This window comes from Adiantum capillus-veneris, chromosome 7 (assembly GCF_014529385.1).
Source record: "Adiantum capillus-veneris isolate H3 chromosome 7, ASM1452938v2, whole genome shotgun sequence".
Lineage (NCBI taxonomy): Eukaryota > Viridiplantae > Streptophyta > Polypodiopsida > Polypodiales > Pteridaceae > Adiantum > Adiantum capillus-veneris.
In genome coordinates this window covers 52,442,558-52,514,646 of record NC_140937.1, presented here as the reverse complement: position 1 = coordinate 52,514,646, position 72,089 = coordinate 52,442,558, and the positions used below count along the sequence as shown (strand labels likewise).

Below are 72,089 nucleotides of genomic sequence, written 5' to 3'. Positions count from 1 at the left end.
GAGCTGAGGAAGCTCATTGGGATGTAAAAGATGTGTAGGCTCATGCATTGATTGGATTGTCTGTGAAACACACTATTACTTCCCACATTCGTTCACAAAATCTGCCAAACAAGCTTGGGATATTCTGGTTGGCCTTTATGCAAGTTGCAATGAGGCTAAGATTACATTGTTGCTAAAGAGCTGGAATCAAAGAGTATGCATGAGGAAGATGATATGGACACTTTCCTTGCTAGTGTCAAGGATATCAATGAGCAACTTATTTCTACGGGTGAAGTCATTTCAAACAGTTTGCTTGTGCATATTGTTCTTGATGCCTTGTCAAATTCTTACCAGACTTTTGCTAAAGAGCTAGAATCAAAGAGTATGCATGAGGAAGATGATATGGACACTTTCCTTGCTGGTGTCAAGGATATCAATGAGCAACTTATTTCTACGGGTGAAGTCATTTCAGACAGTTTTGCTTGTGCATATTGTTCTTGATTCCTTGTCAGATTCTTACCAGACTTTTGCTAGTACTTGGAGACTTATGACCCAAGGAAATCTAAAGTTGCAAGTTTGATACATTATGCACATTGCTGTTACAAGAGTCACTTTCCAAAAAAAACAAGACTAGACAGCGTGCATTTGAACAGGCTTTTATTGCTGCTCAAAGAAAGGGTGATAACAGCAACGCAACCACTCTTTGCCGCATTCTTTTTGGCTTGAGGCCATCAGGTGTTCACTTATGTACTAAACAGGTGTCCTACAAAATCTTTGCAGTCTATTACTCCATATCAAGCATGGCATGATAGAAAGCCTTCTACTGAGCATATGCATGTTTTTGGCTATTTGGCATATGCTTTGGTGTCACAAGCACAGTGCAGTAAATTGGATGATAAGGTTGTCCAATGTATTTTTGTTGGTTATAGTAGTGCTGAAAGCAAAGGTTATCGTATCATCCGCAAACATAGTGTATCTTGGTCTCACGGGATGTTGTGTTTGTGGAAGATTCTGTTCAACCCTTACTGTCATGTACTAGAGATAATAGTGTCAGTTCACAGGACATTTATGACACTTTGTTGCCTCTTTTCAGTGTTGGAAGTTCAAATGTAAATTCCAATGAGGCAAACGTATAGCCTATGGGGGTTTTTGAAAATGTTACAGATCAGCCTATTACTGATGTAGATGTACTTGATGAGGAAAGGGCTGAAAATGAGCAGGCTAGAGGTATGTCAAAATGGCTAGTGCATACATTGCGTGACAGTAAATTGGATACACCTTTGTCTAGTCGTACTCGTTCAAGCTCTCTCCATGCATCTTATGCATCAGATTGGCTAGAGGTATGTCAAAATGGCTAGTGCATACATTGCGTGACAGTAAATTGGATACACCTTTGTCTAGTCGTACTCGTTCAAGCTCTCGCCATGCATCTTATGCATCAGATTGTTATGCTTTGGCTGTTTCTAGCTTACATGATGTTGAGGAACCTTTATCTTTTGATAAAGCACAGAATTCAAAAAATTGGATGGCTACCATGCAATCAGAATATGATGCAGTTATAGAAAATGACGCATGGACTTTAGGTGATTTGCCTCCTGGCAAAGAGGCCATTGATACAAAGTGGGTTTACAAGTTGAAACGCAAGCCGTAAGGTGAGATTGATCACTATAAGGCTCGACTTATTGCAAAGGGTTATGCACAGCGAAAAGACATAGACTATGAAGAGACTTTTCCTCACACTTTTCGTATGACTACTGTGTGTTTTCTATGTGCATTTGTAGCTCATTTTGGTTGGGATGTACATCAATCGGACATTGTTACTGCTTTTTTGAATGGTGACATATTTGAGGAAGTTTATGTAACGCAACCTCGCCGTTTTGTCAAGAAAGGACAAGAGGATAAGGTGTGCAAATGTAACAAAGCTTTGTATGGGTTGAAGCAATCTCCTCGTGCTTGGTATGAGAAGGCTGACACTCATTTGGTCAGACGAGACTTTCGTAACAGTACAACAAAAAGCACATTGTATGTAAAGCGTGAGGGTGATGTACTTCTCATTGTGGTTCTTTATGTAGATGATTTGTTGATCAATGGACCAAATGAGAGACATATTGCTGAATTTAAGGCTAATTTGAATGTTACTTTCAAGATAAAATATTTGGGAATGTTGCATCATTACTTTGGTATACACTTTAAGCAGTGTGATGGTGGTATTGCCTTGTGTGAGAAAAGTTACATAGAAACATTGCTATGTAAGTTTGGACTTGATGATTGCAAACCTATTGCCACTTCCGGGGAAACAGGTTTGAAATTCAGTCTTCATGATGTTGGTGATCCTACAGATGTCACTCTTTACCAAACTGCTGTTGGATGCCTCATTTATGTATGCAACACGAGGCCGAATATTCAGTTTGCAGTATCACAGGTCAGCAGATTAATGCATAGCCCATGGTCTAAGCATTGACACACTGTCAAGAGGATTTTTTGCTACTTGAGTGGCACTTTATATCTTGGCTTGTTTTATCCCAAGGAAAGATCATTGCCGCCAAATTTACAGGCTTTTTCGGACTCCAATTGAACTGGTTGTTTTGACACGCGAGTATCCACAAGTGGTTTTTGTTTCATGTTTGGCAGTTCATGCATATCATGAGTGAGCAAGAAGCAACCTACTGTGGCCACTTCTACTTGTGAGGCTGAGTACATGGCAGTCTTCACAAGAGTTGGGTGTTGGACAGGACACTGCCAACACTATCTACACTGATAGTCAGAGCACATTGGCAATTGCGAGGAACCCAATTTTTCATGCTTGCACAAAGCACATTGAGGTGCATTATCACTATGTCAGGGAGAGGCTCTCAACAGGAGAGATCAGCTTGGCTTTTGTGCCAACACAGGATAACTTTGCAGATCTTTTCACATAGGCATTGTCTCATGAGAAGTTCAAAGCTTTGGGCTTACTTCCCTTTGTGGATTGATCATGTCCTCAAGGCATGGCACTTCCCTTTACTCATGTATCAGCTCTCATTCACCGCATCACTCCAGGGGGGATTTGTTATCATATGCATGTGGTAGTGATGTGTGAGAACACTTAGGACCGTCGGGGCATGTTTTCCCTCACTAGGAGGTTTTTCCCCCATGCATTGTATATACGCCCATCATTCTAGGGCTATCTATCTTTCCATTGGACACTAAGTAATACTCTCTGTTGTGTGCCTTGAGCTTCCTTCGTCTTCTCCAAGCTACGTGTGTTTTCCTACAACCCTAATTCCAACATAATTGGGAACAAATAATAAAGTATCCTATGTATAGTGGTGAATGTGTCGTCTTTCTCACTAGGTAGCGAACTTGCGAGCAAGACTGGCATGAGATCATTGGCACCAATCCTAATGTTTGCTACCATGTGTAAAGGGTATAGTAGAAAATAAATAGTGTTAGGTCTTCCCATGGCACGAGGTGGCTCCCTTGTCAACGGATGTATCTTAGGTTTTTTGAATGACATCATAGCTCGACATGAGCATATTTAAATTTTGTAATTTGTTGGTTTTGTTAATATAAATCACTCTCCAAAAAAAAAAAAAAAGAACCAAGGTCACGATTTGAAGGGCTCCCTATTCTTTCAAACTTGACAAACATGGGGAGGTAGTGCCCTTCTCTATGGAAGGGCATAAATGCAATTTTATCTTCTAATGACAAAGTATCACAAAAGTTACAAGCCATAATCCCCTCCCCCCGAACTCACAAATCGTGAGTGTATAATATATTAAAAACAAAAGGTTAAATTGCAAGCCATGCCCAAACTGGGCCATGGCATCCAAGCAACCACATATCCTACATCAATCTATAGAAGATGTTTTTATAGGGAAGCTCGAAACCCATACAACCATTGACCAAAACATAGACAAACTCTAAACCCAAAAAGACCAGAGAAGATCTTGCTAATAACAATCGAGAGCCACCACAACATCCCTTCTCTCACAAAACATGTCATGCCCAAACCATGCAGTAACAAGAGAATCAAAAAAGTATACTGCCACCAACAGAAGCTCAAAAAACATACCATCGTGCAAGAAGGGCCGGGCCATCCAAAAGAGCACTGCACCACCACAAACAACTGAACTCGAGAGAGTCCAAGTAGAGATAATGAAATGCCCCACCACATGTCCATGCCACAAGCAAGTAAGTTCCTACTACCACCCCCACATGCTATCGACATGTAGCGGATGAAAAGACACACATCAACACCATCCTCCTCAGGATTTTAACGGGGAGCCATGCATCGTCTGTACAACCCAGTGCCGCCAAGGAACAACACCGTTAATATGGGCTTGAGGGGAGCCCACCCCATTAGAAGATACCTCAAAGCCACTTGGCAAAGCCCATCCTGCTATCACAAACCCCACCTACCAAGGAGTCCAACTCCAAACAAAAAACTAGGGCAAACAATTGAGCTTCAAGAAAAGCTGGGTTGCCGTCATGCCCTCTTGGAAAAAAATAGGCCATTGCTACACTTAAGTACACAGACTAGGAAGGGGTGGTCAGTCGGGTGCTCCTCTCCCAAAGAAGCCCTTGTACACAAGCCTTGTCGTCTGCTGAGCAACCAGTAACAGGTTGCAGACCTCGTGCGAGATAGACCTTCCCCAGCGAGCCCTCCTAAAGGGGCCCCCACCCGGTGAGGCACTGTTGGAGCTGGGTACTCAGATCTCCAACGCAAACAAGAAAAGAGCTGCTCAATATTATCTTACTCACTCTTGTAACTTATAAGTCAATTTTTATAATTTGGCTATATGATTGGTGAAGAATTTAACGAGGCAGTGTGTTTGGTGAACTAAATTAGAAGAATTTCTATTTACATGCTCGTGCCATGCCATGACATCTCCCACAATCAAAGATACATTGGCTGACAAGGGAGCGACCCCACGTCACTTGGATGTACCTTAGGGAGAAACTTTGCTAATTATGGCAGGGCTAACAGACAATAGGACAAAAAAATTCCCTAATCAACTCCTTACATTTGATCCACTTCCCAAAGATGACAATTGTTTCCCTGATTTCTTGTATAATCTCAATGAACCTAGTTGTTTTCAAGGCATTCTCAAAGACTCAATAGTTCCTCACCTTCCAAATGTTTTTGAAGTAGCAAAATTTGACAATTTGCATGCTGATAAGAAGTGCTTGGCTCTTGAACACCTTCCCTCCCATATAGAGATCATTCTTGAAGAAATCTATCTTCCAAGTCTTTTGGACCCATTTGGAAATCTTCCCTGTCACGTCACACATCACCGAGCAATCCTTGACTAGGTGAGGGAGGTCCTCACTAGACTTTCTACATTGCGAGCATCTATCAAAATCAATCCCTCACGCAAGGACCTTTACTCCAGTAGGCAGAGCTCCCCACATAACCTTCCAAAATAAGACTTCATCTCAAGCAGCCAATGTGAGCACCAAATGTTCTTTCTGATTTCTGCCAACCTCAATTTTGGCCATTGCTTGCTGCATTGTTTTTTCAGGGGGAAAACCAATCCTTCAAGGCCATAAGGGAATTGCATACATCCTTGGTTTGCGATTTAAGGAAATGCATGTTCGTGGGCCACTGCGATGCCTTCCACTCAAAACTAGACTCGCAAAAGTAGGCAACCAATATCTATCTAGTGGAATTAAAGCTCTACTTGCCAACAATCTTTCACTCCCATTTAGGTATTGGAGCTGGAATTGGTATGTTCCTTTCCTTTTCCTGTTGCTGCTATTCCAAAATTGTCCAAGTTGATGTAGTTCTTTGTTGTTGGTCTTTTTGGCTACCTCCCTCTAAAATGCGGTTCAAAAGGATGCTTCTTGATTTAGATAGCCAAGGGGACTAGTGAGATATAGTGTTGTGTAAGTACCCACTTCAAGGCCTCTGTTTCTCTATTGCATTTCCAAAGTAGCGCGCCTGTTGTGCCCCCAAGTTTCAAGTTGGACAACCTAGGGGTAAGCAACTTGTCGTGTACCTCAATCCCTAACCACTACCCACCTTTCAAGCATAGTTTGACATTGTTCATCATGGACAAAGCCATAGAAACCCATGCCTAGTCTTGCTTTGTGATTGATACCGCAAACTTGGCACACTAAGCCTCGTATGAATAAAAGGGTTGAGGATCCCGATGTTGCCTTGCTCAAGTCTTGCAATTGAATTTCATCCCACCCATTGCCAAGGGGTCAAGTCTTTAGTGTTGTTTTTCCATAAGAATCATTTCATTGGTTTCAAAAACTCTTTCATTTGCATTTGGGTAACTTTAGAAGGGGGACATTGAAGGCTATGCAAGGGAGCATAAACAAATTGACCACTTTCACTCTGCTTGAAAAATAAAGAAGCACATACTCCCACCTTTGCATCTTGCTCCTTACCTTATCCAAGACCCATAGGAATCTTTGCTTGTGGATTACATCCACAACGTTCCCTCATGATATTATCTCCCCATACCATAATGACAGGTCTAACAGGTCATTTTCAGAGAGAGAGAGAGAGAGATCTTGATTTTTCAAATGCTGCACTTTGACCCTGATGTGATGGCATAGGTTTGCACAATCTCCAAAGCCTTCCCAATCACTTGAGGGAAAGATTTTAGAAAGAGGAGGGAATCATCCGTAAGCAACTTTGCAAAGGAATTGGTCATTGTACAACCCTTGAATCTCCCACTTAGCAACATTGTCTTCTAGTAATGTCACCAAGGGACGAGATCCAATGGCGAACATTAGGGGGCCTAGAGAGAAACCCTGCTTGATTGATCTTTTGACCTCAAATGCACCCACAATTCTTTCATTGAGAACAAGAGCGATTGGCTACCAGCACCTAGGGTGCTGACCAACCGACAAATATGTGGTCCAAAGCCCAATGCTTTCATAACATCTTCAATGAACGACCATGTGATCATGTCATAAGCTTTATCTAAATCTAACAAAATCAAGATACACTCTTCTTTAGTGGATGTTGCATGCACTATGCCGACCATTGCTGCCAGAATGCTATCATATATTGACCTTCCCCTTAATAAATCCATTTTGGTGGGCAGTGATGACTTTGTCATGGAGAGGAGAGAACCTGAGGGCTATGGTTTTGGCAATAATTTTGTAGGCTATTGACATCATAGTAATCGGGTGCTAATGTTTATTCTAGAAGTAGCAAATTTGTTTGGGAATAGGTTTTATGAGTCCCTTTTGATGCTTAAGTCAAGGACTCCATTGACTAGGGCTTTGTTAGCCGTTTTTGTGATCTGGATCTTAAGAACATACCAAATTCTTTGAAAAATGCATTAGTCAGACCGTCTTAGTGAAGGGACGTTTCTTTGCCTAGGGCTTGTAACGCTCAAGAGCGTTCCTCCTCAGTGAACACCTTTCTAAAATCTTTCACTTATAGGGAGCGGGCCTTAGATTTAGCTATGATCTCATGTAAATGATCAAAAATTAGTTGAGCCATCTCATCAAGGCCCCTCACCACATCTCCTCTCCCATCGATAAGAGAATGGACAAGGCCCCAAGTTCTCTTGGCTTTGAGGCTCGTGAAGAAGTTGAAGCTTGGTTAGCCTCCTCCAACTGGATGAAAGTTTCTCTAGACAATATTTTAGCCTTCCTCACCTCCTTGAGTTATTGTTCGATCAATTCACACTTAGCTTCTAACCACCTTTTGTGCTTTCAGAGGCTGAACCTTCGTGTTTTTTAGCGGTTAAAAGCTCCACTTTGTTAGCAAGATACTTCAGGCGCTCCTCGTGGCATTTCTTCCTCAAGGTCCAACAGTTTTGATTGCTCTTTTATTTTTTTTGGCAAAAATATCCCATGACCTAGGTCTTGATGCATCTACATCTTTAAAAAGCTTGCTCATAGTTTTCAAGGTGCCAGGCTTTTGAAGAGAGGATATTTGAAAAGATGAGCCCCTGTTGTTAGCAACTTCTTAGACCCTTGGTGGCAATGACCTTTTTCTTTGTTCTTTTTTTTTTCAAAGCTTAACGGCAGGTGATCCGATAGGCACTATAAGTCACCCCCTTCATTTCAAAACCATGAGGGCAACCAGCCAGGTTGATGAGTGCAGTAGCAAAAATCCAGTCGAGATGTCGTGCCGGCATACTATAAACTAGTGTACATGGACCCTCGTGCACTATTCCAAGGGCCTCACATGTCCGTTAATGCCCATTTCTCACACATTCTTAAAGATCATGTTTTGTCCTTTCCCTTTTCCACCATATTAAAGTCTCCTACCAAGAACCATTCCCCTCAACTTGGATACCTTTCAAGTGTTCCCATAAATTTGCTCTTTCCTTCGCTAAGCAAGGTCCGTATATGTTGATGACTATAACATGATGATCATCCCACTTGATACTTACTCCTAAATCTCTCTCAGAGGGGTGAGAACACCACCTTTGGCTCCAAATCCTTGTCCACAAGAGAGAGGATGCCACTATACCCGTCGGCCCCTTCTCCATAGAAGGCAAGATTCTTCCACACTGTTTACTTTCTTTTGCTTGCAACATTAAGGTGACGCTCTTGAATAGACCAATAGTGAATTTCCTTACCTTTTTTTACCTCCTCCTAGAAGAGGGAGCTCTTTGTTTGGGTTTTAAGCCCCTTCACATTCGATGAATGGAGGACAAATTCTTCCATTACTAAGAGAGGGGTACAAACTCCTCCACTTCAAGGAAATATTTCTTTGTGCTCTCTTTCTTGCCATCCTCCTTCATCAATTCTTCCCCCTTCCCTCAGTTACCATGAGGTTTTCCGAGTTGACACCCCAAAGAACCTCAAAGATATTATCATAGAGGAAGGGTCTTTGTGAATATCTGGCAAGACTTCTTTCGTCCACCTAGCCCTTCGCGCTTGGGATTTGAACTTCTTACATGATATGTTGGAGATTTTCTACCATCCTTCATATTTCTTACCAAATGTGGGTGACAAGATGATCTTTTGAACCACTGGGGAGGTCAATGTTTTGGGCAATAGGCGTAAAGCGATATCTAGGGGTGGCCTTTCCATTGCTATGATTTTCTTTGGCAAGTTTCTCCAAATTCTCTAGGGTTTCCTTGCTTTTATTAGGCCTCACATCTTCTCATTCCTTTTAATAAAACTTGTCGATTCAATATCCATTTAAATTGTTGTACGCATGACTTTTTCACCAACTACCGAGCCTAGGGCCATGGCAAGGGAAGCAAGACACTAAGGATAGGAAAGTGCCCATATTTGTTACACTTTAAGTCAACACCAAAGAAGGTACCAAAGTTCAGTGGAATGACCTTAAGACCGGCCCGCATATTTACAACCAAATTCTTGGGCTAAGGATCCCACCAAATACACTTCTTATTGGCAGCAGTACCTACTACTCTGCTGCTTGAAGGTACAAACATGGGGGTACTAAGGGATGATGCCAAGTCTTTCAAGTTCCTCCTAAACCACAATGGGAGATTGAAAACTTCCACCCACAATGGACACATATCCTAGAAAGCATCAAGGGATTCAAAAGAGGGATCGCATGGGAGTAGGCAAACCAGTGCACGAGGTTGAGGAACAATGGGCTCTTGGCCAAAACTTTGGCCACTACCATCTTGTCACTGCATTGCACTAAAAAGAAGCCTTTTGCTAGATATGAGATTTAGAAACAAATCAACCATGATTGAGCACGTTGGAGCTATGTAGCCAATTGATAAGTTTGGCCTTGGAAAACACCTTACCCATAAATCCAAAGACCAATGTAGATTTAGCAATCTCAACAAGTTGTCTCTTGATCAACACAGGAGGAACCACGATGTTGAGTGCCTCCTCTACTTCCACTCTTTGTGGGAGCAATTTTTTAAGAGCTTGATAGGCCCTATCTCCCTTGGCAGCATCCACAAGACCTAAGGGGGGCTTTGTTTTCTCCAACATTCTTTTATTCATATTAGCGTAATCATAATCTTGGCCAACTCTTTCTCAATCTGCACCTTGGGTCCTTTCAGTTACTCTTTATTCAACCCTGATAAGACGCTTAGGACACCCCCTTGCATTGGTCTAAGACTACTTATGGACCTTTATCTACCGCATTGGGAGAGGGGTCCTTTGCCTCCTTTTGGGCCCCCACCACCACTTGGTGCATATGAAGGCTTGTGTGCATTGACCATGGCCATACTGGTCGAAAAAAAAGCCGGTATGACCTAGCCCTAGCCAAATCACTTGAGGGTTTAAAGGGGTTACAAAGTCCTTATGGGGGTGGATGGATCATGATCTGTGATCAAGATGGTGGATCTCGATCCTTGAGCAAGGCTAAACATTTGAGCTAACAAACACCAAAAACAAACCAAAGGACTGATTGCAAATTGTGGTGCTTTATTCCAAAAGGCCTGGCCCAAGCAAAAGGCAATAGGCATTGCTAGCCAAGAAACAGCACACTTGTAGGGACAAATGTTGAACCGCAAAACTACAAGCAAGATGAACCAGCCTATGTCGCAAGGATTCTAGCTTTCCATACACACACACTTACAAGTCCCAACATAGAGTGATAACAAGCACAAGCAGACCCATAAATCTGCAGCTAAATCATTGTCTACTCTCCGTCGTCACACTCCTTGCATGATAGTTCTTGCCTCAAATGACGATGACTTTAAGCCAATTTATTGTTGAGAGTTTTCCTATTGTTAATGCTACATCATGTCCTTATATTAGATGGCCAGTTTAATTTCCTCCCCTTCCATTGGTAGGCTACCTATTTTATGCCCCTTTCATAGAGGAGGGCAATTTAAAAAACAAACCTTTCTAATGACAGACTCGTGAAAATGTTGACCTTCTCATGATGGAAAAAATGCCTTAAGAAGGGCAGATGGGTATCAAATCATATTGCAAGAAAGAACTAATTAAAGTGAGCCATGTGGTAGGCTTGATATTTGTCTACAAATAATTAATTTATGCTAGCACTTTTAGGTTCATTATTACATCCTTTTTTCTTTTGGGGAGCACTCACAATTGTGAGGTGGTGGAGTTGTATTATCATAACAAAGAATGCATACTAAGACTTAAGGATGGTCTGTGGTATAAGGAGCGAGATAAAAAAGGTTGCTTCACTCTTTTTAAGCCACTTCTACAGGGCCTATTCAAGTTGTGACATAGCAGGTAGCTCGAAGTCCAGATTCTCACTTCCTCTAATGTCTAAGAGTACTTTCTTCCACTCTTCATATTCTTTGTGTTTTCCAATAGAGAGAATCCATTTGCTGTTCTCCTAAATGATCTCTTCATACCTAGCTATCACAAGGTTTTCTTCAAATACTCATAGGTTCCTTGATTTTTACAACCTATAAAAGTGCCTTGATGTACAATTTTTTCCTTTAATTCCAAAGTATAATATTGCCATGCAGGCCTTACCAAGCTTACTATTATCATAACCATTATGTGTTGAACAAATGGATTGCAAATACGCTCCACTCCATGATGGAATTTTCCCATTCATTTTGTCGCATATGTACATAAAGTAATGCATTCAACAACCATGTGCTCTCTCATTTGACATAATTGTGTATTACATATGTGTGTAATGTTATTTATACACACACACACACACACATGCATTTATACAACATAGATCCATATATGTGTGTGTGTTTTGTGTGTATACACATGATACTATAATTCTTCTCTTTTTAAGTGACTATGTGATATGTAAAATGTGCATAAAGGGATTGAAAATATTCCAGCTTTTGAAGCACATGCTATTGATATGTATCTACAAAAGTGCCATCAATTTTTTTCAAGGAAATTGTTTCATTATAGTATGTAGAGGGAGCATCTATATACATGGCTCAAAGTACATTACCATTATATGTTATTTATGCTTGTTTGCAATTTTATGCTTACAAATTGGGCGTGCGGTTAAATTTTTGTAAATCGACTTAAAATTTATTAAAGCTTCTAGATTTATAGCTTTCTTGTCTCAAGAGCTTTCTAGTGATATATAATTTGCTAGACATATTTGTAGTACAACCCATCATCATATGTAACTATCATATCTCCAGATTTTACTGACTAACATTGTCCATGTATAGGCTTTTTGGTAAAATTTAACGTGCTTTCACCCTGATTCTTAGTACACTACTTGCTAGGCTTTCATTAATCTCATTAGACTCAGCAATGCTTGAACCGTCTACCTTGAGGACACCTTACAAATTATGCATGTACCATCCTAGATATATTTATTTTAGTTGTTAAAAGGACTTACTATTTCTACTGAAAGGGAGTGTGATCCTCTTCATGGTGAGGATTGTTAGGATATGCTCAACATTGTGTAGTCCTAGTTGCATATTTTATCTCTCACGAGTGTGTGACCCGTCGTCTGGAGGACGGGGGGAGCTCTTGAAAGAAAACGTCGTTCCTGGAAATGCCTTGGTTGACATGTATGCCAAATGTGGTGTACTTCAAAAAGCACAGAAAGTGATTTAGGAGAAACATGTCAGAGATGTTCTCTCTTAAACTTCACTAATTACAGGATATGCCAAAGAGTAGGGGCAAGGTCAGAAAGCTCTAGGCTGTTTTAGGCAGATGCAAAGTGAGGGCATCTCTCTATATGAAAATCACTTATGCTTGCATCTTGAAGGTGTGTGTTTCCACTCAAGATGTTGACGATGGAAAAATAATTCACGATGATAATTTTTAGTCAAGAGTTGCTGAAAGAAAACGTCGTGCTTGGCAATAGCTCGGTCAATACGTATGCCAAATGTGGTGTCCTATAGAATGCATAGAAAGTGCTTGAGGAACTACATGTCTTGGATGTTGTCTCTTGGAATTTATTGATTGCAAGATATATCAAATGGGGGAAAGGCCAAAAAGCTCTGGACTATTTTCAATGGATGAAAAGCGATGGCATCTCTCCATATGAAATCACTTGCTCTTTCATCTTGAAGGCGTGTGCCACCACTCAAGATGTTGTTATAGGCAAAATAATTCAGGAGGAGATTGTTAGTTATTAGCTACTAAAAGAAAAAGTCGTGATTGGCCATGCCTTGGTCGATATGTATACCAAATTTGGTGTCCTTTAGAAAGCATAGAAAGTGCTTGAGGAGCTACCTTTCCGGGACGTTGTCTCATTGATTGTTGCAGGATATACCAAACGGGGACAAGGTCAGGAAGCGTTGCTCTGTTTTTAGTGGATGCAAAGGGAGGGTATCTCTCCAGATGCAATCACTTATGCTTGCATCTTGAAGGTGTGGACCACCAGTCAAGATGATGATACGAGCAAAGGAATTCACGATACTATTGTTAGTCAAGGGTTGTTGAAATAAAACGTCAATGAAATCACCTATGCTTTCATCTTGAAGACATGTGGCACTATGCAAGAGACTGATATGGGCATGGAAATGTGAGTGAGTGAAGGAGCGACAGCGATAGCCAACAAAGACAAAGAGGCAGAGCGGAAGTGCAATGGCTTGGCCAACATGTATACCAAATGTCATCTACTTCAAAAGCACAAAAGGTGCTTGAGGAGCTGCATGTCTAGGATTCCCTTTCTTGAAGTCTCGTTTGAAGTGTCCTGATTGCGGGATATGTCCAATAGGGGTAGGGCCAAGAAGCTCTGGGCTATTTTTTGTAGGATGCAAAGTGAGGGAATATCTCTGTATGCAATTACCTACGCTTGCATATTGAAGGAGTGTGGCACTAACCAAATGTCATCTACTTCAAAAGTACAAAAGGTGCTTGAGGAGCTGCATGTCTAGGATGCCCTTTCTTGAAGTCTCGCTTGAAGTGTTTTGATTGCGGGATATGTCCAATAGGGGCAGGGCCAGGAAGCTCTGGGCTATTCTTTGTAGGATGCAAAGTGAGGGAATATCTCCGTATGCAATTACCTATTCTTGCATATTGAAGGCATGTGGCACTAAGCAAGACATTGATATGGGCATAAGAATTCACACGAGGGGTTGTTGAAAGAAAGAGTCATTCTTGGCAATGCCTTGGTCAACATGTATGCCAAATGTGGCATACTTCAAAAATAACAGACATCGCTTAAGGAGCTACTTGTCTGGAATGTTGTTTCTTTGAATTCATGGATTGCACAATATGCCAAATGGGGGCAAGGCTAGGAAGCTCTAGGCTATTTTCAACGGATGCAAAGTGAGGGCGTCACTTCAGACACAATCAATTATGCTTGCATCTTGAGGGTATGCTGATACGAGAAAAGAACCTTATGATTATCTATGTTAGTCAGGGGCTACTGAAAGAAGGCGTAGATGAAATCGCCGACGCTTTCATCTTAAAGGCACTACACACAACACTAAAATGGGCAAAAGAATTCATGATCATATTGTTAGTTAGCAACTACCGAAAGAAAACATTGTGATTGGCAATGCTACAATCAACATGTATGCCAAATGTTGTCTACTCTAGAATGCACAAAAAATGGTTGAGGAGCTGCTTGTGCGGATGCCCTCTCTTGGAGTGTTCTGATTGTGGGATATTCCTGATACGAGCACGACCAAGAAGCTTTGGCCTATTTTTAGCAGATGCAAAGTGAGGGCATCTCTCTAGATGTAGTTACCTATGCTTGCATGTTGAAGGCATGTGGTACGACTCAAGACACTCATATGGTCAAAGGAATTTACAATCATATTGTAAGTCAGGGATTGTTGATAAAAAACTTTGTTCTTGGCAATGCCTTGGTCAACATGTATGCCAAATGCGGTGCACTTCAAGATGTACATAAAGAACCTGAGTTGCTTGTCTTGTATACCCTCTCTTGGGAGTGTTCTAATTGCGGGATATGCCCAACAAGGACATTGCCTGGAAGCTCCAAGCTATTTCAAAAGAATGCAAAGTGAGGCAATCTCTCCAAATGAAATTGTCTATGCTTACATTTTGAAGGCATGTGGCACTACGCAAGACACTGATATCGGCAAAAGAATTCAAAAGGATATTGTTAGTTAGGGTATGTTGAAAAGTCATGCTTGGAAATGCTTTGGGTGACATGTATGCCAAATGTGGTGTACTTCAAAAGTCTCAAATTGGTGCTTAAGGAACTATCTATCCGAGATGTTGTCTCTTGGAGTTCATGGATTGCACGATATGCCAAATGGGAGCAAGTCTAGGAAGCTTTGGGCTGTTTTCAATGAATGAAAAGTGAGGGAATCACTCCAGATGCAATCACTTATTCCTGCAGCTTGAATGCATGTGGCGCCACTCAAAGGGTTGATATGCACAAAAGAATCAAGATTATCTACATTAGTCAAGGGCTGCTGAAAGAAAACATAGATGAAATCACCTACGCTTTTTTCTTGAAGGCATGGGCACTGCACAAGATACTCATATGGGCAAAAGAATTCACAATCATATTATTAGTCAAGGGCTATTAAAAGAAAACATCGTGATTTGCAATGCCCAGGTCAACATGTATACAAAATTTCATCTACTTCAAAAATCACAAAAAGTGCTTAAGCAGTTGCATGTCTGGATGCCCTCACTCAGAGCGTTTTGATTGTGGATATGCCCAATGGGGAACAACCAGAAAGCTTTGGGTCGTTTTTAGAGGATGCAAAGTGAGGCCATATTGCCAGATGCAATTACCTACGGTTGCATTTTGAAGGCATGTGGCACTACGCAAGACACTGATATTTGCAAAAAAATTCATAATAATATTGTGACTCAAGGGTTATTGAAAGAAAACATTGTGCTTAGCAATGCCTTGGTTGATATGTATGCCAAATCTAGTGTACTTTCGAAAGCACAAACAATGCTTGAGGAGCTACCCATCCAAGATTTTGTATCTTGGAGTCCATTGATTACACGATATGTCAAATGAGGGCAAGGCCAAAAATCTCTAGGTTGTTTTAAGTGGATGCAAAGCGAGGGACTCAATCCAGATGCAATCAGTTACGCTTGCATCTTGAAGGCGTGTGGCACCACTCAAGATGCTGATATGGGCAAAAGGCATCAAGATTATCTACGTTAGTGAAGGGCTTTTGAAAGAAAATTATACGCAATCACCTACGCTTTCATCTTGAAGGCATGTGGCACTACACAAGAACTGGTATGGACAAAAGAATGTGTGATCATATTGTTAGTCAATAGCTATTGAAAGAAAACATTGCTCTTGGTAATGCCCTAACACTAGGTTGGTAATGGGACACTTTTATGTCCTGGGACACTTTTATGTCCTGTTAAGTGGCCATTTTCCTTGAATTATGTCAAGAGTTTCAAAATGGATTTTGAGGTGATATCTGTCTAGAAAGTTGTCTCATGAGCTGAAAAACACTCGACATTTTTTTGGAATATCAATTCCATCTTTAACCTTGTCCTTGCACAACATTTCACAACCTATACTGTGTGAAAAAACGGGTCCTGTTTTTGGCTTTTTGCAACTATACCACTCTACAATTCATGTTTGTGAGGTCTATAATGCTAGAGAACTATCTTTAGTAGTCCTCAACATGTCCTGATGCTTCTAGGGATAAATAAATGTGAAAGTTGTAAGTTATGACCAAATTACAAAAATTGTCAAATCCTGTTTTTTAGCCAATTTTAGCTTTTCTATTTTTTTTTTGGTGGCTTTCATGATATCCAAATGCAGTTTTGATTTTCTATGTCGCATATTGTAACATAAACCTAATATTCCTTGAGTTTTGGGGCACCTAATACCCTATTTTGCATAGTAGACAACGATGGTTGATTTTTTCAATTATAGAAGAAAACAAAACATTCTAGTATATCAAGTATAGCTTTTTCAATATTGTTAGTTCTTGTGACAACTACATGCATTTTGTAGGTAGTAATCATATCTAGTCATAAGGATCAAATTTGGCTAGATATTGAATAGTTTCTATGGGATTCTACAACTCATAATGTTGAACCCAGTTTTTTCATGTTTGCTGTATTTAGCACTTCATCTTTTTCCCCAAGATTCCCCTTGGTAAGAGATGTATTATTATTTTAACATGCTCCATGGCTCCTTATGAACCTAAAGGACAATAGGGAACTAAGAAAACATGCATATATTATTTGTATTGAGCGTGGCTATAGAAACTTTGATGATAGGTTTGCAGAATGGTGAAAATTCAACTTTTTTGTACCTATTTCTTTTGGCAAAACAAAAAATAGTGAGTGAGAAGCAATCATATGTTCTGATCACCAACCCATTGAAGTTAACTAGGGAATTTATCTCAAGTCCTACAAAAATCCCTAATCTTATTTTTATGCAACAAAACGTAAGAAATGACTGTTTTGATGAAAATGTACTGGTCCATCAACTTTGGAGGCTTGGTGTGACCAAAAGATGAGAAATTTTATAAGTTTCTTATTTTTTCCATGTGTATTAGGCCTTGAACTATAACCTCATGAAAGGATTTTACGAGATGAGTGGATTTGCTATGGTTTTGGAGGTTTTTTTCAAAACCCTGAAAGGATACTTTTATGTCATGTTAGCTTACCAACCTAGTGCTAATCAACATCTATGCCAAATGTCATCTACTCAAGAAAGCACAAAAAGTGCTTGAGGAACTGCATGTCGAAGATGCCCCCACTTGGAGTGTTTTGATTGTGGGATATGCCCACTAGGGGCATGACCAGGAAGCTTTGGGCTATTTCCAAAGGTTGCAAAGTGACAGAATCTCTCTAGATGCAATTACCTCATGTGGCACTCTCATATGAGCAAAAGAATTCACGATCATATTGTTAGTCAGAGGCTGTTGAAAGAAAACATCATGCTCAATGATGCCTTGGTTGACGTGTATGATAAGGGAAATATACTTTAGAATGCATAGAAAGTGCTTGAGGAGTTGCTTGTCCCATGTGCCCTCTCTAGGGAGTGTTCTAATTGTGGGATATGCCCAACAAGTACAATGCCACGAAGCTTCAGGCTATTTTCAAAGAATACAAAGTGAGGCCATCTCTCCATATGCATTGTTGGGTTAAAGGCCCGTGTGCCCGACTGCCCGTTGTTCAGCCGCCCATGTACAACCATTCATTTACTCATTTATAATAACTATACTCATAACTACACATTGTAGTGTGAGTACCGCCCCGCCACACACTGTGTCTATCTCCTTCTTCGTGTTGGCTCTCTGTGTGTGTGCTCTCCGATCCCAACAAGTGGTATCAGAGCTTGGTAGTGAGAGCATTGAGAGCTTCATCATCATTGTTGAGTGTGTTGAAAATTGCTGCTGTTTCATTGCCGTTTTTCGGTTTCGCGCACGCGCGCATTTCCAAAGAGCAGAAGGTTTTTTCTAAGCTTGGCATTGGAAGGTTCAGCACTCTGCGAGTATTTTCTCCAAGCGTCCTACGGTTTAACCCCCCTTTCGGAGCCATTCGTGCCATTAGAAATCCCATCCGAGCTACAGACTAGGAGCTACGTTTTTCATCTCTCTTTGGTAGTTTTCTGCTGCCAGAGCTTCCATAGCCATTACAGGTGCCATTGTTGTAGTGTCTTCCACTTACGTGAGCCCACAGCTCATTTGAGAGTGTTTAGCCTCTTCTTGGAGTGGCCTCATACACACAGATAGAGTGGGAGTTTGGCGACATTGTCTTCTTCGACTACAGGTACAGGTACAGGTGCAGGTACAGGTACAGGTACGGGTACAGGTTACAGGGAGCTTTGGATACAGGTTTCTTCTGTGGTTACAAAACATGCATTTTGACTGTGGGACAGCCATGCATATGGTTGTGGTTTGAGTGGGAGCTTCTACTCTTCTGGGCAGTCTGTTTATGCGTGTTCTTGAGCTACAGGTTTACATCATCTATGTATGTTGATGGATGTGGATATGGCAGTTTGACAGACACTCTTTATGCATGATATTGTGGAGATTTGTTTCACTTATACATAGAGCGGGTTTGCTCTTGCTTGCAGTGTTGCGGTTTGAGTACGGACAGGTACTTGGTTGACAGTAGAGATTGGACTTCGCTGAGCTTGTGCATTGGTTATATGCTCACTTGGATCCATTTATGCTCACGGATTTGTGTAAGCTTGGTCAGCTTATGTCTCTATTGTGGTTATTCAGACATGGAGTATGTTTATGCCTCTATGACAGCTCATTGTTGATGCATTTTGTGGCACAGTTTGCCTAGGCCGGTTGAGTTACAGGTGTCACAGGTTTATGCATTTGTTTGTGGATTTCTATGTACGTTTTTTGACCATATTATGGGCTGATTTATACTCTATGCGTTTGCTCTTTGATTGAGCAGCAGGTGTTGTCAGATTTGCAACACTACTTTGTTGTGGCAGTTTGTTGGTTGGTTACAGGTTTCTCATTGTTGCATTCTTGTTGTAATGGGCACTAAAGAGGACACAGTTTTCAATATTGAGAAGTTGGATGGTGCTAACTTCTCATATTGGAAAGATCAGATTTGGGATGTCTTGGTGCAGAAGAAACAGATTCGACCTCTAAAGTTGCAGGGAGTTAAGCCAGAGAACATGGAGAGGGATGATTGGGAGGAGTTGGATGAGATGTGCAGGTCTACCATTAGGCTTTCCCTTTCAAAGTCTGTTTATTACAATGTGAAAGATGCACAGGGTGGAGCTTATGAGCTATGGTAGCGGATTTGCGATATGTATGATAAGCATTCGGCTGCTTCTATGGTGTATTGGGTTAAAAAGCTTATTGATTTGCGAATGGAGGAAGGTGCTTCCATGAATGCGCATTTGAATGAGTTCAATACAATTTTCAGCCAACTTGCTACGCAGGAAATTACGTTTGAGGAAAATGTAAAAGCTATGTTTTTACTTGTCACGTTGCCTGAGTCATGGGACACATTTAGGACAGCCATAAGTAACTCGGTTCCTGCGAATGAGTTGACAAGTACTAATGTGGAGTCTAGTCTTCTCACGGAAGAGATTAATCGAAAGAATAATGCAGGTAATAAGTCTTCTAGTGCAATGGTTGTCAGAGGCAGGACTATGGACAAGTATAAGTCCAACAGGGGTAAATCTAGAAGCAGGTCCCGTGCAGGCACAAGTAAAAAGGATGTGGAATGTTTCCATTGTGGTAGAAAAGGCCATTTCAAAAAGGATTGCTACAAGTGGAAAAGGGAAAATGGAGATGGTAAGAAGAAAGACCATGATGCTAAGGACAAGGCTAAGTCCAATGTCAAGATTGAGGAGTTAAATGCAACACAGGGAGAGTGTAGCTCTCAAGATGACCATGTATGTGCTCCGACTAGTGCTACTAGTGAAGAGCTTGGTGATGTGTTGCTTGCATCCTATTTTGATGACGCTTTTCTTCTCACTCATGAGCGTAGTATGCCTATGGATTGGGTCATTGACAGTGGTGCTTCTTTTCACGTTACGCCTCATAGGTCGTGGTTTCATGACTATGATGCTTCGAGCACAGGTACTGTCAGGATTGCCGATGGGCGTTCTATGCAGATTCATGGCATTGGGGATATTCATTTGGCTATGCCAAACTCTACTACGTTTGTCTTGCAGCGTGTGCGTCATGTGCCGGCTCTTGCAAAAAGCTTGATTAGTGTGGGTCAGTTGGATTCACTTGGTTTCAATGTATCTTTTGGTGATGGGGGTTGGAAGATCACTAAGGGCAGCCTTGTTTTGGTTAAAGGTGCTAAGAGGAATAGGTTGTATTCCCTTTGTGTAGCTAGTGTGGCTGATCACATTGTGGGGATCACTGAGCAACCTCCTGCTTCTTTATGGCATCAACGTTTGGGGCATATGTCACTAAAAGGTTTGAAGTTGTTGGCACGTGCGGATTACATTCCCGTTTCAGATTTTGGTGGTTTTGAGTTTTGTGAGCATTGCCTTTATGGTCGACATGCTCGGTCTTCTCATAAGAAAAGTGTTCCACACAGATCTTTGGAAAAGCTAGCTTTGGTGCATAGTGATGTATGTGGGCCGATGCCCAATGCTTCTCTTGGAGGTGCTATGTACTTTGTTACGTTCATTGATGATGCTAGCAGGAAGGTATGGGCATACCCCATTCGTAAGAAGGATATGGTGTTTGATATATTTAAGCAATGGTTGGATCTTGTTGAGAACCAATCAGGTTGTAAGTTGAAGTGCTTACGTGCGGACAATGGGGGTGAATTTATGTCTCATGCTTTCACAACATTATGTGTTGAGAAGGGTATACGGCGCGAGCTTAGTGCTCCCTATACACCTCCTCAAAATGGTGTGGCAGAGCGCATGAACAGGACTATACAGGAAAAAGTCCGTAGTATGCTTTCTATGGCTGGTTTGTCAAATGGATTTTGGGCTGAAGCTGTTGCCACTTCTGTGCATTTGATAAATCGTTCACCTAGTGTTCCTTTGGGTTTCAAAGTGCCTGAAGAGGTATGGATAGGTTTGCCACCTTCGTATGGTCACCTTCGTGTTTTTTGGCTGTGAAGCTTATGTACATGTACCTAAGGCAAAACGCAGCAAATTGGATCCAAAGAGCAAGAGATGTATCTTCTTGGGTTATGGTAGCTCTGGTGAGATGGGTTATCGATTGTGGGATCCTATTGACAGGAAGATTGTGCGCAGCCATGATGTTGTTTTTCATGAGGACTCTATGTATAGAGCATCACCGCGAACGGTTGAGGTTCGGCGTGTGATATTTGAGGAGGATGGACATCGGTATGATGGTCCCATGGCTGCTCGTGGGCAGCCCATTGACCCTCAAGTGGGAGATCAGCCCTTGTTGGGAGATCATGTAGATGTGGGACAGCCAGATGCACCTCCTGCACAGTCTTTGAGGCGTTCAGAGCGGCGTGCAAGACAGCCTCAGCGTTTTGTGCCTTCTATGGATTATGTATTGTTGACTGATTGCGGGGAGCCATCATGTTATGATGAGGCCATGTCTAGTGTTGACAAGCTCAAGTGGGAGCAGGCTATGCAGTCAGAGATGGATTCGTTGATCCAAAATGAAACGTGGGAGCTTACTCCTTTGCCAAAGGGTAAGAAGGCACTACCATGCAAGTGGGTTTACAAGATAAAACTGTGTTCAATGGATGCAAAGCCTAGGTACAAAGCAAGGCTTGTGGCTAAAGGATTCAAGCAACAGAAGGGCATTCATTTTGACGAGATCTTCTCCCCAGTGGTGAAGATGTCTACTTTGCGTATGTTGTTTGCCTTGGTAGCTACAGAAGACATGGAGTTGACGCAAATGGATGTAAAGACAGCTTTCTTACATCCGGACTTGCACGAGGATTTGTACATGGAGCAACCAAGTGGGTTTGTTATTCATGGTTCAAAGAAGATGGTATGCCGGCTTCTTAAGACCTTGTATGGGCTGAAGCAATCATCTCGTGTCATAAAATCTAATATCTAACTAACCCAAATGATTTTCTCATATTAAATTGATCACTTAATGTGGGAGAATAAACGGGAACAAGTGTTAAGATATAGGTATGTGCTTATAGATCTATCTCAACACGGGGCCAATGGTAAAGGGGCCCAAAAGGGAGATGGTCTATCAAAGAGCAAGGCTAACCAATGGAGCATAAGACCTTAGGGTTAGCTTCATTGAAGACCTCCAATAAATGTGTGTAAAAGTCCTTTGACCTTAAGTAAGCTAGGGCTGAGCTTGAGGTGGGAACCTAGCCCAAGCTCAAGGTGCTTGTCATGCTTGAGGTGCTTGATTAAGATGCTTGAGGTGCTTGACTGGCTCCATGCTTGAGGTGCTTGACTTGCTGCATGATTAAAGTACTTGAGGTGCCTTGAGAAGCTTGCCTGAGATGCTTGTGGGAACACCCCCTAGTTCAAGTGCTTTGTCATGCTTGGTGAGTAAGGTGCTTGATCACCTAAAAGTCAAAAGCATTCCTACAAGAGGGGGGGCGAGCCCTTTTCCTAGGGGCTAGAGAGAGAACACCCACTCACACACACAAGGGAAGCCCAACTTGAAGAGGCAGCAAGGACACATGTCAGGCCCCTACCCATGTTACCTTCATGTGTTGCTTGAAGCCTATTGGCTAGGCTTCAAAGGGGTCCAATGATAAATTACATGAATTATCTAATTGTTTTAGCATTTATCAAGTCCTCTCTCTCAAAGGGGAAAGGGGGACACTTGTCCCAAGGCTACCCATGTTGCTTGTAATGGCTCTTGCTTGTGATTGGCTAGGCCTGGAGGGGTCCAATGAGCTTCAGGCATGAGCTACAAGGGGGGGTCGACCCAAGCAAGCTAGGGGGGTGCCTAGGGGGTATACTCACCCATACACACTCACAAGCACTCTCATTGTGTGATATGCAAAGTGCAAGAGCTCCCTCTCCAAGCAAGTAGAGGTTGAGAGCCTACACCAACACTCTTGGCTATGGAGTGCAAATCCAACCAAGAGCCATGCTTCAATGCTTAAGCTTGCCATATCCTTCTTCTTCATTACTATGCTATTATGTATGCTAGCAACAAGAGTATGATAAGTGAGGAACTAATTCTTTCTCCTACGAAATGTTTCTTCTTCCTCTTCCCTACCCTCATTCCCTGCTAGCTCTCTCCACCTTCGAAGGTGTTTGAGGTCTTGGGACTGAGGCTTGGGATAGTTAAAGCTTTCTTCAAGTTTATGTTATGTTTGTGGTGCATGAAGCCTTCCATCTTCATGGCATCACCTAGGTCACAAGGAACACAAAGACTGTATTGTAACAAGTCTCTCTTTATGGGAGAAATCATAATACAAATGCCTATTGGAGGGGGGACCGGCTCCACATAAATCCGGTCCTCAATTGTTGTCATGTTCTCTAAACTCTCTCTCTTGCAAAAGTATTGTCTATGCCAAGTTAACTAATTGCTATGATTATGTTGCTATCTTCAATTATGTCTACCCGCTATGCTCACAAAATCATTTCTTGAAAGTACTCTCATTAAATTCCGCTATTCTCAAATTGAATAGGAAAATTCCATTACATTGGTATCAGAGCATTTGGTTTCTCTTTTCTTGCTTAAGAAGAGAGGTCCTTAAGTAGCCTATAAATGGTTGATGTTGTTAATTATAATAGAGTAAGTGGAACTGGGATCTAATACCGGTTTTGTTAAGCCCACTATGTGGGGGATGGTGCACACCTCGGGAGCTTTGGACTTAATAATGGAGTCTTTTTAGACTTGCCTACGGCTTTACCATTATTGAGCCATAAGAAGTCCGAAAGGAGCTAGCCCTTGGCAACTCTGCTATGTTAGACCTACTCCTCTACTCTCTATAATTAACCACTTTGAGCCGTGGGTGTAGATACTTAAGAGCCGATTTTCAAAGGCTAAGAGGAGTGGCAACTAAGGTTTTGAATTGCCAAAGCATACACTAAGTACATACATAAAATTTTGTTAACATGGCTGACAATAATCAAGAGAGTAGAATGAACATTGATAGCTTTGATTTTGCACATGAAGGTGCTAATGATGATGCTCCCATGTTTGTGAATTATCTTGTGACTAGGTTGCAACAAGCTATGGGCAACCCTACCTTGCAAGCCGAAGTTACTCAACAACTTCGTGCCTATGGAATTTCCCTTCCTCTCCAAGAGGAGAGAGAGCTTAGGAGGCCTCTTGAAGAGACCCCCAAAAGAAGACTCTCTCCCATTCGAGAGGAGGAATCCAAAGAGAAAGAAAGCAATGAAAGTCTAAGTTCTTCTGAAGATGTGGCTCCACGAAGAAGGCGGTCTAAACGATCGCCTACTCCTCCCAAGAGGAAAAGAGCAACCCATAGTCCTTCTCCTCATCACTCTCAAAGGCAAGAGAGGAAACAAAGGAAGAAAAGGGCTAGGAAGAGGTCACCCTCTTCTCCTTCTTCTTCACCTTCCTTCTCTTCCGATGAAAGTTATGGCTATTCTCCTAGAGAATACAAGAGGGGAGGGCATCGCAAATCATTTCCTGCATGGCGAAGGTCACAAAAGCTAAAGAAGTTCAAGGAGGGAGGAAAGAGTATCTCTTTTCTCACCTACGATGGCACCTTTGGTGCTACCGACAAAGTGTTGGCCTTCATCCAGCAATTTGATGCGGCCTTTGGGGACGAGGGCTTCACAGAGTCCTCCAAGCTACACCATGTAGCTATGCACTTCCAAAAATCAGCTCGTCAATGGTGGGCTAGCCTTCGTGGCAATGGAGAAGCCCCAAAGACATGGAAAACTCTACGAGTTTCCATCATGAAGCAATTTCTTCCAAGCGATACTAAAGATAAAGTTCTTACCGAATGGCGCGGCTTGAAGCTCCTCTCTCATGAGTCTATCAACAAGTATGTAGATAAGTTTTGGGATTTACATCTCAAAGCTACTGTCTTTCAAAAGATAGACTTTGCCGAGCAAAGACAGCAATTCTGTGCGGGATTACCTGAAGAGATGGCCGAATATATCAACTCTCAATGGCCCGGTACTATTACCGAAGTAATCCACCACACCATGGTTGCTTCACGCATCAATTTCCATCAAGGGGCTAGACGTAATGTCAAGCCCATGGAAAACAAAGATAAAAATGATGCAAAGGGGAAATCCAATGCTCAAAATAATTCCCAAGGCACTTCCAACAACAACAACAACAATCGGTCCAAGGAGAAGGGAGTTTACAAAGGTAAAAACAAACTCTCTCCTGAAGAGCTTGAAGCTTTTCGCAAGGACCATAAGTGTTTCAAGTGTGGGGAGCAAGGACATGGCTATCGTTCTTGCCCCAAGAAGAATACTCGCAATGAGACTCCTAGGGCTTCCACCATCGAAGCTCCAAAAGAGGATGCTCATTGCAAAGGATCATCACTCTCCTATGCTTGGGGAAAGGTACGAGAGCATGATGCCTTCATCTTGTTTGACCCTGGCTCTACTCTCAACTTCATATCAATAGAGTTGGACACCAAGTTGGGCATTCAAGCTTTTGAGATGGGAGATATAGTAACAGCTGATGCAGCTTTCAAGGGACAACAAGCCTCCGTTACTCCCTTGATTGGGAAGTTGAGGCTACATGTCCAAAGCTATGTCGACAAAGAAGACTTCTTCATCTCTCCCCTCCAACATCAGGATGTTATCCTAGGGGCACCATGGTTTGATCGCATGGCTGCCAACATGAAGTTCCCTGAAAGGAGAATTTACTTCACCTACAGGGGAAAGAACATGTATGTAGATGCTAGTGAGCGTGGTCTCACTATTCCACTTGTAAATCCTCTTTCTTTTGATAAATCAATGAAGATCTCAGTTTCTGTGTACATGATTTATGTCAAAGAGTCTCTAAAAGCTAATAATGTTTCATCAAATGAAAATGATAGGAATCAAGAAGAGTTAGACTTGTCTACTTTTCTAAAAGGATTCCAAGATGTGTTCATCGATGATATCCCTAAGGACCTACCTCCGAAACGAGGGGATGATGACCATCGTATTGAGCTCCTTCCAGGAAGCTCACCGCCTAACAAACCTCCTTATCGAGTCTCACAAGCTCAACAAGAGGAGATCATGAGGCAAGTACAAGAGCTAGTAGACAAAGGGATGGTGAGGCCTAGTTCCTCTCCCTTTTGTTCTCCAGTCCTTTTAGTGCAAAAGAAAGATGGTACATACCGTATGTGTGTGGACTATCGAGCACTAAACCATATCACTATTAAAAACATATTTCCCGTACCTCGGGTAGAAGATCTGTTTGATAAGCTACAAGGCTCTACCTACTTCAGTAGGATTGACCTTAAGAGTGGCTATCATCAAATAAGGATAGTGGATGAGGATATCTTAAAGACCGCGTTTCGCACAACATTTGGTCTTTATGAATATCTAGTCATGCCTTTTGGCTTGACTAATGCACCAGCTACGTTCAATCGTTTGATGGAGAAAATTTTTAGACCATATCGAAAATTCACTGGAGTGTTCTTCGATGATATCATCATCTACTCCAAGTCTTTGGAGGAACATAAGCAACATCTCCAAGTGATTTTTCAAGCCTTGAGGGAGAACAAACTTTTTCTCAACCAAAAGAAAAGTGAATTCTTCCTTCAAGAGATTCAATATCTAGGCCATATTATCTCTCACGATGGTATTCGTATGGATCCATCAAAGTTAGAGGTAATAAAATCATGGCCTAACCCAAGGAATCTACATGAGCTAAGAAGCTTTATTGGTATGTGTGCATACTATAGACGCTTCATAGCAAAATTCTCTCAAGTGGCAGGACCACTACACGACTTAACCAAGAAGAACGTTAAGTTTGTATGGACTGCTAAGGAGAAAAATGCTTTTGAAGAACTCAAAGAGAAGCTTACTTCCCAACCAGTCCTCGTGCTTCCGGATCTCTCAAAGCCCTTTGAGGTCCAATGTGATGCTTGTGGTGATTGCCTTGGAGCGGTTTTGCTTCAAGAAGGGCATGCCATAGCATATGAGAGCCGAAGGCTCAATGGTGATGAACGAGTCTTGGGCATTTATGAGAAAGAGCTTTTAGCTGTTCTACATGCCCTAGACACATGGAAGCACTACCTATTGGGGACTCCATTTATCCTACGAACCGACCACCAAAGTCTCAAGTATTTCATGACGCAAACCAAGCTTTCTGACAAACAAATGAGGTGGGCAAATTTTCTTTCGCAATTTAATTTTCATATTGCTCACATAGCTGGTAAGCACAATCAAGTTGCCGATGCACTTTCACGACGACCAAAAGTTAATGCGGTGTCTATAGCTACTCACAATGATCTATCCTCTATGATAGATGAGTATGCTACTAACCCTGACTTTAGAGACATAATGTCAGCCCTTGCTTTGGGGAAGAAAGAGGAACCATTCACCTTGCAGGATGGTTATCTTCTTCACGGCAATAGGCTATGTGTTACCCATTCCCTTCGTGAGAAGGTTATGTATGAATCCCATGCTCCTCCATATGCAGGGCATAGAGGTATTCAACCTACTCTCCGAGGAGTAGAGACGTATTTCTATTGGCCTACCATGAAAGTGGACATACAAGAGTATGTTTCAAAATGTGTAGTATGCCAAAAGACCAAGTATGATAGAGGGAAGCAACCTGGATTACTCCAGCCATTGCCTATTCCAAATTCACCATGGGAAAGTATATCCATGGATTTCATCTTTGGATTACCCAAGTCTATCCATGGGAATACAGGAATATGGACAATAGTCGACAGGTTTAGCAAGCAAGCACATTTTATTCCTGTCAAAAAGACTATTAAGGCACATCAAATGGCAACTCTCTTCATATCTCAGATTTTCAAACACCATGGATTACCCACATCCATCGTGTCAGATAGAGATCCTAGAATGACCAGTAATTTCTGGAAAGGTCTCTTTGAAAATCTAGGAACAAGATTGAATTTCTCTTCGGCCTATCACCCACAAACGGATGGCCAAAGTGAGATAGCCAATCTTACGATACTCGATCTACTCAAGACTTATGTTACCGAAGTAGATCAACGCTCACAATGGGAAAAGTATTTACCGCTAGTAGAGTATGCCTACAATAATACTGTACATACTTCTACGGGCAAAGCACCTTTTGAGATCATAGAAGGAAGACCTAAAAGTCCCTTGCTACTGAAAGTACATGGGAAAATCTTCGCCACCGATGAGTATAGCCGTGACCTACAAGAATCTTTTCAAAAGATTAGGGAGGCTATAGCCATCTCTCAACAAAGGCAAAAAGCTGCTGCTGATAAGCACAGAAGAGCCTTAATGTTCAAAGAAAATGATTGGGTCTTACTCAAGTTTCCTAAGGCTCGATTAAGGCAAACGACGGGCAAAAATCCTACGGGCCATCAAAAGTATTATGCTAAACTAGCAAAAAGATACTATGGTCCTTTCCAAATCTTGAAGCCTATCAATGAGACGGCTTATCAACTCAAGTTGCCCAACCATTGGCTTATACACAATGCCTTTCATGTAAGCTTACTTAAGCCCTACAAAGGAGAGCCACCAATTGAACCAATTATTGAAGACCCTCCCGAAGTTGAAGACCAAGAAGAGGTGCTACAACCCGAAGCTATCCTTCGGCATGAAGACAAGGTACTACGACATGGTAAGATTATCCGACGGTATCTTATTAAGTTCAAAAATTATCCTTTTGAAGATGCTAAATGGATGCAAGAAGTACAACTTAAGGATAGTATGAACCTTGTCAATGCTTACAATGCTACATTAGAGTAAGCAAATGTACAAATTTCTTTTAAATAACTCATGTTTTTGTCTTATATGACTAGTCCTCTTTTTAATTGTGCACAAAATTTAACTAGTATGCATGCTTAGAATCATGTTTGTGATGACGACGTCTCTCAAACACCAAGTAGAATTTGTCACTCTACTTTGGGAGAATAAAATGGACTAAAGAGCAGACATGCTTGCGGCAGCTATGTCTCCCAAGCACCAAATGGATTAGTCATCCATCTTGGAAAGATGTCATAGGGTAAAAAGGGATCCTTTACCCGCTAAGTACGATTGACTAATGACTAAGACTTTATCTTTTCTACCTCATAGTCGAGGACAACTATGATTTCAAGAGAGAGGTAATGTCATAAAATCTAATATCTAACTAACCCAAATGATTTTCTCATATTAAATTGATCACTTAATGTGGGAGAATAAACGGGAACAAGTGTTAAGATATAGGTATGTGCTTATAGATCTATCTCAACACGGGGCCAATGGTAAAGGGGCCCAAAAGGGAGATGGTCTATCAAAGAGCAAGGCTAACCAATGGAGCATAAGACCTTAGGGTTAGCTTCATTGAAGACCTCCAATAAATGTGTGTAAAAGTCCTTTGACCTTAAGTAAGCTAGGGCTGAGCTTGAGGTGGGAACCTAGCCCAAGCTCAAGGTGCTTGTCATGCTTGAGGTGCTTGATTAAGATGCTTGAGGTGCTTGACTGGCTCCATGCTTGAGGTGCTTGACTTGCTGCATGATTAAAGTACTTGAGGTGCCTTGAGAAGCTTGCCTGAGATGCTTGTGGGAACACCCCCTAGTTCAAGTGCTTTGTCATGCTTGGTGAGTAAGGTGCTTGATCACCTAAAAGTCAAAAGCATTCCTACAAGAGGGGGGGCGAGCCCTTTTCCTAGGGGCTAGAGAGAGAACACCCACTCACACACACAAGGGAAGCCCAACTTGAAGAGGCAGCAAGGACACATGTCAGGCCCCTACCCATGTTACCTTCATGTGTTGCTTGAAGCCTATTGGCTAGGCTTCAAAGGGGTCCAATGATAAATTACATGAATTATCTAATTGTTTTAGCATTTATCAAGTCCTCTCTCTCAAAGGGGAAAGGGGGACACTTGTCCCAAGGCTACCCATGTTGCTTGTAATGGCTCTTGCTTGTGATTGGCTAGGCCTGGAGGGGTCCAATGAGCTTCAGGCATGAGCTACAAGGGGGGGTCGACCCAAGCAAGCTAGGGGGGTGCCTAGGGGGTATACTCACCCATACACACTCACAAGCACTCTCATTGTGTGATATGCAAAGTGCAAGAGCTCCCTCTCCAAGCAAGTAGAGGTTGAGAGCCTACACCAACACTCTTGGCTATGGAGTGCAAATCCAACCAAGAGCCATGCTTCAATGCTTAAGCTTGCCATATCCTTCTTCTTCATTACTATGCTATTATGTATGCTAGCAACAAGAGTATGATAAGTGAGGAACTAATTCTTTCTCCTACGAAATGTTTCTTCTTCCTCTTCCCTACCCTCATTCCCTGCTAGCTCTCTCCACCTTCGAAGGTGTTTGAGGTCTTGGGACTGAGGCTTGGGATAGTTAAAGCTTTCTTCAAGTTTATGTTATGTTTGTGGTGCATGAAGCCTTCCATCTTCATGGCATCACCTAGGTCACAAGGAACACAAAGACTGTATTGTAACAAGTCTCTCTTTATGGGAGAAATCATAATACAAATGCCTATTGGAGGGGGGACCGGCTCCACATAAATCCGGTCCTCAATTGTTGTCATGTTCTCTAAACTCTCTCTCTTGCAAAAGTATTGTCTATGCCAAGTTAACTAATTGCTATGATTATGTTGCTATCTTCAATTATGTCTACCCGCTATGCTCACAAAATCATTTCTTGAAAGTACTCTCATTAAATTCCGCTATTCTCAAATTGAATAGGAAAATTCCATTACATCTCGTGAATGGTATCGTAAGTTTGATGCATTCATGAGTTCATTGGGCTATGTACGCAGTTATGAGGACCCATGCCTCTATACTCGCAAGGCTGCAGATGGTAGTCTTATTGTTTTGGTTTTGTATGTGGATGACATGCTGATCACAGGAAGTGTATTTCTGATGTGTATGCCTTGAAACATAGGCTACATGAGACCTTTTCCATGAAGGATCTTGGGGATGCCAGTCATATTTTGGGTATGCGGATCACTCGTGATCGTTCTCGCAAGATGCTCTTTCTTAGTCAGAAAGAGTACATTGACAGGGTGCTTGAGCGTTTTCATATGGAAGGGGGGAAGGCCATTAGTACCCCGTTGCCTCCATATGTAAAACTCAGCCATGATGACTGCCCTCAGACAGATTTGGAGACTACAGAGATGTCTCAGATTCCCTATGCGTCAGCTGTTGGTTCCTTGATGTATGCCATGGTGGCTACGCGTCCAGATCTTGCTCATGCAGTTGGTGTGGTTAGCAGGTACATGTCAAACCCGGGCAAGCGTCATTGGGATGCAGTGAGAGGTATTCTCAGATACTTGAGAGGGACTTCAGAGTTGTCCCTATGTTATGGTGAGAAGGATATGTCTGTTTGCAGATATACAGATTCAGACTATGCAGGGTCAGTGGACTCGAGGAAGTCTACTAGCGGCTATGTGTTCACAGTTGCAGGTGGACCGGTTTCGTGGGCATCACGTTTACAGCCATGCGTTGCTTTGAGCACTACAAAGGCTGAATATATGGCTGCCACTGAGGCTGCCAAGGAGGCCGTGTGGCTCTCACGACTAGTGGGAGATCTTGGTATGGCTTGTGACGCTCCGATTCTACATTGTGATAGCCAGAGTGCCATAGCGTTGGCACGGAATCCTGTCTTCCATGCGAAGACAAAGCACATTGAGGTGAGGTATCACTTCATACGAGAGGTGCTAGAGGACAAGCGCATAGAGTTTGTCAAGGTACACACTGACGATAACCCTGCTGATCTACTCACGAAGTCGTTAGCCTCACAGCAGTTTGCACACTGTAGATCGCTGATGGGTATGGCTTGACTTCTTTTGTTGTACTTTGGCCACTTTAAAGGCACACTGCCTTTAAGTGGGAGATTGTTGGGTTAAAGGCCCGTGTGCTCGGCTGCCCGTTGTTCAGCCGCCCATGTACAGCCATTCATTTACTCATTTATAATAACTATACTCGTAACTACACATTGTAGTGTGAGTACCGCCCCGCCACACACTGTGTCTATCTCCTTCTTCGTGTTGGCTCTCTGTGTGTGTGCTCTCCGATCCCAACATGCATTACCTATGCTTGCATTTTGAAGGCATGTGGCACTATGCAAGATGCTAATATCGGCAAAAGAATACACGATGATATTGTTAGTCAGGAGTTGTTAAAAGAAAAGGTCGTGCTTGGAAATGCCTTGGTCAATATGTCTGCCAAATGTGGTGTGCGGAAATTTCTTGAGGAGATACATGTCCAGGATGTTATCTCTTGGAATTCTTTCATTTGATTGTAGGATATGTTGAATGGGGGCAAGGCCGGGAAACTTTGTGTTGTTTTCAGTGGGTGCAAATCCAGGGCAGCTTTCTAGATGCAATCACCTACTCTTGTATCTTGAAAGTGTTTGGCACCACATAAGATGTTGCAAAAGATTTCACAATTATCTAGTTAATCAAAGGTTGCTGAAAGAAAACTTAGATAAAATCACCTATGCTTTCGTCTTGAAGGCATGTGGCATTACACAAGACACTCATCCACGCAAAAGAATTCACGATCATATTGTCAATCATGAGATGTTGAAAAAGAACATTGTGCTTGGCAATGCCTTGGTCACATGTATACCATATGTCATCTACTTCAGAAAGCACAAAAATTTCCTTGAGGAGTTGCATGTCTGGGATGGCCTCTCTTGGAGTTTTTGGATTGTGTCCTATGCTCAATAGGGGCATGGCCAGGAAGCCTTACGTTGTTTTCAGAGGATGCAAAGTGAGGGCATCTCTCTAGATGCAATTACCTGTGCTTGGTTTGTGAAGGCATGTCGCTATACACAAAACAATGATATGGGCAAAAGAATTTTTAAAGATAATGTTAGTCAAGGGCTGTGGAAGAAAATGTCCTGCTTGGCAATGTCTTGGTCGACATGTATGCCAAATCTTGTGTACTTCAAAAAGCACAAAAAGTGATTGGGGAGCTACCTGTATGCGATGTGGTCTCTTGGACTTCATTGGTTGCAGGATATGCCAAATAGGGGTAAGGCCATGAAGCTCTAGGATATTTTCAGTGGATGCAAAGTGAGGGCATCTCTCAAGATGCAATTAGGTATGCTTGCATCTTGAAGGCGTGTGGCACCAGCTAAGATGTTGATAAGGGAAAAATAATTCATGATGATATTGCTAGTCAAAGGCTGCTGAAAGAAAACTTTGATAAAATCACCTACACTTTCATCTTGAAGGCAAGTGGCACTATGCAAGACACTTATCTGGGCAAAAGAACTCACAATCGTATTGTTAGACATGGGCTCTTGAAAGAAAACATGGTGCTTGGAAATGCCTTGGTCACATGTATGCTATATGTCATCTACTTCAAAAAGCACAAAAAGTCCTTATGGAACTACCTGTTCGGGATGCCCTCTCTTGGAGTTTTTGGATTGTGGGCTATGCCCAATAGGGGAAATTCCAGAAAGCCTTGCACTATTTTTAGAGGATGCAAAGTGAGGGCATCTAGAGCTCTAAATGCAATTAACTATTCTTGCATGTTGAAGTATGTGGCAATACGCAAGACACAAATATGGGCAAAAGAATTCACTGTATTATTGTTAGTCAAGGGTTGCTGAAAGAAAATGTCGTGCTTGGCAATGCCTTGATTGACATGTATGCCAAATGTGGTGCACTTTAAAAAGCACAGAAAGTGCTTGCTTGCATTTTGAAGGCATGTGGCAATAGGCAAGACACAAATATGGACAAAAGAATTCACAATGTTACTGTTAGTCAAGGGATGTTGAAAGAAAACGTCGTGCTTGGAAATGTCTTGACCAACATGTATGCCAAATGTGGTGCACTTCAAAAAGCACAGAAAGTGCTTGAGGAGCTACCTGCTCGAGATGTTGTCGGTATGTATGCTAAATGTTGTGTCCTTCAAAAAGCATAGAAAGTACTTGAGGAGCTACCTCACTAGGATGTTGCTTCTAGGAATTCATTGATGGCAGGATATGCTGACAAATAAGAGCAAGGCCGGGAAGCCCTGAGATGTTTTCAGTGGATGCAAAGTGAGGGCATCTCTCCAGATGTAATCGCTTATACTTGCATCTTGAAGGGGTGTGCCACCACACAAGATGTTGATACGGTCAAAAGAATTCACAATAAGATTGTCAGGTTGGGGTTGTAGAAAGAAAGCGTTGTGCTTAGCAATGCCTTGCTCGATATGTATGCCAAATTTGCAATGTCCTTCAGAAAGCACATAAAGTGCTTAAGGAGCTACCTATCCGAGATGTTGTCTATTGGAATTCATTGATCGCAGGATTTGAAAAACGGAGGCAAGGCCATGAAGATTTGGGCTATTTTTAGTGGATGCAGTGCGAGGTCATCTCTCCAGATACAATCACTTACACTTGAGTCTTGAAGATGTGTGCAAGGCAGGATCTCGAGGTAAAACGGAACCCGGACAAAGCAAAAAATCGTGCCGCCCATCGCCTGGTTTTTTGAACCCAGTACCTCGCAGCCCGAGTTTTGGGAAGCATGGGCTAGCCATTTCACCCGCGCACGCATGTTGTACCCATGTGCAACTTTATAGCCCTTTATATTAATTTACAGGCGCTGTCCGGGTTTAGTTTTTAAGTGTGCATCGACAGTTGCGATCTCCCCGAATTTCGTGCGCGAACTTCCCTGCCCTTGATCCCCTTACACCCCCCCCCCCCTCTTTGATGCTATGTGTTACTTAGTCATGAGGCTATGCTTACCTCTCTCTCTCTCTCTCTCTCTCTCTCTCTCTCTCATCTTATATATACAAGTCATAGTGAAGATATTTTTCGGCAGCACTAACAATAGGTGAGTAAATTATATTATCATCCCAAAAAAAATAACAAGCCATGGCGAGAAAACATGATATCAGCAAGAAAGGGAGCCACTCAATCTAAGGAACAATGCATGCGACCATGCCTGGTGGTTTGCCACGCCAGACCAGCATGTCCCAAGTCGAAGGGGAGACCAAGGAAGGACATAAAAGCTGTTGAGCAGTCTGCAAAGGAGTCACCAAAACAGACTAGCAAGGGTATAGAGAGAGGGTGGCCAGCAAATCCGCAAAATAGGGTCGTACAAACACACCATACAGACAATTTTCCTCCACCGCATGTTGTGAACACTGGGAGGCGGCGGAAGAATGACTCGTTGGTTTGCAAGCTTTTCCAATTTCTTCCACAGCTCTATGTGAACCCAGCCTCAGAAAAAACAAGGTGAGAACACACGATGGGCTGAGAGAGAGAGAGAGAGAGAATGTAGGCCACAACCCACTTAATGAGTGGGAGCCCCATATGCACACATTAAATTCCAAAGACCCCACTTGGAGAACATCCAACAATTCAATCCAATGGTCAAGGAATTATCCCCACTTCCCCCTATGGCCTTTTGTAGGCCCAAAAAGTTTCATTTATTGACACCACAAAATAAGAAATTAATGAAATTTTTTTCTCATTGTTCATCTCTAAATTGTGAAAGGCAAACCCCTGCACAGCTTGTGTCTCTAGGCCTTTAAGAGTTAAGTACACCTTGATTTTAGTGTACCTTGCAAGCAGCCTGCAGCTGATGCAAACATGACATAAATAGATAGCAAGCATGTCTGGACACAAATAAATGGAACATGTATTGCTCATCGTCTAGGTGACCAGCAGTCAAAGGAGGGCATGACAGCACAAGAAGATTTAGAAATTTTCTCATGTAGGAAAACGGAGTCTTTTCCTGTGTTTATCTTACAATGAATAACATCATGAGCTTTTGCTCGAGAGGCACCGCATACCTAGCTAGATACGATTGGGGGCAAGGGACCACCGGCCCCGCTCCCTCACAGAAGCTCATGATGTTGGGGTAAGTCACAATGTGGGAATTATTGTGAGAATTTGTCCAAAACTTCTTGTGCAGGGAACAAAAACGCCAAAAGTAGCTCCACTGAGCAGCAGACATCGCTCCTCTTGCCAATGACTTTGGCACCTTCTGTGTCACTAACTCTTCAAAATGGGGGAGGCAGAAAAAACAGAAATGCAGCCGGTATCGATCACCAACATGACTGTTGGATCGCAAGGAAATAGTACTGAGAAGGAGGCTGCATACATCAATGATATGCAATCACTTGCACCTTATCTCCTCAATGGACCTAGCCTCTCCTTGTTGAGCAACAATGTTTAGAGCTTTGGTGTGCATCATATAGGGGCCCTAGCACAGCCCAGCCCTCCCATGCTCATGCACCACCCACTTTTGAACACGGGTGTATGGTGCCTCTGGTGGTGACTTTGTGGCTTCTTGGTTGGGATAGTGAAGATAAATCTTACTCTATGAGAGCATAAATAAAGTAGTCATTTTTTATAAAAAAAAAAGAATGTTGTGTGACAGTCCATTGCAAAGTTTAATCTGCAGCTCTAGAAAGATGCTTTTTTATTTGAAGAATTTTCTGAAATACAATCATATTTTAAACGGTCTCCATTTTTTCACATGGCCACTCGCATCGAGGAATAACCTTCATCGAGCACAAGGTTAGTTCCATTCATGGCAGTGGAATCATCAGATGCCAAGAAGAAAACTGCTTTGGCAATATCTACTGGTTTAAGTAGACTATATTGTGAGGCTTTTGTTGAGGGCATACATGTACTAGATGAAAGCTCATGTATATAGCTACTTAAAAGAGGTGTATGCACTGCCCCGGGCGATACACAATTGACACGAATGCCAAACTTGCCTAGTTGGCTAGCCGTCGCTCGAACTAGGCCCAAGATGGCATGTTTAGACACGGTATACGCTAAGGGAAGATCAAGATCACCCAAGATGCTACTTATGCTTGCATTGCAGATAATGGAACCCTTGATATTTGCTTCAACCATAGCCTTGCTTGCATGTTTGATCCCGAGTGCCATCCCCCGCACATTCGTTGACATGACATAATTGAAGTCCTCCACATCCATATCTCTCACATCTTGGGCAATTACCTTCCCCCAAACACCAGCATTATTGAACATAATGTCAAGCTTACCATAAGTTTGGATGGTGAAGGCAATGAGATTCTCCACATCTAGCTCACTGGAGACATCACAATGCATGTAGGTAGCCAGATGAAGACCCAATTTGCTAGCCGTTTCGATGCCTTTTGTATCTTGTACATCGGCAATGACGACCGATGCACCATGTTCGACGAACAAGCAAGCGGTTGCCTCACCTATGCCACTTGCCCCACCAGTGATGATAGCCACCTTGCCTTGTAGTCTACAAACATAAAGATCAGGATGTGAGGATCAGTATGTATGGCCGACCCAGTCTATCTCTCTCTCTCTCTCTCTCTCTCTCTCTCTCTCTCTCTCTCTCTCTCTCTCTCTGCGTGCGCGCGCAGACAGAGAGAGAAAGAGAGAGAGGGAGAGAGAGGGGCATACACTTACTTTTGATAGGAACTTGTCATTGCTATCGATTCACTAACTGAACAAACAAGCACACATGTTTTAACATGCCAACAAGAACATGGAAGAAACACTTCGCTTTGTCTTCAAATTATAGAGTCCTAGTTGAACACAAACTCTTTAGCTCTATGGAAAATCCTCAATTAGCATAAGTGATTTCTAGTTCCATGTTTTAACACATGCGTGCTTCCACATGACTCGCGGCATCCATCGATCACCATGTGATCACCCGCATTATAGGAAAGGTCACTTGGAGACCTTTCCCTACACCAAAACAAGCATGGAAGAAACATGCCAATACAAGCATGGAAGAAACAATTCGTTTTGTGTTCAAGTTAGGGCACGTCCGCACGGCCGGGGTAGAACCCCCGCCACTCGTTAGCAAGTTTGTCGCTTACGGATAGTTGTTGCCAGCACGAATGAGCCCTTCGTCCAGACGAGGTGGGGGTAGCAAGCTTGTTTCCTAACTCTGCGATTTCGACAGAGTTGAGCTTCCCGTTCTTCGTTTGCTGACGATGGCGGGCTGGGGTTCCACCCCCTCCTCTGCGGATCCGCCCTTACATGGTCCTATTTGAAGGCAGACTCTTTCATGCCAAGGAGAATGCTTTCTCTTTTTCTTTTTCAAAACTCACAATGGTGAGTAAATTATATGAACAACAACAAGAAATTTCAAAGTCAAGCCATGCTTGTGTCGAGCCATGACGTCATTCAGAACATCCAGTGTCCACGATTGCCGCTTAGGACACTGTGGAGAATCCTAAATAATTCCATGTTTAACATGCAACACCTTGTGGCCTAGTTTTTGAAAAGTTCAACCCCATTAGTTTTCCTGAGAGTCTTGTGTGCTTAGCTTTCAAAAATTTACACGAAAAATTTGTTGACAACTTTTTTTTTTCCAAAACTCACAATAGTGAGTAAATTATATTAATCAACCCAAAAATTTACAATGTCTTGTCATGCTTGTGTTGAGCCATGACATCATCCAGGGACCATAATTACATCGGCAGCGATCCCAACCAACTCGCTCCCTTATCCTTGATACAAAAGGTTCATTATCATGTTCTTCTGAGATCTTTTGTTTGGAAGGTCCATATTGACAACTTTTTGGCCTGCTAAAGAAAGGCCCTAGTATTGGGTCAGGTTAGGCATCCTTTAACGGATGCTGTCAACATGGACGAGTAATTTTTTTTAAAGTCCTCTGTTGCAGGTTGCGAGGCGTTCAGCAGACATGTCTGTGTCATAGAGAGAGAGAGAGAGAGAGAGAGAGAGAGAGAGAGAGAGAGAGAGAGAGAGAGAGAGAACAGCACGTAAGTAGTGCTGTTGCAGGCAGGGCGTGAGTTGTGAAGGACTTGCAGGCTGTAGCTGCTGCAGCTTTCGTGCCTTGAAGTGAAGCTTGCATGACGTCCTCGCTTTCTGTCTCTCTGCCACAATGGCAGTGCCCCTCGTGATGAGAGCTAATGGAGCATCACACACACAGGTCTCGGCCCCCCATCTCTCTCCTTGAGCAGCGGGCAAGTGACCTCTCTCTCTCTCTTGAGCAGCGGGCAAGTGAACCCTCTCTCTCTCTCTCTCTCTCTCTCTCTCTCTCTCTCTCTCTCTCTCTCTCAACTGCGGGATGTTTGCTGGCAAAGAACATAGGCAAGGGCGCTCTCTCTCTTGGCCCTGATGCAGTGCGCCCGATCTCTCTCTCTCTCTCTCTCTCCCTCTCTCTCTCTCTCTCTCTCTCTCTCTCTAGTGCTGCTTACCATCGCCTGTGTTCTGCCATTCAGGGTTTCCAACATGTTGAGCTGATGAGCTATGGAGAGGTTGATGCAGGCCCTCGTGATTCCTCACCTTGTTTAGTGTTAAGGCGGTTACGCCGCTAGCGGAAGCTAAATAGCGAGAACTCAACCAACAACAGAATTTGTCAGACGAGGACGGAGCTTGACCCGCAGGCGCATGGAAACAACTAGGTGGGTGTCAAATCACCTACTCGACCTTATAATGACAATCACTACTAAGGAAATCAAATCTAAGTTCTAAAATACGCAAGTGATTGAAATCCGTACTACGAACGAATGCTATACGAAACAGGATCTAGAATCATTGAATCGATCTCAAACTCAAGGGGAAGTCTATACACTAGGTAAGAACAACACCCTAAAGACTTGAACTGCAAAATCAACCTATAACCACTCCGTGCGGCAAACGCGTATGAAGATAGGCCGAAAAATACAAGTGACCGAAACTTGACCCCGATGGTACTAATGTGTAGCTCTACTCGTTGTGGTTCTATAGATATGCTGCACGCTCTATTCCGACACACGAGTTGGAAGAAAACTCACACCGAAGCTCGTAGGAACTTACCACACATAGAAGCTGATAGCGCGCACTCTTGGTATCTGTGCGTAGCTCTCACCGTTGCTAACACAATGGCGGTGTCGCTTCTCCAATGGTCCCGTAGCTCGCGTAGCAAGAAGATAAGACTCTCTCTCTCTCTCTCTCTCAGACACAGTCACGACGCTCAAAAACTCACTTTGATTAATAATTGAATCCCCTTAGGTTACAAAACTTTGGCTTATATACCTCAGCCTTGGAGGTGAGAACATCTCTAATTATTTACATCAACAGGTGAAATTACTTCGGGATTACAAGCTGGAAACTCAATTGAGTCCCGTTACTTAATGAATGGCTCAAATCAAAATTAATGTCGGAAAGACATTTATTACAATCAATGGTTACAAAATGATGGGTATGAGCAAAAATGTGGGTGTGATCCTCTGCTGGCTCAACACTTCCTCTGCTGGCTCAACACTCCCCCCCTCCGCGTTCATGTCGTCCCTGACATGACTTTTAGGCTTGGTCAATAGAGTCCTGTCGTCTTGAGCATCTGCAAATGTGATTCGTAGAGTAGGTTGCCGATGGTCAAGGTTGGGCCGAATATTTTGCTTTCGTGAGTGAAAAAGCCGGTGTAGAAAGCTTCTTCGAATGTTTGCATGTGGAAGCTGGGCAAAAACATAATTCTTTGGTATAAGAGATGTAACACCTTTGGTGATGGCTGCAATGAAAGATCATACATCATATCCGTCACTGTGTCGGCCGTCGATAGTAGACTCGAGGTCGTGGCTTTATCTGGCGCGAACACTTCAATGCATGCTAAGAGAGTCCTGCAGATTTTCTTTAGCATCTGACACGAAAGGTCAGGAGAGCCAGTAAAGAGTTTGATGGTGCCCGTTAGGGTTTTCACCATGTAGGCTTTACCTATTCTCTCTCCTTCCTTTGGTCCTGGCATCCTGGGATAATTAAGCCAATTTGGCTTCTTTTCTGCAATCCTGCCATGCTCTTTCCAGTTTCTGACTCTTGGCACTGGGCAGAAGGTTGCATCCTCCCGAATCTCCTTTGGAGCCTCTACCAAGTAGATGAGGTAGGCTGGGTATTTGTTCAGCCAACCTTTCCTCCATCTAGGTTGAGAATCTACAATCTTCTTTGATTGTTCATCCTTTGTGATGTCGCCTTCGTAAAGAGCGACATACTGCTCCTCCTCTATTCTCTTTTTCGTCTTTATCACTTCAAATTTCATCAGAGGGAAAGGCATGCTGGGTTGCATCCACTCTTCATGGAGCACTTTTGTGTCTAAACCTTGAAGTCTAATGGAGATGAGGAGTCTCCTTTCCCATTCCATTTCCGCCTTGGCACTTTCCTCCGTTGACTTTTCTATTTGGTCCTGAAGCCTTTGTTCTTCTTCTTCAGAGATTCCTGAAGTTGAGGCCACTTCTTGAACTGGGGCTGGATCTTCAATTGTGGTTGCCTCTCCAGTTTCTGGTAGCTCTATGGCCGCTCCCCCTGCTTCTTCTTGTGGTGTCTCTGTTTCTCTTCTTTGTTGCTCTTGGAGGTCTTGGAGCTGTTTGCGGAGGGCCTCATTTTCTGTCCTTAGTGTTTGGTTTTCTGATGTGAGCCTCTCCTCTGCAGCCAATGATCCCTCCGCCATGTGCAATCTTTGCACTTGCTCTAACCTTAGCTCTCTTTGCAAACTTCTGACCTGATCTTCCAGAGCTGGTACGAGGGCTCCCTCTTGTTCTGTTCCTGCTCTGCTAGCTCTAGGGGTGGTCCTGAGTCTCGTGATTGTCCTTTCTTGAAGTTCGACTCTTTCCCTTAGCTCAATGAGCTCATCCTTGGCTGCCTCCAGCTCATCTTCTATTCGCTCCTTTGCTTCCTGTGAACTTGTTACCTCTCTTGAAGCTTCGGCTAGTTGGAGTATCAAGCCGTCTCTCTCGTTTTCTGCGTCGTAGAGTGATGCTTTATGACTTTCAGATTCAATCATAGCATTCTCTAACTTCTTCTGCAACTCTGCTTCCTTTTGTTTTGCTGTCTCAATTGCTACTTCCTTTGCTCTGGATCTTTCTTTAATCTTGCTGAGCAGTTCATGCACCATGTGCATGTCTTTTTCATCTTCATCTGTCAACTTGACAGCTCTTTCTGCCACCACCTCCAAGGTCTTCGGCTCTTCTAGTATGTTCTATTCGTCCATTTTCTCTTCACTCTCCATTGTACCCTTTGTCTTTTCCTTCGTCCCTTTCCGATCATCTTGTTTTCGTAGGGATATCCCATAAACTGCCTCCAGGGCCTCTTCTTCACTGTATCCGATCGCTACCAGATCCTCATAATCATCTTTCTTTTGCTGAACTGGATCTCTCTCCTTTTCCTTGGTCCCGGCCTCCGGCTTTTCCATAACTTCTGTTTCTATTTCTATTGTGGTCTCCTCCACAATAATTTCCGTCTTCTTTGGGCTTGGTACATCAGTAAAGGAGGGCTCATTGTCCTCAGTCATCTTGGCTTTCCCTTTGTTTGCTTGCCCGTCTTTCTCTCGAAGTTCAGTAGACTCACCTACTTCCTTCTTCTCCTTGTCGTCCTTTTTCAGCTCAGCTTTTAAAAGCTGTACTTCCTCTTCAGTATAAGGCTCGACAGGTTGCTGCTCCAGTATGGCCTCCGACTCCTCATAAGCTCTAATATATTGATCATATTGATCAACATGTGGCCCGGCTGAGCTGGTTCCGACTTTAGTGGGGTCTGGCACCCACATTTCTTCAAAGTCCCCCTTTAGAGCTCTTTCCGCTCTAAACTGCTCCACCAGCCTTTCCATTCTTGCGGCTTTTTGACTTTTGGTTGGCTTGGGATCAGCCTTCTTCTTCGCTTTCTTCTTGAGCGGTTCGTCCACAGCCTCTTCAGGTTCTGAAACTATTTCTAGTTTTCGGCGTGCTCTTGTGGACGCCCTCTTGGATACTTCTTGCTGTTCTTCCTCCTCATCGGCTTCTCTAAGCCACTCATTCTGGGAGGGAACCCGTGGCCCTTGATCTCTGGCTCCAATAGCTTCATAAGCTATTCTTGTCAGAACTTCAGCTCCTCCTATATACTTTGGCTTCTCGTTGTGCATGGCGATTACTTGCTCGTGGATGTATTGAGCGTAATTCACCTCTTTTGGCATATTGCTCTTCAATGCCCATGTGATGGTAGTTGCAATGGCATGGGGCGGTGTCGTATACTTTTGCGGTCTTTTACTGCAAATATGGAGAAATTGGTTGTACAGTCGGCAAAGGGTTGCCGCTCTTTGGTCTGCCATATCTTCATAAGTTGCATTCTGTTTCTTGGACCCATAAACCTCTATAGCCTCCCTTCTTTCCCTGACAGAGCTCCCTTTGTTGTTCAGCTTCAATGCATCTACAATGAGCTGTGGAGTGATCTGTACTTCTACTTTCTTTCCATCCATGGCTGTCAATGTGGCTTTCCCATCCTTCTGAATGGATGTTGCCAACTCGTACACTCTTCTTCTATCCACACCTGATGGTCTCGAGGTGAAGAATCTGTGCAAGTCTGCCCTTTCCAGGTACCTGCTGATGTTCTCTGACCTGCTATAATCCACTAATTCTCGTGGGATCATAGGTACATCGACCGATTGCCCTTGAGGATCTCTGAAAGTCCCCTGGTAGATCTTTATTCCCTCTTTTTCTAGTACTGCTTCTTCCACCCAAGTCTTGGTTGGCTTGAGGGTTTCTGTTGGAATATCAAAAGGTTCTGCTTCTACAAGAGCATCCTTGATGGTTGGTCTTTTTCTCTTAGTTGCCGATGACTTAGCGGAATCCATGGATCCTGTAACTCCAATTTCAGAAGTTAGCGTCTTTTTAGTACTGAAAGCTGAAATGAAGCTTTTAACTATTCAAATGACTTGAAAATTGAAACATGAGCTATTCAGGGCCTAAGGATGCAGGGTAGGTGAAAAAATATGCAAACTGGGCTCAAAATCATGCTGGAGACATCATACGCGTATGATGTCTTTTGTGTCAAAATGACTTCATATTGGTTGTGCTTGTAGCTGATAGTGTATACATGAGTATCATATGCTTGGATTTGAGTTTGGATCCCATTTGGTCAAGTTTTGGCCAGTTTAGGCTCTTGGCAAAATTTTGAAAGGGAAATGGATTTTATGATCCAAATTGGATAAAACTTGGTGGTTCACCTTCAAATGGCATGTAGATCACTTCTGTTTGGTGGTTGAAGCCCTGAGGTGCCAAAATCACATAGTGAGACATCATACGCGTATGATGTCTTTTAGTGCATTTTGGACCAATTTTCTCTATAAGCTTGGTTTTGGCTTTAGATAGGCTTATTCAGTGGATTTATCAAGTTTGGATAGAATTTGGACTAAAAATGGCTCTGGAGACATCATACGCGTATGATGTCTTTTTCATCAATTTTTCATGGGATTGGTTCTGTGGACTCTCCATGTGCTAGAGAAGGACTGTTTATACTCAAATCTTGGTTTGGACTTGAATATGTTGGATTTGGGACAAAAATAGGCTTTGTATGAAGGATTTTCTCTTAATTGGGCTAATGGGGTGATCCACTTGACCAAATGGTTCCAAACTTCATATGTAGCATGTATTAGATATATATAATGGATGTATGATGACAAATGAGCATTTTTGGCTCTGTAAGTGCAAATAGACATCATACGCGTATGATGTCTTTTGTGTCAAAATGGTGCTTTTTGGTTCCAGGTAGCTTGTAGATGTGTTAATCAACAATCCTACAAAGTTTTAATGAGTTTGGAGTTATTTTGACAAAATTAGGACCAAAAATCAATTTTATGGTCTACTTTGCATCTTTTTGGTTTTCCTTGGGTTTTCTAACTCCAATTCTCATGATACTTGGTTCATAGGATGTGATTAACATGTGGAATGAGGCTATGCACTCAAATGTTGAAATGGATGTGAAAATCATGCTGTGAGACATCATACGCGTATGATGTCTTTTCTTGAAATGTTGGTCTTTTTGTGCAAAGAATGCTTTGTGCTAGTGCCCTAAGCCCTGCTAACTAGTTTTCAACTTAAAAAGTCATCAGTTTAGCTAAAAAGCCCCCTTATAGGCATTTCAGTCTCCGAAGTCGTCTTTTTGCCTTGGAGTTGAATTTCTTCAACTTTTCTTCTCGAGAGTTGCATTTCCAGCTCATTGGATATGTTGTGAAGCCACCTATTTGGTTGAACTTGACTTTGGCTCCCCATTCTCCATCTTTCTCCATTTGGTTGCCCGAAAGCGTCTTTTTCACCATCGGTAAGTGAATCAGCTTTCTTTTGGGTTTTGCTTGCAAACATAAGTCATCCATGTATATTTGAAGCTGCTTGTGAAGTTTCATGTCATTTGGTCGTCAATTTTAGCCGTTATGCCAAAATGACGCTTTGTGTGTCCGCCGCCGAATCGGTTGTTCCGACCTACTTTTGGTAATCCAATCCCGGAGATACTCCATGGTTGCATTGCCCTCGATGTTGTTAAGCTTCCTGAGAAGTTTTGTGTCGTTCCGACAACTTTTTTCTGTTTGCCTCTTGTAGGCTCTGTTGACCTAGGGTTTTTCCAGTCGTTCTTTCTCGAGCTTTGAGTGCTAGAAACTCATCTCCTATACTAGGGTGACCCACCTCTAAGTTCTTGCAAGGTTTGGTTAGGCGGTTGTGCCCCTACCTAGCGTTCTTCCCCATTCCCCGTCTGCTCTTGTTTCTTGGTTTTGGTGAGTTTTCGCGACAAAAGTTAACGATAAGCATCAAAAGCTTATGGCAACGAGTCTACCTCTCATGTCTGGTGTCCTCTGAGCTCTCGTAGCAGTCGTAGAAGGCGGTAGAAGGTCGGATGCTCCTGTGTGCTCTTTGCTCTCTCCAAGAAGGTAATAGTGGAAATGAGCTTGATAGTGAAGTGAAAAATACTTAACTTCGGGCTTCCCAGATCACTTGTTACCAAATTTGACATGTGCTCCTATCTCGTCGTGAAATGCACTTTAGGATTTGAAATTTCTCAATTTGGACTCCGTTTGACCTGTTTCTGAGAAATCTGTCCACTTTGCCAAAATTCTGTCATTTCGGGCTTTCCGCAACTTTTTCAGAATTGTACCCCATTTTTACCATGGGTTGCCCTTGTCATTAGGATCATCACCGTCTATTCTTTTCTTTTTTCCGATCCCATTTCACCTGCTTTTTATTTTTCTTTTATTTTTATTAAGAAAATCATAAAAAATAAAGGAAAATAGCAAATTGAAGCCAAAAAATTCCAAACATACACGATAAATAGCTGGTAACCCTGTGTATATGAATATACACTTCTTTGTGATTTCTGGACTTGGATTACCACTTTTTTCCACTTTTTAGCTCCAAAAACACTCTTATTTAGTGATATTTACACATCTAGAGACCCAAATTCATCATTTGATCTCTTCTTGTTGCAAAACAAGGTATATAAGGGCATAAATATTATCAATATCCGCAATCAAACATAAAAAATTACAAAATCATGTAAGACACTGCCCTTGTAATATAATTTTTGTTTTTCTTTGTTTTTCCCGCTTGTAGCTGCTTTGTAGCTCTTGTATACCTCCCCCCCTCCTAGTCTGAGTCCTCCCGGACGACTATGAAGTGTCTGTGGGTGAAGCATTGTAGTTGTTTTGGTCATAAGTTTCCAATGCAATTGTAGAGCGACGATACAACAGTCTTTCCAACAAAGCTGCTCTTTGTTTGATTGAAGGATTGGTGGTCGGGTTTTGGGTTGGTTTTGGCAATTTGGTAGTAGAATCAGTAGATGGATTCTTCGTTACCTTGTTGTCTTTTTTCACAATCCAAATCTGCTTCCGCTTTGCTTGTGCTTGCCACAAACTCTTTGCGACCCAAACCTGCTTTGTTCTGTGTGTTGATTTCCTCGCCTTGAAATACCTAGGAGTTTCCGTTGATTGTATCGAAGGGAGTTCCTGTTTACAAATCTTTGGGATCCAAATTTGCTTGCTATAGCTTTGTGCCGTCATGAACTTCTTTGGAATCCAGATCTGTTTCACTGTCCTTGATTGTCTGGAATCACTCTGTTGTCTGGTATTGAAGACTCTGTTTTCCACCTTTGTGTTCTCTGGCACAGCCTTTTTTGGTCTCCATACCAACTTTGACTCCGTTTTTTTCCAAGGTTGAGCTGTTATATTATTGCTTGTCTTCCTTATCCACTGTTGAGAATTCCTCGTCGAAGAGTAATCCGGTTGTATAGAAACTTTTGGTTGCCATTGCTTCTTCTTTTTCTCTGGTTGTTGTTTATCTTTGTCTTTGGATTCGTCCTTTGGAGTTGGCTCTTCTCCTTTGGTGAACTTAATTGATTGACTTTCACCTTCGTATTTGATAAACACTGAATTAGAACTCCAGTCAATCATTGCATTATATTGCTTCTGCCATGGTTGTCCTAGCAATAATGGATGTTGTGTAGCTTGGTCTTCAACCACGTAAAACATATGAGGATACACATATTGGTTAATCTGTATATGTAAAACTGTGCATCTGACAGTTTTGATTGAATTCTCAGAGTAACTCTTTAACTCTTGCTTGGCAGTTTGTAGTTTAGTGTCATTTGTCAATTGTCTATACAAACTGAGTGAAAGTAGGTTAGCTTGAGCTCCTGAATCCAATAGTGCTCTGGCTTTGATTTGGTTGGTTCCTACTTTGCATTCAATGATGGGTTCTTCTTTGTCATTCCCCATTTCTGTTATACTGACTGCGTTTATTCGTATTGCTCCTTCATTGCGCTATTTCTGACGTAGTATTCTTCTTTTCTCCATTCTTTCCTTCGCCTCGACTTGCGCTTCCTCCTCAATCTTTTTCTTTTTCTGGACACGCAGCTTTTCTTGATGTATTTTGAGAAGCATGTCTTGGGTTAGCGGCAAAAGATACTTTTTCACTCTGCATCCACTAATCCAATTAGGCATTTCTTCTCCGTCTAATGTAGCAAGCTTGACGGCTCCACTTGGTGATAGATTTTTAATCACCAGAGGTCCCATCCCTCACTTTTTAAGCTTCTTAGCATACTGTTTCAGAGTGTAAACTAGGACATAGTCCCCAACCTTAAACTCTTTAGTCCGCACATGCTTATCAAAAAACTCCTTTTGTCGCCTTTTTTGAGCGTAGATAGAAGCTACTTCTTTTAGGCGAAGCTCGTCTAGCTTTTCCAGGTCATCTATTCTATCAGAAATCTCGTGCCCTGTCCACTCTAGGTCCTTAGCCACCCTTAATGTTGAAACCAAGAATTCTATTGGTAAGATAGCGTTTAGCCCAAAAACCATGTTATATGGGGTCGTTCCTATTGATGTTTTATATGCTACCCTATATGCCCATAATGTTGAATGCAACTTCTGGTCCCAGTCAGTTCTCGTCTCAGATACAATCTTCGTAAGGACCGTGCATATGGTTTTGTTTGTTGCTTCAGCTTGTCCGTTTGCTTGTGGATGATACGGGGCTGATTTCCTATGGATTACCATGAATTCATCTAGAAGGATCTCTATCACTTCATTTATGAAATGTGTGCCTCGATCACTCACAATTTCTATTGGCAATCCATATCGTACAAAGACGTATTCATATAGAAATTGTGCCGTGGTCCTGGCATCTGCTTTTTGAGTTGCCTTTGCTTCGACCCACTTTGTTAGATAGTCTGTAGCCACAATGATGTATTGTGCATGAGTCTTATATGCAGGAGGTGAAATGGGTCCGACATAATCAATCCCCCATTTTGCAAAAGCTCTTGCCCCCATCATTGGTCTAAGCGGCATATCATCTCTTTTAAGTGGTACTTTGGTCCGCTGACAGTCATCACACCGTTTAACGTATTCCTCAGCGTCCATATGTAATGTTGGCCACCATATTCCTGCGGCTAAGACAAGTTTTGCTGTCTTATCACCTGAGAAATGGCCTCCACCTACTCCTCCATGAGCTTGCTCCAGGATTATCACATACTCAGACTCTGATGCGCAAATCCTAAGCTGGTTGTCTTTACCTCTCTTATAGAGTTGATCTCCTATTAAAGCGTAATCTCTAGCTTCTGTCTCTACAGATTTCTGACGAGCTTTTGACGTTCCTTCTGGGAAAGTTCTATTTGTGAGATATTCAACAATATACTGACTCCATTCTGGAGCGATCATTATTTGATATAATGTTGAATACTCGGCTGGCGGTTTTGATGAACATACAATACATACAGTGACATATTCATGTACGCTTTCTTTCATTCCTGGCCAATAGACTCCCAATTGTAACAAATTCCTATATGTGTTCCTTCTTGAACAATGAAATGCACATTCCTGAACATGTGCTTCGCGCAGATATATACTATATTCCTCAGGATTGATGCATAGTCGTAAAACATGATCATTTCCCAATTGATACAACCTTCCTGCAACCAATTGAAGATTCTTGGATTGCTGAATAGCAATATGTTTCAGGTTGTATTCTCTTCGATCGAACTCTCCTCCATAGGTTAATAGGTTAACGACATTTTGAGACCACCTCGGTATCATTTCTATGTTGAACAAGTACGCGTCTGGCATGTCGTCATCTACTCCTATAGGGTCTTCTCCATTCGTCAATCGTGAAAGATGATCAGCTCTAAGATGTGTTTTTCCTTTCTTTACTACTACCGTGAAGTCGAATTCCAGTAAGATAATGAACCATCTCACTATTCTCCTGGTATTGCATGGTTTATTCACTAGGTAGAGCAAGGCTTGGTGATCCGTAAAAAACACAAACTTGTTGGCTAGAAGATAATGCCGAAATTTCTTCACAGCATAGATCATTCCTAATCCTTCTCGCTCTGTTGTGGTGTAATTCTTCTCTGCATGGTTGAGCTGTCGACTGGCGTAACAGATAGAAAAATCCATGTTTCCTTCTTCTGGCTGATCCTATTGCATATGCCGAAGCATCTATGTGCACATGGAATCTCTTCTCCCAATCTGGTGATTTCAAGACTGGAGCAGTAATGAGTGCCTCTTTCAATTTCTTGAACGATTCCTCACACTCCTCTGTCCATTCAAAGTTCACTATTAGCCTATAAAGTGGTTGGCCTATTATAGCGTACATGTAAATGAATCGTCTATAATATCCAGAATGTCCCATAAAGCTCTGTACTTGTTTCGCATTGGTTGGTCTAGGCATATCCACTATAAATTTTATCTTCTCTAAATCCGTGGATATTCCGTTTTGTGAGACAATATGTCCCAGAATTCTGCCCTGTCGGACCATAAACACACATTTCTCAGGATTGAGACAAATGCGATATGTCCTACATTTCTCCAATACTTTTCTTAGGTGTTCTAGATGCTCATCTCTCAGTAGAGAATGTACACATAGGTCATCCATGTAGATTTCTAGAAACAACCTTAAGTATGCTTTGAAAGCATGTGTCATCAGCCTCTGGAAGGTTGCGGGAGCATTGGTTAGACCAAAAGGCATAACTCGATAAGCATAAATTCCCCACTCCATTGCAAAAGCTGTTTTATGTTGATCTTCTGGTGCTATGGCTAGCTGGTTATATCCTAAAAAACCATCAAGAAAGGAGTATGCTGTTTTCCCTGATACGCGCTCTAGAACATGATCAGTTATCGGCAGGGGATAATTGTCCCTGATTGTTGCAGCATTCACTTTCTTTAAGTTGACACACACTCGGAGTTTTCCGTTCTTCTTAGGTACTACCACAATCGGAGATACCCAATCGATGTGTTCAATCTCGTATATGAATTCAGCTTCCATTAGCTTATCTATCTCTTCCTTGATTCGCTTAGCAAAAGTATCATTATATGTGTATGGTCTCTGTCTGCTAGGCTTTGCGTCTTGTTTCAGTGGGATTGAGTGTTGGCATATCGATGGGTCAACTCCCTTTAAGTCCTTATAAGACCATGCAAACACATCCCTATACTCTCTGAGAAGACTCAAAAGTCTCTCTTCCTCACCTGGAGACAAATCTGTGGCTATGTAGACCGGTCTAGGTGGCTCACCTGGAGCTGCTAAATCAACTTTTTTTGCATCCTCCGGTCCGTCATAAGATTCGTTCTCCTTCCTCTCTCGAATAGGTGGGGTTAATATCACCTTCCTATCCTCTATTGTGAATTTCCTATAGTGAGAGGGAACATCCATGTTTTCCTTGATTTTGACGTTTTCGTCCTCTCCACTCTCAATTTCTGTCGTCCAAACTTCCTTCAGAGTTTTCTTGAGCTCTCTGTACTTGTTTCTACGTTCCAACTTGGACTCCGTGTATTCTCTGTTGCGCTTGTTCTTTTCTGATTTTTCTGTTTCAGTTTTCGTTCCATTCTTTTGAACTTGATTTCTTGAGCCTCTTTTGTCTTTTCGTAAGCTCTTTTGATCACTGCCTCTCATTCTTCCAGAAATCTTATCCTTAACACAATCTTCAGCCTTTACTAGCATTAGGAATTGATTTTTTCCTCTTATTCTAGGCATCGGATTGGTTCTAACCCCTTTTGTTTTTTTCTTTGCTCTATAGTGTTTCTGGCGTTGTTTAGTTTGGTTGGGAAAATCATAAAATCGGACATCCGTTATAGTTTCTTCGTTTCCGCTTGAATTGTCCGTTGACTCGTTGTCTGCTTCATTTCCCCACTCTGGATGATTGGGAATGTCGTGAAACACCTCTTCTTCATCTTCCTTTTCCAGTGTATCGTTCTTTTCAGTTTCTTTTTCGAGTACAGTTCTCAACATGAAATATGGAACCACGTCGTACCCGTCCTTGTCGCAAAATTTTGTTGTGGGACCATCCGGAATTACACAAACATCTAGGGTTGCTAGAATGTGTGTCCATTCTAATGGTTCAAACGTGTCCTCTGGAAAGGGTTCTCTTACATAAGTTTCGTCTTCGATAGCCCTTTCTAAAACACATTCTTCTCGTTTCAGACTTCCACATTTCGAAGTTCCACACATCCATAACTCCTTGGGTTTACCTAACCAAGCTGGAAATTCGGATCCCGCCAAAGTAGCTGAATCAAACTCCTCTACCGGTGTTCGGTTCACATCTTTGTAGCTATGGTCTTTCAGGTTCACACGTGTAGTGGTTTCCATATTTCTCAAGTATATGTGATCGTAGCCCCAATCTTGGACCATTTTCAACTGTCTCATGAATGGTCTTCCCAATATGATATCATAGTTATTCTCCTTGGCAAAATCGACAATAGCAAAAGTACGTTCGTATTCAATGCCGCAAGAAGTCACTACAACTTTCTCTAGTAACCCCATAGGTTTCTCCATGTGTCCATCTGCTAATTGGAGTTTCAACCTAGTCTTCCTTATTGCTGGTTTCCCCCATTTTTTCCAGATTTCTTTTGTAGCAATGGCTACCCCTGCTCCGCTGTCTAGTATTGCCATCGTCTTCACTCCTTGGAATTCAACTGGTAAGGTTGTATTCCCCTCTTCACCTTCGCAATACTCTCCGACCTTGTTTAAGGGTACATGCTTAGCGTTCTTCTGTGGCTTGCTCAGCTCCTCTATGCTCTCTTGCAATCTCGATGTTGGATCTTTTATCCCGAATTTCTCCAAGCATTTTCCTACAGTGGTCCACATATGTGGTCTTAGCCTCAAAAGATCAGCTAAAGTGATAGTGCATGTCACTGGTGTTGACAAAATCTCTATCAATCCTTGCGAGTCCATGACTTTTTCTGATGAGATTTTTCGTGAGGGAAGTGCTCTAATCTCGGATTTTGCTTCATACTCTCCTAAGTATGAAGGTAAGGTTTTCAGTGAATGAGGTTTTCTCTCCATTGTTCTAACAGAGCCCCCATCTCCCTAGTAAGATTGCAGATCCAAGTCCACTTGAGATCCTGCCTCAAATTCCACTATGGGAGGATTCCTGATGTCCTTTTCCCAATTTGTCTGATTAGCCTGGCAACTTAGCTCGTTTGCAAAGTTTGCATCTCTCACTTGTTTCCAAAATTCATTGTAATCCTCATCTTTTCCGTAAATCCTCTGTATGACTGGATGAAAACTCTCTATCTCCTGATCGGTTGTGTTCAATACTATGCGGTCATCCTTTTGTGTATTTTCAGGCTTTTGTGCACTGGGAGTCTTTTCAGCTACCCGTGAAACGATAGTCTCTTGCTGAATTGGGTTTTCCTTTCCACAATTCATTGTTTCTTTTGGTGGTTCTAATAAGGCTTGTGCAGTCTCGATCATTCTCTGGCACATTTCAAGTCTCTGCTTTTCCAATTCCGCGTTTGGGTATGTCATCCACCTCTGTTCTTGTGTTTGGTTGTTCTTTAACCTAGCTTCGTAAGCTCTCATCAGTGCGTCCAATGGTTCGTGTACTTTGTCGACTAGCACTGATCCCCCTGAGCTTAAGCTCGTTGTTTCTTTGATACTCTTTTGTTTAGTTCTTTCCGGGCTCATCTCTCGTTTTCCGTTTTGACTCTCAAGTTTTTCTAATCTAGCTTTAGCTTGCTTTAGTTCCTCAGCTAGAATAGCGTCTTCACGTTCTTTTCTCAACTTCATGCGTGCTTTTCTAGCTTTCCATGTGTTTTTCTGACTCCGCGGTCCTTGACTAACCACTTCAGTCGCTAACTTTCTATTCTCAGGTTCTCTAGTGGTTTTCTTAGCTTGAGCTCTAGTAACAACTTGCGTTGGTATCAGAGTTTCATTTTCAGACCCACTGCTGGTAGGAATAGTTTCTAACATATTCAATGTCGTCTTTTGAACTTTGTTTGGATTCTTTGAACAATCCTCAATGAAGTGAGTAACTCCACACTCAGTGCAATAAGCGTTTATTCTAATGATTTCCGTATGTGGGCAAACATTCATCAGATGGTCACCTCCACACTTGTAACAGGGTCCTAGTGCTGGTCTTGGTCCCATTTGATTCGTCCTTTGTGGATAGGATGGTCTTTGTCTTGTTAACCCTCCATGAGCTATGAACATCAATGTTCTTGCGTCCAAATTGTATCTCTCTTCATCAGAAGCACTTGTAATTGTTGGTATTCCAACATTCCCAATCATGCCCCATGGTTCTGGTTGTTTGGGTTCTTCTGGTGGGTAATACATAGTTGGAGACATGTGTGCACCAGATTCTTCATAATAGGCTTGAACAGGCACTAAGGCTTGTTCTTCCTGATTCTCTAAGGTTGGTGCATATCTAATGCCTACTGGTCTTGCTCCTGGTAAAGGTGGTTGTTGTCCCAATACCGGTTGCGGTCTTTCTATCCCCATAGGTCCTGGTACACTTCCCGTTGGGTATCGAGGTACTGGATGTATCTGAGGTGGTGCTAATTGAGCAGGAGGTGCATACTGGCGCTCCCTTACATACCCTTTGTTGTAATAACACTCCTCTGTTGGATGATTTGTCCATTTTTGTTCAATAGCACACCATTTCAGTGTTTTTGGCAATGGTTTTTGGTATGGTGCCATCCTTTTTAGAGCATCTTCTATCATTTGCTCTACATTTGGCATGGTTGTTGTTTGAACATTCTTTTTAGTGGTAGTCTCGCTCGCTACGGAGGAGGAGCTACTGGATGCAAAATCTGTATCCGCTGACACCTCTCCATAAACCGTACAGTTATCCACTAAGTACAATGCCTCTCTCGTTACTTGCTCGAAACTTGTACAAGCTTTCAAGTGCAAGTCCTTCTTGAGAGTGTCGTTCCTCAGTCCCTCAATAAAGAGAACAGATAGTCTGTCATCTTGTGGTTGTTCACGTACTGGACATCTCTCAATGTATTGTTTGAAGCGAAGTGAAGCTTCCTTCACTTTTTCGTGTTCTCTCTGTTTAAAAGCATATATTTGTGAGACCGTATTGTGCTTAATCCCTCGTTTTGAGAATTCCTCAGCAAACTCTCTTAGCAAATGGTCAATGTCATGGAATCCCCCTATGTTCATTGGTTGAAACCATGTCAATGCAGTACCTTCTAGAGTAAGACCAAATCCCTCGTATTGTGTATGGAAATCTGTTATCTGCTCAGCTCTTAAGACTTGCTTAAAGAGTGACACATGTGCATACGGATCTCCTGAACCACCATACTTCTTTGGCATACACTTGGCTACTTGAGATGGTCTCATACGTCTATGATCTGCTACCAATCTCATTGCTCCTATGTCTCGGCTAAAGCTTTCTCTAGCATCATGGACTTCATGGGTTACCCTTGTCGGTTCCCCCGCCCTGAACCTACTACTAGGAGGTAAATGTGATGGTTCCGCTTCAAACCTTGGACCTGGAGTGGTATAGGTGGGGATTGGAAGTGCACTACCTCGATTCGTCTCCATTGACTCTCTGGAATGTAATGATCCCATTGGTCCGAGCTTCGAGTCCCAAGGTTGACTGAAAGAGTCAGCAACCTGAGTTCTTTGTCCTCCTGTTGTCATTGAGTTTTGCACTCCAGTTGTTGGTGCTGGTCTATGTGAGCTAGAAGTAACATAATACTGATGTAGTGGTCCCCCAAAGTATGTATATCCTTCTAATTCTTTCTTGCCCATTGTTGAGTATTGCCTGCCATACTTATCGTAAGCGGCAATTTTCACTTCCGATCCCTCTGTGTAGGTAAAGACATAGAGTCTTTTTTTGTCTGTCAACTCTCCGGTGTAGGGTTCTTCACATCTATAATAGAGATCTTGCTCCCCATTATTATATTTGTATAGCCCCACATAGATGTTATCAGTGTTGATCCTTGTAGTTTCATTCTCTCTTCTTAACCTCGCATTAGGGAAGTTCATTATTGGTGCTTTCTCCTCGAGTTCTTCATCTATTTTGGCTTTGGTGCCCATCAATCCCCACTTGTCCACAATGTTAGGGTTTAGGACTACCAAGTACATGGTACCCTCGTCATCTAGATATCTATCTCCGCTATAGCTCACAGGCACTAAGTCCTTGAACTCACTAGGTCTTTCTTCTATCTTTACACAATAGCGGTCCATTCCATCTTTGTATATCTTTGCACCTTGCTCATTGTCGTACTGATATTTTATGAACAATAGCTTCATTGTGGCGGAAGGGTTTGATGATCCTGCTGCCATATTTTCTCTATTGTTCCTGTTCGATTGTTCGGTGAAAATCTCGTAAGACCTCTCCGAAGAAGTATCAGAAACACTTCCTTCAAAGATCGGCTCTAATGGTTGCACCCAACTTTGGTTTACACTTCCCTCGGTTGATATGACACTTGCTGGTTCCCCTTGTTTTGGTTGATTATTCCGGAGATTCCTGCCCGATCTCAAATTCATCAATTCCCCTAAAGGACTGTAACTTTTCCGTCTCGGCAATTTGTTTTCCCCAAGTTTTTGTGGTCAGAATTGATCCAAACTGATTGATACTTGGTCAACTGTTTAATCTTGTCAGTTGGACAAATTCTGTTTCATCAAGTGAGAATTTTGTCGCAGTTATGCTGAAAAAGACATTATACGCGTATGATGTCTTTTTTCACAGATTTTGACTATTTTGGTTATGCTCACTCTCAGTAGCCCCCTTATGCTCTTTCCACTCACAAAATTCAGTTTGAACTCTGTTTGAGCAAGTTATGGCTAATTTAGGCTTTTCTTGGCAATTTTCCGCTTTTGACTTGTTTTTTAGGGTCAATTGTGATCCAAATGGGATGAAACTTGAAATATAACCTCTAGACATCTATTACAATGGATCTGTGTTAGCAAAGTATCAAAATATGTCCAAAATTAGGTCAAAGACATCATACGCGTATGATGTCTTTTTCATCAATTTGGGTCCAAACTTGATATTTATGCTTCCTACAGTGCCTGTAACAATCTTGTCAGGTCAGATATCAAAAATAAGCAGTGGATGTGCCAAAAGACATTATACGCGTATGATGTCTTTTGTCCCAGATTTTGACTATTTTTGGTTTTAAGCTTTCTCCCATGTTTATAATTGAGTTTCAAGTGTTTTTGTCAGGTTTGAATGTAAAAACAAGATTTGAATCCAAAATTTCCTATTCTTTGCGTTTCTTGGACTCCGACTTGTCTTTTTGGGTTTCTTTGAGTGTTAATGCTCTTGTTTTAAGTTGATCTTAGGGTAAAACCCCCCTTCTAAACACTCTGGCAATGTCAAATTTTCAATTTTAGTCTCTGTTTAGGTCCTAAGACATCATACGCGTATGATGTCTAAAGTTGCAGATTTCCAGTTTTTCAGCACAGAACTCTTCCAATAGCTCTTTTAAGTGCTCAGCAACAATCAGTTACACAGAAAATTTTTCTGAACTTTGTTTATTGCATATTCCACTACCAAAGCGACTTTTTCAGTGATCTAACATGCAATCAAACACATCAAGCAAATAGAACACCAATTGATAACTCTAGATCAGGATCAAATCAGGCCCTACCTAAGCTACTTCTAATCATAAAATGGATTTTTTGCAATTGAAAATATAAAGAGATTTACTACCACACAAGGAGTAGCAAATGCTTTTTATGTCAACAACCACTTAAACACCATAAAAAACAATCTAATCTAAGCTAAACTAAAAATACTGTCAACACGGAAGACCCAGGAATACCCCACTTCCTAGTATCTCTCGAGACCTTCGGAGTCCACCACTCCTAGATCTTTTCTAACTAAAGTATACAAAGTAGTTTATACGACTCACTTCGTAGGATTAGTCTAAGGTCACCTACTTAGGGCTCTCGTCCCCGGCAACGGCGCCAAATGTTAAGGCGGTTACGCCGCTAGCGGAAGCTAAATAGCGAGAACTCAACCAACAACAGAATTTGTCAGACGAGGACGGAGCTTGACTCGCAGGCGCATGGAAACAACTAGGTGGGTGTCAAATCACCTACTCAACCTTCTAATGACAATCACTACTAAGGAAATCAAATCTAAGTTCTAAAATACGCAAGTGATTGAAATCCGTACTACGAACGAATGCTATACGAAATAGGATCTAGAATCATTGAATCGATCTCAAAATCAAGGGGAAGTCTATACACTAGGTAAGAACAACACCCTAAAGACTTGAACTGCAAAATCAACCTATAACCACTCCGTGCGGCAAACGCGTATGAAAACAGGCCGAAAAATATAGGTGACCGAAACTTGACCCCGATGGTACTAATGTGTAGCTCTACTCGTTGTGGTTCTATAGATATGCTGCACGCTCTATTCCGACACACGAGTTGGAAGAAAACTCACACCGAAGCTCGTAGAAACTTACCACACATAGAAGCCGATAGCGCGCACTCTTGGTATCTGTGCGTAGCTCTCACCACTGCTAACACAATGGCGGTGTCGCTTCTCCAATGGCGGCCCCGTAGCTCCCGTAGCAAGAAGATAAGACTCTCTCTCTCTCTCTCAGACACAGTCACGACGCTCAAAAACTCACTTTGATTAATAATTGAATCCCCTTAGGTTACAAAACTTTGGCTTATATACCTCAACCTTGGAGGTGAGAACATCTCTAATTATTTACATCAACAGGTGAAATTACTTCGGGATTACAAGCTGGAAACTCAATTGAGTCCCGTTACTTAATGAATGGCTCAAATCAAAATTAATGTCGGAAAGACATTTATTACAATCAATGGTTACAAAATGATGGGTGTGAGCAAAAATGTGGGTGTGATCCTCTACTGGCTCAACATTTCCTCTGCTGGCTCAACATTTAGCCAAGAGACTCTACTAGCAACACAATGAATTGTCACACTCAACTCACAACTTTTGCACTGCTATATTGTTAGCAATCAAACAACCATTACCTTTTTCAACATATTCTTGTCATACTCTCAACAACACATTACATGTGTCAAACCTCGTCATTGCTTATACATGCTCTCTCTTGCTCTACATAAACAAATTATTCTCTTGTATTTGAAAGTAATTTACAAATGTTTCCTAATATACAATTTCGGAGCTCTCAAAGATTTGTCAATAAAAGCAATGCAACCCTCACCAAGAATTTATATTTGATAAGGTGCCAAGGAAGACCAAGCACAATATCTATAATGATTTTAAAGAAAAAAGAATTCCTCACAAGCCAAACAACTTAAGGGAGTAGCTTTAATAATATGAATTCAAGATGATGCACTTAGCTTTTTTGTCGTCCTCTAATCTCTATGCACCACATGTATTCTCTCTCTCTCTCTCTCTCTCTCTCTCTCTCTCTCTCTCTCTCTATGTACGCTCCCGTTATCATAAGGTCCAACTCTCTCTAGAAAATCAGAGGTCTCTATGGCACAACTCATCACTCCATTATCATAGGCTCCAACTCTCTCTAAGAAATCAGAGGCCTCTATGGCACAATGGCACAACTCAACACTATCGCATGTTGCCTTTTCGAAGCTACCATTTCCTCTTGTAATGAGCACATAGGGAATGGAGATAGTATTATCCATTGAGTAAGTGATGTGTATTCCACTTTTTTTTTTGGGAGGAATAACTGAAGGTATTAAAAGCATGGAAAAAATACAAAGACTCCTTAAGAAGGAAAGGGGTATAATGGCTTACCGAGAAAAACCTATAGAGCTATACATCAAAAGGTTTTTAAAAAAAGATAAATAACTCAAAATCATATACATTTTAGAGAGTTTATAAAATGAGAGGATGAAAACTTTCCATCTTTGCCATCTAAGGTTCTTTGAATGTCTTTAACTTCCATAGTTTTAGCTTCAATGAGACAACCATAAATTTCCTTCATAGATCCAATAGTTTTTGATAGGCAATGGTATTGCAGACATGGAGTAAGATCTCCCAAAAAGAGCGTTATTCCTTTCCACCCAAATATGCCGCAAAAAACACCTTTGAGGCAGGTCTAAAGGGATACATCACCAAAATTACATTCCCCCAGCAAAAGGGATCTTTAGTTAAGCTTTGAACCATCAGCACAAAAACTTTTTGAAGCTCTACTTTGAATAATATGTTGATTTCACATTGAACAAAAGGTGAATCAAAGATTCTTCATGGCATTTCAATAAAACACATCGCGTAGATATCGACGATCATACCTACAAAAATAAACGGCTTGTAGAAATCTAGGACATCAGTATCAGTGTCGATATACGTGTCGATATGGTACAGTCGATATGGTACAGTCGATATAGGTGTCGGTATACAAGACATCTGTATATGCATTGAAATATAAATACGCTTTTCGATGCTTATACCAACGGATATACCGATGCCTATATAGATGCGTATATCGATTCCAAAATATGAAAAAAAATTTGAGCAGAGAGGGCTGACAGCTAGTGCTGCATGAACTACAGCACCAGAAGCAACCTTCTCTGCTCAAAGGGAAGAGTGAAAAAGCAATCGAACTCCATCTTCATTTTGCCTAAAAATTAAGCAAATGTGTCAATAAACATTGACCATGACAAGACTCACAAAACATAACCATAACAATACTTGCAAAACCATAACCATCATGTCAATCACAAGCCATAACCATAACCATAACCGAATTTTTAAACCATAACCATAACCAAATTTTTAAACCATAACCATAACCATAACCAAATTCTCAAACCATAACCATAACCTTAAGCGGATTAGACCATAACGATAACCAAATTCTTAAACCATAATCATAATTTTAAGCGGATTCCAAAACCACAAGCATAACCGAATTCGTGAACACTAACCATAACTTTAGGTGGATTTCAAAACCATAACCATAACCATAACCTTAAGCGGATTCCAAAATTGTCAAGGTTCGACGTTTAGGGGCCAGGAGATCTCCATCATTCAATCCCCTCACGTTCCTAACAGTAATTGAATGCAACAATCATTTGATGATTGACACGTCACCTGACATAATTTTCAATGTCAACAACCAATAATTCGCTTCCAAATTAGCACGTGGAATACACAAAGGTACTGAAACCATAACTATAACCATAACCAAATCTTCAAACCATAAGTAAATTCTCAAACCATAACCATAGCATTAAGAAAATTCCAAAATCATAACCATAACCAAATTCTCAAACCACAACCATAACCATAACCATAACCATAACCATAACCATAACCATAACCATAACATGACTTCAAAAACCATAACCATAACCAAATTCAGAACCTTATCCAAAACCATAACAATGTTCATAAACAAAACCAAAACCAAAACTGAACATACATGAATATATATAAAACCCTGGCTACTGGTTAAAACTATACATGAACCAAAACATAATTAGCTATACATCAACATGTCTCAATGAAAATATATACATAGGACATACTGATCAAGGTAAGGCCTCCGTGCTTGAATCCATATTTCTATTCTCTACTCGTCAAAGGACTCTTCATGGCAAGCTCTTGTAATGTAAACACTTAACCATAAGATAAACATATGTACATACACTATTTAAATAGTGTATGACACATACAAAGTCATGTTGAAGAGTCTCGTAACCTCCACTCCCAAGATGAGAAGGTCCTACAGACTTCAGGTATGCTCTGGCTACATCTTGCTACTACTGTCTAGATTCTCTTGCACCTCTTGCATGATCCTTTCCCACTCCTTTATGTCCAACCATGCCGGCTTTGGCTCATTATTCTTGTATCGATATCGTACCTCAGATTGACGATGTGACATCATCGCAATAGCCACACCCAAGATTCAATCGTTGAGATTGGATCATATCCATCTGTTGGCCTATACTCTGTGTAAATCGCATTACTGATGTAATTCTTTCTCTCATGATCCTAAGCACCTCAATGCTCCATTATAGTGCATCGTACAAAACTGGCAAACCCTCTGTGGCATGAGATTTCTTGCCATATCCATAATTGGTTGCCCCATCCCTGGTCTTGTAAACCTTGCTAAGATCAAACTCATGTGATCCCCAAGGTGTACGTGGTGTGCTAAGCGATGTGCTATCTACTAAAGAGAGAGGTAGATGCTCTCTTGAAGGTGTGGATACATCACTTGCGCCACTACCACAACAACCACCACCATCACGTGAATGACGAGATATGCATTGTCTTGAAGAAGAACAAGAAAGCACAGTCTCCGGTGTAGCTCAACTAGTCGGTGTAACTAGGATGCTCCTCGAAGGTGTGACATCACCAGTTGGTGTGACTGGAACGCTGGTCTAAGGGTTCAGAGTAGTTGTATCTAGTCTAGAAGGACCAGCTGACCAAAATTGTTGTGCACATTCGCGCTACTCTAGGAAAAATTATGAGAAAAAGGTATGTATCTGTCGTGGTGGCATGTCGACTAGAGTAACTCAAAAATTGAAGCTTGGCAAGACCATGGCTCCTTGTCATTTTCCATGGATGCAAAAACTAGTTTGAAAATGTATATACAATACATTAGTTCACTTAACTATAAATAACCATCTTAAGCAACACAAATCACTATTTATTCACTATTGAATAGTAATTAAAATCCATTAATCAAATATATACATTACATGAGAGTTCTTATCAAAAATCACTAGTCACTCTCTAATCAAAAACATACATTACATGAGAGTTCTTATCAAAAATCACTAGTCAATCTCTCATCTTCTATGAGAGTTGATCACCAAAGACATCTATCTCTATGTGAACTTCTGCATCTTTGTCATCAAACTCCACGAATCCATCCATCTCTACATCTATCTCAGCATCTGATTGCTCATCTTGAGGTTCAGGAATTTTCTCACCAAGAGCACCGACTTCAAGCCCAAAATCCTCATCCCGATCATCTGCAATCCGTTCACATCGCTCATGTGTCTCTTTGTTCTCAACCTCCAATCCTTGGTAGACTTATTCACTCCGTGGAGCAACTTGGACGACAAAGAGCCAGCATGGATTAGTCAAATCTTCTTCATCTTTTTCCTTCATAGTGGATCTATGATAAACACAATGTGTTCACAACGTTGCAGAAGTACAAATGTATCCCGATCATCCGTCCACACCCACCTAGAGTTCACTTGAATTAGTCCACTCCAGTTGCATTGGGAACACTAGTAATAACCTTGAACCATTCACATAAAAAAATAAAAATATTAGATTTATTAAAGCTAATTTTCAAGATGTCTTGGATGTAGCCAAAGTATTCAATGTTAGGATTCAAACCTACTTTCATTCTATGGCTATGTGAATTTTCCCTAATGGTGCTATTCTCACACACTCTAGTGGGAAGCAAACCTACACTTTGCATGATCATTGTGTGCCACCTACATACCACTATCTCTCACCTAAGACTGCCACCTCCTATGCCATGTATTAGGACATGTGGCTCAACATGTGGCTTAAGGCTACACTATCCTAGTGCTATATAAGCACACAACTCATTGCACAAATATACAACTTCTCAATCTACTTATTCTGCTATTTTTCATTTTGATTGCTTACGCTAATTTTTATTAGCACATCAATTTAATTATGAATGCCACCACCTATTATCCACCCTAAGCGAGTCATACAAGTGGTATCAAAGCGCAATTGTGAGACTCATTGTGATTATCATTAGCATTATTATTCAACGTGAATATCCTATTTTTGAGATGTTTATTTTAGAGATAAATGAGGTGTCCTTTTGCACGCATGTGAGTTGAAATGCCACCACCTATTATCCACCCTAAGCGAGTCTTACAAGTGGTATCAAAGCGCAATTGTGAGACTCATTGTGATTATCATTAGCATTATTATTCAACGTGAATATCCTATTTTTGAAATGTTTAGTTTAGAGATAAATGAGGTGTCCTTTTGCACGCATGTGAGTTGGCCCATAAACCAAGTGTCAAAAGCCTTTTTGTTGTGCTGCATTCATTAGAACTGTTACAAGTGCCCACCAACCCAAGCTTCTTCTTGCTTGGCACTAATCAGCTCACTCTCATCCTTGGCCTCCCCCCCTTCACACACAGGCGCCCATCAAGACATCCACCTCTTTGTCGAGAAGTCCATCTTCTCACACCCACCTGAACAGGTCGCTCAGGTGTGCAGTGAGCTCAAGAAGCTAGATAAAGAGCATAAGGAGGTGATTTCATTGGCCTACATGTTCTGCTATGCAGAACTGGTTCTCAAGCTGCACGATCTCATGGCCAAGTATGCTGCCGCTAACCCAAAGGATCTTGGCATTCGTGATGTCCTTCTCAAGTACAATAGCACCTATCGGGCGATTGAGAAGGCCATCTGGTGGGACATGCATCTTTCAGGTGGTCACATTGTTGAGCAGAGCACCCACTTTGTAGACCTGACATGCTTCATTGCCGGTGAGGTTGACCTTAACATGCTAACTGCCATGGCAATCGGAGCATCCATTGACATGAAAGGGGACCCTGGCTATCTCAAGAGTCTGCCAAATGATTTCATATCCAAAAAGAGTGTGGAGGAGGGCCTACTGACAGAGTTTCACATTCCTCACATCACGAGTGCTCAGTGGAAATTTACCTTTCGTGCTCTAGGCTCAGTCATGCACAATGCTCTGCAGATTCGTCTCCTGCGTAGTGCCCTGAGACCTTGGCCCTCAGTTGTCTCCACTCCCACCTGCTATAGCCCAAAACTCTGCCGATTACTTTTCTTGTTGCTCAGAGAGGCCCCACACGGTGTTTCTCTTTTGAGCTCACGCTTTGTTGTACCAGTGGTTGACGAGCTGCTCAACACACATACACACCCGCCTTTGGCTCACGTGGTGTTTCTACTCGGAGGTCACTCGCTCTACATGCGGCTCTTTGCACGTGCAATCTCGTTGCATTTCATTGAAATTTTATTTTCAAGGCCTTGACACTTGTTCCCTCAGCCGAAAGTTAAGGGCACTTTCCCACTACCTACAAACCTCATCCACCAACAGAGGAGCATTTCAATTGTGCACCAACAACAAAGAGGCTATTCCCACAGAGATTTTCAAGTGCTCCTCTGTTCATTTGCCTAATGTTCTCATCCTTCAAGAATACATTGCAGGTGGTAGGAGTGTACAAGGGAATGACGAGTATGATTGTCACAATTGTGCTTAAATGTGGCAGCTTGAGTGTCTCTTTATGCATTATTATTCTTCTACCGTGCAACAACACACACAAGGCATCAAATACTTTCTATGCCCGCACAATAGATGGTGGAAGAATGATTACTACAATTTTGGCACAATGATGAACGTGAATCACATTACTCTAAGGATGTACAATGAATCCCTACAATACCTACATTACCCTCTACACTTGCATGATGTATCCAAATGTGAGCAAAACATGATGTATCCAATATGAGAACCATGTTTATGCATCCAAGCATGAACCCATGCACCCACCTAAGGACACCTTGTATGAACCATGACCTATTGCATCCATTGAGATCTAGGCATGATGTATCTTAGGCAATCCTAAGATGAAATTAGGTTAAGGGGGTGATTGTTAGGATCTAAATGTACTTTCATCCTATGGCTATGTGAATTGTCCCTAATGGTGCTACTCTCACACACTCTAGTGGGAAGAAACCCTACACTTTGCATAACCATTGTGTGCCACCTACATACCACTATCTCTTACCTAAGACTGCCACCTCCTATGCCATGTATTAGGACATGTGGCTCAACATGTGGCTTAAGGCTACACTATCCTAGTGCTATATAAGCACACAGCTCATTGTAAAAATATGCAACTTCTCAATCTACTTATTTTGCTATTTTGTATTTTGATTGCTTACGCTAATTTTTATTAGCACATGAATTTAATTATGAATGCCACCAGTTATTATCCACCCTAAGTGAGTCTTACATTCAAGTTGGTCGGTGTTTGTTGTCATCCTTGGCACTACTCCGACTTTCTTGAACAAAGCCTGCCATGATACCACTCTCGAAGGTGACCCTTCATTTGTCTATCCGTTGCATTCTGAAGTGTCGCCCATGTGACCACAAAGCTCTATATTTGTGATACTAGTGGCACAAAAAATAATTTCAAACTCACATTGCATATATTTTCATGTGGTTAAAAATAAAAAGTAGGTACAATACATACATGCCAATCGCACCTCCTCTTCTTTTTTAGTGATCAACACGATTGTTGCATCAAGCCAATGTCCAATAGGAAAGTCCAATAGTTTTTTAGATGATCTGGAAAGTAAGATTTCTAGTGATACGATTGCGCTTGAATCGCATTTGATCAACCAAACATTGTTTCTTTTCTACTTCATTTTTTTGAATCCACTTTTGCATGACTCTTGAGTTGACAAGACAAAATCTCATAAAGTTTTCACGCATTTTGACATCCATCTTCCTCATGATGCCCTGTCCTAGTGTCTCCTCCCTAGTTACCTTGTCGTTTGTCTCATAAGTCCACAATCAAGGCATCCTTGGGTCAATTGAACCCAAGAACTCACTGATAAAAACAAGAGACTTGTGTACAAGCCATCCCTTGGCTATGCTACCCTCAAGATGAGCCCTTTGACAAACAAATCCTTTTAACGTCTTCATGAATCTCTCCAAGAAGAACATCCACATATAATAGATCGTTGTAGCTACTGCAACTTCATCAACCACGTGTATAATTAAATACATTTGGATAGTAAGAATGTTGGTTAAAAAATACTTCTCCATCATACACACTGCATCTATAGCATTTAAGCGAGTTGCATCTATGTTGTCTTTCCTGATCTCTTTTGATGAGATCCAACGCACTAACTCACTATTCTTGTAAATTATGTTTCTTATGTTATCTGTAAGGAAATCTTTGATGGGAATGGGTAAGATAAACTATAAAAATTTGTGCCAATCATGAGACGTAAGGCCACTTAGTTTCTCATCTTGTGTAAAAGCTGTTCTTAAGCATTGTATGCTCCTAGTAGGAGTTTTGAATGTAGATATGACTTTCTTTACTTGTTCCTCCTTTGCCTTTCTCAAAACCCCTGGAGCTTTTGGAATAGCATAATTTCTATTGGGGTTAGGTTGAGGCCACATCTTTAGAATTTGTCCCATAGCTTGTAGGTTGTTTCTTTGCACCTTGCTGTCCCTTTTTTCAGTAATGGTCTCCACAGGATCTCTCCCACAATCTTAAAAATATGCATTTGGTCTAGAAGATGATTGATAAAGTAAGTCACTCCAATATGGAAGTTCATGAAAAATAGAGAGTCTTTTCATCACATGTGGCATAAAATCTACACATTCTTACCACATGTTCTTCCAATTACTCGCCTTCAGTGGGTGTATGTCATGTTTGCATATATCTGGTCCACACAGCTCATGACCTTCAGGCAAAAATTGTCCATGCTCGTTGTACACTATCTTGCCCAAATAATTAGAGGGATGAAAGCCAAGTCGAGGAACACATAGTCACATAGTGGACATTCATGGTTGCCCAAGTAGCTCATACCTGAAACCCAATAGAAGAAACAAAAAAGGATCAAGCATTGAACAAGCACCACCTATATAATGTATATAGATATGGATTTCCAAGTACTTACCTGAACACTCACTAAAGCCTAGCCAATTTTGCATGGTCCACATAAGAATTCCTTGCACATGGGCATGTTGTCAACCTACCGGTTGGGACATGTCAGCCACAACAATCCCTATCCGCAAGATTTAAAGCTCTTCTATAAGTGGTGCCAAGTAAACATCCATGTTCTTTACATTGTACTTCCCTAGAAAAATCAGTGACAATAGCATATGTCCCTTCTTGATAGCCAACCATGGTGGAAGATTATAGTTCACCAAGCAAATAGGCCATGTGCTCCATGAGGAACTCCAAATTCCAAATGGTTTTACTTCCTCCATTGCTAAACCAAAACAGACACAACAAGATTCTTCTTTAAATGCAGGCCATCATTCCTCTATGTGCTTCCATGCAAGAGAATCAGAAGGCACCCGCATGACGTCATCTATGGACCTAGTGTTTTGATGCCATGTCATCAAAGCTGCTATAGACTTGCACTTGAACATACTCTTTATCATTGGAATGATTGGAAAGTGTTGTAGAATCTTTGCAGGGACAAATTTCCCTTGTGTGTCCTATCTATACCTATTTGATCTGATTTGGGATATTGTTCCAAATACTTATATCCATTTTAAAACAGTACACAATTATTTGAACATGCATGGGTTTTATTATAATCCATTCCCAAGTTTGTAAAAAATTGTTTGCAATGAACTAAAACCGAAGTGGCTAGCACTAAGCGGCCAAACGCAGTCAACACTAAGTGTCTAAACATGCAGATCAAAATGATCGAACTAAAGATTTCTTAATTTGGTTTAGAGCATCTTTATATGGCTAGTCCTAAGCACCTTTATAAGGCCAACTTTGAGAGAACAAAGCAAGCGTTGCTAACCCTAAGCAGTCTAAAATAGCACAATCGCTTGCCTTAAGAAGCTAACCCTAAGCGGATTGTTGAAATGGTTAAACTAATACAACACTAAGCCAATTAAGAGCAGCCAAATAAAAAGCCACTAAGCAACTTCGAGCGGCTAAAACAAACATTATGCTAGCCCCAAGCAGCTAACCCTAAGCGGGCTGAAATAGCCCAACCGCTTACCTTGAGCGAATTATTGAAATGACTAAACTAATGAGACACTAAGTTGATTTAGAGCAGACAAATAGAAAGCCTCTAAACCTGAGCAGCTAGCCCTACACCACTTGAAACAACCAAAATTGCGAAGAACTAAAACCTAAGCGACTATAAGCGGCCAAAACACAACCAACCCTAAGCAACCAAACAGTGCAGTCAGAACTGACCGAACTAAAGATTTTCTAAATTTGTGTAGAGTGTCTTTATACGGCCAACTCCAAGCAGTCGGCAAAGCAAATGTCGCTTTACCCTAAGCGATATAATATGCATCGCCAACTACTAGGAGCCAAACCAAAAGCCGCTTTTAGTCTAAGCGATCTAATGTCAAGCTGCCAACTATTAGCGGCCAAACTTAACCAAAAGCTGCTAACCCTAATATTCTAACTTTAACGTATTAAGATGATCGAACCCTAATAATCAAACTTAAAATCATTAATCGCTAACCCCAATAATCTAGCCTAAACGTATTAAGACAACCAAACGTATTAAGATGGTCAAATATAATTAAGACTAACACTAAAACCTAAAATCTAAAACATTCTAACACTAACATTCATAACACCTAGGACAAGTGCCACAATTTACAAGCACATCATAAATTTTAAATAAAATTGCATAAAAATAAAAAAATTTGATAAATTGATCTAAACCAAAATAACTCAATGAAATTTTTTTCAAGATTTTTTTAATTACCAAGTTTCAATATGTTTGTTTATGAATGATAATATTTAATCAAAATTTAAAAATAACAAATTTGACATAATATTTAAATTTTTAATTTTTATTTGAAAATATGTGTGTGTGTGTGTGTGTGTGCGTGCGTAGTGTGGTAATTTATGTGCATCATTTATTTACCTGTTTATGTGCATGTGTGTGTGTATGCAAGAAAACAAAGGATTAGGGCACTCACGAGTGACCTATGTAGCACAAAACGCTTGATAGAATGCCGCCAAATTTGGAAACACACACACACACACACACACACACTATATGCCATGCATGCACACAAAAACAAGAAAAAATATCATAAATCTCAAAAACAATCTTACCTTCTTGTTACAAGGGAGTGTATGAGTGGATATCCTAAGCTCGATAAGCCCCATAGCAGCAGATCTGAAGCAAGGGAGCAAGACAAGAGCAAGAGAGAGTTCAAAAAATGGGGCAAAAGCTTAGAAAAGAACTCGCGGTTCTATTTTTGCAGGTGACATCGGTACATGCGTCCATACCAATGATGGTACGGGCATCGATACTGGCATCCATATGGACGTCGGTCCGAGCATCCATATGGACGTCGATACGAGCATCAATACTAAAAAATTTTGATTTAAAAAAAAATTGGGTCTCCCTTTAGCTTTAGCAATGCATATACCAATTCCCGCCAACAACATTAGTAATTTGACATCAGTACTGAAGTGATCTCTTGTAGTGTTTGCACCTTGGGAAAATACCATCAACCATCCCGAGCTTCTTTACTTTTGCACCTAACCATACCCCTTAGTGTAGGATAAGACACATGAGAGAATTGTGCTTTATGTTAAGTGGATAAGCCCAAATACATTTGAATATGTGACTCCACTGCTTGGCATTCAAAAACAAATCCCATTTGAGATTAAGATTTCTAACTAGACTTGGCTCCATAATGCATTCAGAAGCATTAGGAAGATATATGTGAGAACAAATTGGGGAGAGAGAAGCTATATGACCCTTGGCACATCTCTATACTAGTCTTGAAACTTGAGACATCTTAGTAAGACTTAATCTGCACACCCCTGTGTGATCTGAAATATGTGGATGAGTTCTTCACAATAGTAAGACACCTTCCCACTTTGTATTCATCTTTCCAGCTCTGATACTTGCTTTGAAGCATTTATGTGCCCTCTTGAATAGCTCCCAAGATTCTATAAGTAATGGAGCCTTGAAGAAAAAACTGAGCTAAAAATTCCTAGATTTTGGGAGGGAACCACCTGATCTTTTGAATGTTCCATGCTTTCCAGAACTTGCATACAAGGTTTGAAGATAAAATTTCTTGAAGAGATAGCCTTGTCCATGCTCTATAACCCTCCAGGTGGAAAAGATGGATCTTCATTTTGTCTAGAATGGCCTAGAAATTAGCAAAGAAGGTTTCCCTCATGATCCATTTATTAGCAAGCTTATTAAGGATCCACATCCCTCCTTGTTCTTTAGGACAGCTAAAAACCTACCATGAGACTTTTGGAATTCTACTTATCTTCTCTGAGCCCCCCCCCCCCCCCGCTGTGAAAACCTTCTTGCGAGAGTGAAGATCTTGTTTAGTTGGTACTGGGAAGGAGAATAGCGGGACAAGAAAAAGACCAGAGTAGACAACAAGTACTAATTTAACACAAAAAATCTAGCAGTAACATTAGGCTGATGATTTTGCCATTACAATGGTTTCTTCTTCAATCTTTTCAACATTGATATCCATATGTGGTTGATGGAGACACTAAATCCCATTGGGATACCCACCAGCAACCTAAAAATTTGACCTTCTTCAATAATTTTACATCCAATTTGAACAATGATTCTAGGGAAGGTACCTTTTGACACTCTGTAACCTATCTTACCATGATTTATGACATAACCACCACTAGCCAAACAATAGGTGTTAGGGCATTGCCAAAAACTCTCCACGGATTGCTGATTGTTCTTAACTAGAGCATTAGTATCATTTGCAAACTACTACAAACAAAGTTTCTCATCTAAGTCTAGAATGTCAATTGCATTGATCTTACCTTTATGAATAGCATCTTTGACAAGCCATCCCAGAGCATGTGATGAAATTGCATAAAGTAATGGAGACAAAGGACAACCTGCTTGTGAAGCGGGGGAGGGGGGGGGGGGGGGGGGGGGGGGGGGGGGGGGAATAGTGTCAATAAGGGAGCTATTAATAGAAATTATAGGTGATGCATTGCTAAAAAGAATGTGAAAAATTAAAAAAAAAGCATTCCAAGTCCCGTGTCATAAAGACTTCGTAAAAAAAATTCCCATTCAATTCTATCATAGGCCTCGTCAAAATCAATTTTGAACAAGATAAAATCTTGGTCAGATTCCTCTACACATACCTTCCCATAAAGTAATTATGGCATCCAAAATAAACTTTCCCTTGATAAAACCTTTTTATTCCTTTAGGACAAACTAATCCATTAAGGGAGTGAGTCTTCTAGCTAAAGAAAGAGAGAAGATCTTATGTATAGAAGTCAGACAACTGATTGGTCTCCAATTTGACAAGTCATTCCTTGAGCATTCCTTATAAATAAGCTTGACTACACCAGCATTTATGGAAGGGGAGAGAGATCCTACATCCAAGGCTTCTTGCCAAACCCTCATCAAATAAGGAGTAATAAAATCTTGATACAAATAATAGAATTTATATGGAACACTATCAATCCCAGGAGATTTACCAGGGTTTACTTTTCCAATAGTTTTCCTTATTTTCCCTTAAGAGAGAAGTGAGTCCAACAGTTTAGGCACATGGCTTGGCAGTGTTTTTTTTTTAATTTGAGTAATTTTGGCTCTGGCATATCTAATGCTTTTGTTTCTCTAGGGAAAGAAAATAAAATATTGGAAAAATAAGCCCTCGTAATTTCCAAGTTCTCCTTTTGGGATGTGGCATGCTCACCATGTTTATCAATTAAGAGTGGAATAAAGTCTCTACATTTTTTCTTTTTCAATAGGGAGAACATTTGAGTATTGTGCTTATCTATTTTTCCAACCCACAATTGTCTAATCCAAGCAAGGGCACCCTAAGCCTCTAACAGCTCTTCCTTCTTCC

At 41.6% G+C, this 72,089-nt stretch overlaps 1 protein-coding gene across 1 annotated transcript; it reads right to left on the bottom strand.

Annotated features, from left to right (window-relative positions):
• Positions 1-36,558: 36,558 nt before the first annotated feature.
• LOC147453854 (short-chain dehydrogenase reductase 2a-like) lies at positions 36,559-37,651 on the bottom strand. Its single transcript, XM_086517214.1, has 2 exons — positions 37,568-37,651; positions 36,559-37,397 (listed from the first exon to the last, which is right to left on the bottom strand). The coding sequence occupies exons 1-2, from the start codon at positions 37,585-37,587 to the stop codon at positions 36,629-36,631; spliced, it is 789 nt and encodes a 262-aa protein (XP_086373340.1). The 5' UTR covers positions 37,588-37,651; the 3' UTR covers positions 36,559-36,628.
• Positions 37,652-72,089: the final 34,438 nt, after the last annotated feature.

Coding starts and splice junctions, on each gene's coding strand:
- LOC147453854 (XM_086517214.1), bottom strand. CDS start 37,587: ATGACAAGTTCCTATCAAAA. Junction 37,398..37,567: donor ATGACAAGTTCCTATCAAAA/GTAAGTGTATGC, acceptor TTATGTTTGTAG/ACTACAAGGCAAGGTGGCTA.